This window comes from Pyrus communis, chromosome 2 (genome assembly GCF_963583255.1).
Source record: "Pyrus communis chromosome 2, drPyrComm1.1, whole genome shotgun sequence".
NCBI lineage: Eukaryota > Viridiplantae > Streptophyta > Magnoliopsida > Rosales > Rosaceae > Pyrus > Pyrus communis.
The window spans coordinates 18,796,088-18,868,176 of record NC_084804.1 but is presented as its reverse complement, the minus strand read 5'-3'; the positions used below and the strand labels follow the sequence as shown (position 1 = coordinate 18,868,176).

Here is a 72,089-nt window from a genome sequence, read left to right as displayed (position 1 = left end):
AGGTCCTATAGCCACTGGTCCAATTGTTCGAAGGATTCTTCATCAATCTAGAAGTGCTATCAAGTAGTTCGTTCTTGAAGTTTAGAGATGGAATCCCTAAGAGATGCCATCATGTTTATCGATTTTAATTGCAGGAATTAGGGTCGGCGTGGCCGATGGCGGAATCGATGGCAGACAATGATAACCAGGTGGCGGAAGATAAAGGCAAAGTGATGAAGGATTCGAGGAAATGGGAGTTTATAGATTGCTCGGAGGATTACGCAATGGATTAGTTGGATCACCTGCGGCTTTTGCTGGATACTACTGTTGACTATAATTTTCCCATGTCAAAGTACAATTTTACCCATGTATTAACAAATAGTTAATGGAAATATCACTTTTGGACTAAATTTGCTAACGGAGTACACCACATGGGTTTAAATTTGAGTTTTTTTTAGCACAAGGGTTATCTTTCGAATACCTTATGACCACATGGATCATTTATTCGATTTGGCCATTCTAAAATACCTTTGTTTAGTTTCTGAGCTCTCGATCCCTCTTCCTCTCTGTCTCTGTCGTCGGATTGGATTAGGTTTGTGCTAACTGCACAACCACCAAGCTGGTTCTGGGATTTTTATTTGGCTTGAAGTTTTCAATGTATTTGGGACTAAAACTATATTCATAATTGACTTGAAATTGGGCTTAAAATATAAATATCCAACATATATAAAAGTTCGGTTTGGTTCAATTTTTGAACCACTAAAATCGAAACCAACCCAAAACATTTTGGTTCGATTCGGTTTTGTTTAATTTAGTTAGGTTTTTTTTTTTGTTTCAATTCAGTTTTTTTTTTTTTTTTTTTTTTTTTTTCGATTTTTTTAACCCACCCCTAATTCCAACTCAATCCTTCTACATTTGTTTTATTGAAAATTTGGAGAAAATTTTAACCAAGTGTAGTTCTCCAATATTTTAGATAGTAACTCAAGTGATTAAAACTTAAAAGCATTCATGTGTGCACTTGAATGGGTGTTAAAAGTGTGTGTCCTCACATTCTAATCTACTAGTCTTCATGCATGCGTAAGCGCATGCAAATGATATTTTTTGAATCACGGTGTGTTACGTACAACTTATACATTTTAAATGCATTTATATGTGTAAATTGCTTCAATAGTTTTTTTTATGACAAAAAGAAAGTCAAATATTTTGACCAAATGAATAATATGAGACCATGCTAGAAGAAACTCTTCATAAACCAATCAAAACAGATGAATCCACATAATAAAATTGGTCTTTCAATTTTCATCTACATTATATTGAATTTAAATTAAAAATAAAGAAAATAATATTTAATAAACAACTAATTAAATCATATTATTGTTTATCCATTATGAGGTTAAACTCACTCCCTCCCCTTTAGTATATATAACATCGTTTGTTCAAAAAAATATAAAATAATAATAATAATGATCATTTGACAACTAATTGAATCATATTATTATGCACGTGCGAAAAGCTTGTTTTATAACTGACACTACACGCCTCTTAAGTGTTTAAAAATAGAGAAAATAATATTTAATGAACAACTGACTCAATCACATTATTGTGCGCGTGCGAAAAGTTTTTTTTATTACCGGCGGTATGCGTCTTTTAATGTTTTGAATGTGTTTAAAATTGGAGAAAAAAATATTTAATAAACAATTGATTGAATCACATTATTGCTAGCTCATTGTGATGTTAAGCCCACCCCATCCCCATTAGCGTAGATAATAACATTTCAATCACATTATTATGCGCGTGCGAAAGACTTTTTTTGCGGTACGTTTCTCTTAATATGTTTTGAACGTGTTTGAAAATAGAGAAAATAATATTTAATAAACAATTAATTGAATCATATTATTGGTAGCCTACTATGAGACTAGACCCACCCCCATTCCCCTTAGTGTGGATAATAACATTTGTTCAAAAAAAAAAAAAAATCATTTGACAACTAATTGAATCACATTATTATGCGCATGCAAAAGACCTTTTTTATAACCGTCACTACACATCTCTTAAAATGTTTTCAACATGTTTAAAAAAAATAATAATATTTAACAAACAACTGATTGAATCACATTATTACTAACTCATTTTGAGGTACTATTTATTAAAAATAAAAAATAAAAAATAAAAAAACTGTACAAAAACATATTAATATATACAAAACACTGTTTATATGACAAAAATATCCTGCATTATTTTTTTTTTCTCAAATACCCTACATTATTTTGGTTTGCTTTTAATTTTTTTTGTCTTATGCATTTTTGTTCAAAATTTTTTAGTGAAGCCGTGACCCTAAAAGGGACCAGTGGCTTTATATATACAGATATGAATCAAACTCACCAACGAGTCCTTTGAGCAACATCATCCTCCAAGATAATTGACATAGAAATCTCTGTGTTTTTATTTTTATTCAAGTCAAAGCTAAGTCTATAAATCTAAACATATTTAGTAGAGTTAATAGAGCTGCGACATTCGAAGTGTTGAATATGAATCTCCTTCCTCCAATATCACCTGTACCAATATATATATATATATATATATATATATATATATATATATATATATATATATATTAAAGCAAACAAAATAAGTAGTGATTTTTACACACTTAATTTTACTTCTCACTCGTCCTTTTAATTGTTTATTAGTTTTTTAGGTGAGGTGTTAAAATAGGAGAATGAGTTACATGGCACAAGTATACTAGGAAAATAGCGTCTCGTATCAATGAATAAAGAAATATGTAAGTATTTATTCAAATATCTTTATTTCATTGACACAAAATACCACATGAAAATATATCCATGTCATAAAAATTATTCTTATATAATGAGTAATGAGAAAATCACTACCATATATATCTTTAAAAAAACTATTAAGTAATTAAAAATGTGTCCATGTAAAATAAAATGGGTTGCGTGAAAATGAACAACAAATAGGATGAGGCTGGAATGAAGTTAGGCTCTTTATATCCGTTCTCCCCTATTGATATTCCTAAACCCTAGACTCCGAAACTTCCCCATATTTCAAACCCTAATTGGCTCCTTTTGAGAGATTTTTCAGTGTGCTCGAAACATAAAATGATACATTACGTGTTATTATGTAAGCAGTGAAATACTTATGTTAAAAAATTAATAACTTGAAAAAATAAAACTTTCCTTAACTCATACTAGCATATGGGCACACACAATGTGTGTGAGAAAATTTTTTATTTTTGTTTTTGAAATAGAAGGAGGGAGGAAGAGAGTGATAGAGAATATGGGAGTGAGAAGTTTTTTTATTTTTTTATTTTATTTTTTATGTAATTAGAGATATGTTATGATTACATGTAAGTAAGGCTTTGAAAAAAAAACAGCAAAATTTGATTGTGTGAAATTACATTTCTATCTCGTATTTCTTATTCATGTTCTGTTTTAATTAGAGGATTAAACTGGTAATTTCATAGAATTTTGATTGACAATGAGCATTTTATTAATTAATAGAGATGATAATAATATCTAGTATATCGGCCAATGAAAATTTCTAGATCATCTAATCCTAACTTCGTCGATCAATCAATTTTAGTTACAATTAGTTGGTGTTAACTACGGTTTTTCACTTATTTGCAGCGATCTTGTAAAAGATGACTCATTCGCGAACAAAATTGAAGAAATTTGGTAAGTCAATTTTTTTCTTTTGAATTTCAGACGATGCAATGCATCCCATAAATTTTCCAATTGATTAATTATCTGTGATATTCCCTTTGCTTCCGGATTTGGGTTTTATCTCGTAGTGGATTTGGGGTATAAATTCCCAAGAATTTATTTTCATATTTGAAAAATTGTAGAACATTTGAACTTGTAATTAATCTCAAGGGGTGCTCACAGTTGGCTTGAGTTGATCCGCTACGGTTGCATCTTCCAACTGGATTGGAAGTTTGGAACTCTGTTAATCGAGTCGGATTGAAGTGTTAGAGGGTTACTGTATGCCTAGAAGAGGATTCTTTTCAAGGCTCATGCCCGAAAAAGTTCCGCCCTCGAGTTAAAAAGTAGGATCAATCTGCGTGAACATCTCCTCCCGCGGATTGTAATCTTGGAATTTAAAGCCTTAAAACTCTATTGGTGCTTTCTAATAAAAACCATATACTATGAGTCTACTATGGTTCTCTCATTGTGTTAGATTACTGACTTCCTTTTTTATACTTAATTTTCATGATGCAAGGAAAGCTATCTGAGTCCTCTTTGAAAAGAAATATGGAGTTGGATAGAATTACCAACTTACCAAGTGATCGATGTTTCAGAACAAATTTTGTCATTTTTGCCTATTAAGGAGGCGGTGAAGACAAGTGTTTTATCCAGCAAGTGGAGGTACAAAACGGCTACACTTCCACATCTTGTGTTTGATAATCAGTGTTTTCCGACCAAACCCTTCACAACCTTTGAGCACATTGTTGATCAAGTACTTGTACTTCATGTTGGCCCCATACACACATTCAAGCTTGTCCGTGAAGTTCCTATAGCAACTGGTCATATTGCTCGATGGATTCTTCATCTATCAAGAAATGCTATCAAGGAGTTCATACTTGATGTTTGGAGAAAGAATCCCTACAAGATGCCTTCATGTTTTTATTCTTGTCAGGATTTGGTTAGTTTGACGTTATATAATTGTTTACTTAAACCTCCTTCCACATTCAAAGGCTTCAGGAGTTTGAAGAACCTTTGTATTCGTGAAGTTACAATTGCCCAAGATGTATTGCAAGCTCTGATTGATTGCTGTTCTCTTCTTGAGAGATTAACTTTGAGAACATGTAGCGGAATTAGCCACCTTAGGATTAATGCACCAAACCTCCAATTCTTTGACTTTGCAGGCTCGTTTGAAAATTTAAATCTTGAGAATATGTTAAATCTTGTTGAAATTTTCATTGATTTGGACTGTGATTCCATTAGATTGGTTCCTAACAGTTCTAGCCATTTGGTCAAGTTTTTTGTTCACCTGCCACTTGTTCGAAGGATCACAATTCAGAATGACTTTTTACGAGTTGCTTTCAAGTCCAAATCAAATTACCCAAGAAACCACCCGTCTCAACGCCAGTCTGGAACTCCAAGCAATAATTTTGAGTAGGATAACGCACATTTTGACTATGTTCACTCCATGTCATGAAATCATGGCTTCACCATCAACTCACAAGCATGTCTCATTGTTGCCACATCATCAATGATTTTTGTTTTTGTTTTGGGTCAAACCACGTCATAAATTTAGTGAAGGATAAGTGAGTGCATTTTTTTTATCACCGCTTTCAAGTATTGATAATGCTCACAACCATATAAAATTGGATGATGTTAAATATGGTTAACTCAAAAACTTGATTATAACTTAAAAGTCTTTTTCTTTAAAAAATGGACCAATTGGTGATTTCACCACAACAATCCTCCTTTTGAGGCTTAGAAGACCATAAATAAGTAAATGAAAGTACTAGCGCTTGACAATTCCGCTAAGAAGACATGTGTAACTTATCAAGTCTTCAGGGCTTCTCAGGGACAACACGACGCATTATACATTCACTTCATGAAAGAATTACATGCCTGTGAATAACTTTGACTTATAAAATATTGGATCAGAAGTCATTATTTTACTTTAATTTAATGATGCATGTGATTTTAGGGGCTAATTGGTTATTAACTCAAAATTATTAGTCGGTCAAATAATCAAAACAGTTGACTTGCTAGCCACGGCAAAAAGCTGCTCTTTCCCATTTTTCTAATGATAAACTCAACTCAATCTGGGAAAGGTTCTATCTATGCTGCAATTTTTTTTTTCTTTCCATTTTTAACTGTTTTATATCTTAAATATTGCATTTTTAACTGTTTTAAATCTTGATTTTTGTATTTGTAACTAACTAAAAATTACAAAATTAAAATGTTAGGATTATACGATATTCCGGAGCATCTAGAGAATATCTGTATGCTATTCTTTAATTAATTACGTTGGAATTGAACTTGCAAATATTTGAAATTTGGGATGGGTTTACTGTACATTGTAGATAGAACGCAAGCTATTGACTTTTAGAACAAGTTTTGTTTATTCGCGTCCACAACATTCTTACCAAGCAAAATTTTGTCGTGAAGCGCACTTTTCACGTGTGATTTGTTTGGTTTTTTATTTTATTTTTTTAACTCCATGGTTTTCCTCATCATAGATCCACTGAGTCCGGTTAAGAGACCTTGAAGCTCTTCCAAACGATTAATATATAATGGAAGAGAATTGTTATTGACAATCTAAAAATCTCATATGGCACTCCAAATTTACTATAATTAAAAAAAAAAAAAAAAACACTTATGAAAAGTGTAGAATGAGATTTTTGGAATGCTAATAACAGTTCTCTAATGAAATTGTGTTTAACTTATTGGATACTGGGTAATATATTAATTTCTAAATGGGGTTTTATCGTTGTGGCAAAAATCAATTATGTCTATGCATTATGTTGCGGGTTTAATCCCTATCAAATCTTTTTCCCCTAACAACTAACTATCCAATTCCAAACCACTTCTAAAAGTTTTTAACATAAATGTTGATGCACCACTTAGTACTACGAGTTAGTAGTATTCATTTTCACTTGTAAATGAAAAGTCTTGGATTTAATTCTCGCTAAAAGCGAATTTGAACTACATTATTATGGCAAGCCCAATACAAGGTTTAGCTCACTTTCCCACTTCGTTAGTGTAGATATTATCTTTGTTAAAAGAAACACATAAATGTTGAAGCAAACCCAACAAGCAGGTGTAAAATCTTAGTAGGGGCCCGCAGGCCCCATATATTTTAGTAGGGGCCCGCAGTAAAATCTTATTTGGCGTATATTACATTACGATTAAACAATCATCAAATACTCTTTTTTGGTAAATAGTCATGGAAGTGTCATCTTTCTCTTTTATGCATTAGAAGATTAGAAATCATTGAACTCATTATTTAACCCATTAACAACTTTCATCTGTCTCTTTCGAGCAACCCTCGATCCCCCTAAAGGAGTCTCGAGTGATGCTCGAATCCCTTTGAATGATTAAAATTCTAAAAGTTGAAAAAAATAAAAGCCGAAAGTCTTTGGCACGTCATTCACTTTCAAAATTTCAGCAAAACAGGCACTAGTAACAATTGCTCATTAGATTTGAAGACAAAACCATAAACCAAATATTGTTCATTTGATTTGAAATCGAAGATAATCCGAAACGGTTACAAAACACAGAATCGGCAGCCAAACCAAAAACTTATACAAAAAAATAAAAACTTCACCCAGAAACAACCCAATTCACCAATCAGCCTACCTATCTCCGATCCTACCCCTTTTTTTTCTTTTGTAATGAAGAGATTTACACAAAACAAATACATGGTAAATGATAGAAGCTAGAAATGTAATTATTTGGAATCATAATATGATAAGTTAATTGGAAAATTAAGGAATGGGGCGCTTGCCGGGACGGTCGGCGGCCTTGAGGGTTTTGTCGATGAGCTTGCGTGCCTTTTTGCTGCGGATCTCGACCTTGACGCTGGAGCTTTTGTCCATCTTTATGTACGGTTTCTTCGACTTCTTCTTCAGCGCTCGGACTTTCGATTTGATCGACTCCACCAAGCTCTCCAACTGGTTCGTCATGATGATCTTGATTAATATGACTAACCTTGATTAATTATAAAGCTTAATGATGATTCAGTATCGAGAGAGATCTAGGAAGAAGAAGGAGCAGGAGGAGGTGAGCTTTTGTTGCTGGCTTGGGAATTGGAGCTTGATGCAGGCTCTCTCTGTCTGCTATCTCTCACTAGGTTTTTTATCGAGTCAATCTATATGGTGTGCTGTAGAATGGTCTTGGTGTGTGAGATAATCACCCATTTGCCATTCCGTTTGACTTTCACTTGTTAGTTTTGGATACGGATGTGTACACTTATTGGAATTTCCAAGTCCACACCTTTTTGGTAAAGCATTTTATTTTTCAAATATTTGAAATTAGGATCACATTTTTTTTAGTATATCGATATTTTTGTACATTAAGGGGAGGGAAAGTTCGGCTAAGCCACACAATAGGTAACGTAATTTGGTTTTGAATTCATTATTCCCAAGATTCGAACCTAAGACATTTTACTTCCAAGTGAAAAGGAATATCATTAGACCGTAGTACTAAGTGACAAATAGGATCACATGTTAATTATGTGAATGTTTCTTTTTTCTTTTTTTTTCTTTTTAAGTGAACAATTGGTGGCAAACCACGGTTATCCACCCCTTCCAGGCCTGGAGAGGATATGAGGAATTTCACCCTGCCCGTGGTCATAATCAAGCAGACTCACCAACTCAAAGCATCGACCCTAATTATGTGAATGTTCAATAATGATTGTGAAGGGTTGTAGTAGAGGTTTCGTGCTTTAATGAATTTCTTTGCATAAAAAAAAAATTGGAAATTTGGGATTAAGAAATGATAATAATTTTTTTAATGGAAAATGAACATAGCTTAACAAGAAAAGTATTTCTAACTATTAAGGGTGTCAAACCAAGTTGTATGAAATTTTTTATTTTTTTTAACAAACGATATCATCTACACTAAGAGAAAGGGGGATGAGTTTAGCCTCACAATGGGTTAGCAATAATGTTGTTCAAATTCTTCTTTTGGCAAGAATCGAACTTAAGACCTCTCACTTATAAGTGAAGAAGAATACCATTATACTGTAGTATTAAGTGACAATTGTATAAAAATTAATGACTTAAGTTAAAAATATAGAAAACGAATTAGAGTAGTAGATGACTTTACCTCGATAAGACATTTCTTATAATCAATCTTGCATTTGGTTTACAAGCTTTACTTTTTGTTATTATAATTTCATATTTAGGCTTTAATAAGATTTATTGTGTATCTTCTTCGTGATTAATGTTTTTTTAGTTGAAGAAAAAAACCATTTGCTTATATGTTGCAGTGGGATAAATTTGATTATAAATTTCAAGCAAAAATTTGAATAGATAAGTCATACTGTAGCACCATAAAGTATGATTACGTTCTTATCATAAGATTTTAATAATTATTATTATATTCCCTAAATAAATTATCTTATTATATTATAATAAGTAACAATTCAAAGATAACTGACTGAAATAATATATGAGAAGAAGAAAAAAAAATCTATTTTTCAAATACGTCACTTGTTTTTGATGATGAGTGCAGCCATGTTATTTGGTCAATGCACAGGGGGCAGTTTCGTACTTTGGTGTACGAAACGTAGAGTAGTTTTGAGTCCGAAAATATAGCTCAGATTATACACTCAACGCACTTTAATTTAATGTGGCACACTTTTCTAGAAAAAACTGGTTGGTGCATAGAGTCGTCGGGGAACAATGCTCAACTTCGCAAACAAATTGTAAATACTGCATTACCACACCGGCAGAGAACAATCAAGCTTACTAAACAAATAAATTCAAACATTTCTTACGGAAAAAAATAAAAAGCAAAAGAACATTTATAGTTGGATAGACAAATCTACCATATCTACCATCAACTTTTCGATAAGTAGGATAGCAAATTCTCTATAATTGTAGTTATAATTATAAATTCCTATTATGACACATTTCGGAGTAAGATAAGTCAAGCGTTCGATCTTGTTCTCGTGACCAAAAAGAACTTTTTAAAAGAATTACACACGCCAGTGTCCTACGCACTGTTAATTAACAATTTTTGCAGTATTAGAATGGTACTAATGCTGTGAACAAAGGTCCTATAGTTTATATTCAAGTTTTATGTATACCAAATTGGTTTAGTGGCACTTCTCTTTCCGACGTTGAACAATACCCACCATCGAGGTTGTGTCAAAAAAAGAAAAACAAATCTTACATATGATTTGCAAGTGATTACAATTATCTGAAGTTTAAGGGAGTGAGTTTGAGCATCGAGCGTTCAATGTAGCATGAAGTGCATTAAGGCGGATAATAAACGTAATGCGGCTGGTGCATATATGAAAAACTTGGATGTGTTGCAATTTGCAAATTAAAATTTCTCTTTACCCTCTCTCCTATTAGTAACAATTCTGAGAGAAAATAACGTTGAGGCCCTTTTATTTTTATTTTTTGACAAAATGATATTTTGATTTATTAACTACTAGGGTTTATGAGAGCAGTTTGAACTTCAATGAAAGAAAACTAGCACATTGTCTTGGACAAGTAACTTAATGCACACATGCAACCGCTATGTTTCTTTCATTGACAAATGAGACATAAAGACTCCTTATGCTGGCTGCGAACTCTAGTTATAAAAGTCAAGAGTTTTTTGGGGTTTAGGGCAAAGAAATGCAAGCAATCGATTTTCTAACAAAAGAATAAATTTAGAAACTGTGAGCACCTAGCACGATCATATGAAATGCATCAACCTGCACGGCACCTCCTACAAAATCCTAATGAGAAAAGGCTCTTAAATTCCACTGCTCTACCAATCACTGCCTTGTGTTGGCTTGTATGTTTTCATTTCTGAAGTCGACATTTTGAATTATCAGCACAAACAAAAAGAAAAGTCGCCGCAAGTTCGGCCAGAATTTTTGACATGGAAATGACGGGGGAAATCAGAGTGAAAATGACCCAAACTCATTGTTTACATGAATCATATATCACTTAGTCAAAGTAGCCATCATCGACAAATTACTAGTCAATCAAGTAATGAATATGTATAGTGTAAAATGCAAATCGGTCAGATCAGATGCCTTTCAACAAGCCAGCCAAAGTTTACCCACGAATCATGATATGAGTTGTGTGACTACCCACAACTTGCAATATGAACCTCTGACACATAAAATCCCGCCATACAACCTACAGAGTGTGAACCAACAAATTTTTTCTGTCCTTTCCCACCAAATTTACCCTTTAGGAAACGCGTCAGGGTGTTCAATTTTAAGCTGACTATACTCAAAACTAGGTTTTATGCAATAGTTAGGCTTGTTTAAACTCTACCAATGGCATTATGGTTAATGGTGTTGAAATATCTTATATGTGAGAAAAGAAGAGTTTAAATATCCAACTCCATCGCAACTAACACCGAAACCTTTTGTAATAAAATCTCATAATGAAAGATTATGCATGTCGTAATTATCAAGTTTGGGACAGTATTAGTGTTGTTGGAGGTGGACATTTGGTTAGTCTCTCAGTCAAGGAGTGGGATCGTACTGCCACGTGATGGGTGGGTCCCCTTGGTCCTGTGCGATGATGGTTGGTCCCTTGGCCCCGCATGTAAGGTGAGTCGCCTTAGTTCCACATGGTTGTCGATGTATCCCACATCGACCGTATATGTGAGAAAAAAAGAGTTTAAATATCCTAACTCCATCCCAACTAACACCAAGATTTTTTGTGATAAAACTACACACCTGACGGATTGTGCAGGTGGTAGTTACCAAGTTAGAGACAATGATGGATTGTGCATGTGGTAATTACCAAGTTAGGAACAATATTAATGTTGTTGGAAGTGGATCTTTGGTCCATCTCTCTAATAATTTGACAAAAGGCAGTCGGGAAAGACTCTAGTCATGTACCAATAATCATGTCCGAATCTATATAGGGACTGGGGTGGTCCCGGAACCCTCCAAAGATCAGAAAAAATGCCTGTGAAGTACTTAGAATGACCACCCTAAACTCTAGAAGGAGCTCTATGAAGGATTCGATAGGATAAATTATTGTGTAAAATAATAATTAATAACATAGTAGATATAAGAGCCACCGTTGGCTGGGTTTTATTAGCCGGAGTGTAAAAATTTGAGTTGCAGAACCAGCAAATGAAGAGAAGACGAGTTGTGCACTGCACCCTACTTTTTTTCTTTTAATAAAACGTTGCCGTATTGCGTTCTTTCTACCCATATTTCAACTTTGGACCCACCATCTTCTATCTAAATACTTTTTTTCTATCCTAGCTTTGCCATTTGGCCCCCTTTCTATTCCCTACCAAAAAAAAAAATTATATTCACACATTCCAAATGATTTTTTCCACAGCTTTTTAATTTTTTAATATTTTTTTATCAAGTATTAGTGATGTGTAGAAAATATTAAAAAATTAAAAGGATGTGGATTTAGAGTGTGTGAATATAATCTCTTTGCAAAAATATTGAATGCTAAATATGTTTTTTTTTTAACATTTTAAATTACTAAATCTTCTCTCCTCCGTGAAAGCATATTCCCTCTTCCGTGAGAGCATCCTCTAAGGGTAAGATCTTTGGGCCATTGGTTGTGGCTCAGAAAGTGGGGTCTGGTCATTTATTGGGTAAAGCTAGGGAGTTGCAGTCTACGAGGAGATCTACGATTTGTGTGCCAAATCTCCATGTGGGTCAATCTCAAAACTATAGGCAGGCGCCTGAGCAGTGTGAGCCTAGACATTTATTGACTCTGGGAAGGAACATGTAGCGGGCAAGGAGGCATTTAAACCCTTATCTACCTTAGATCCAATCAGTAAGTTAGTGGGGATTGTAGAAGTTGTAACTAGTGAGGTGGATTTATTCCCACAACTACTCTCAACCTAACTAGATCAGAGTTGCTGATAGGTAAAAGGAACAATCTCTTGCTTGGTTCTGTTTTTGTCCAAGGTTTGGGTGGGTTGGGCCCAGATTTCCAGATCCGGCTGGTGGAGGGCGATTAATGCATTTTCATCTCTGGCATTAATTGTTTTTACGAGATTTACAACTACCAAAAGCCTAAAAGTACAACGACAAGATGCATCTGAGTAAAGTGTTGAGGTACGCACAAACATTGCTTTTATGGGTGTATATCTTGATAAGTAATCAGACTAGCCAAAGAGCAATCAAAAAAGGAAAAATCAACAGTCACTACAGAGACAAGATTCGCAAGGATTCCACATTCCATCCTTTTCACTCATCTATTCCAGTGATCTAGAGCACAAAACTTCGTATGGCCAAGCAGGATGTTGAGGATTTGGTGGTTCACCTTGATAAATCCATCAATTTGTCGACCATAGAATAGGGGATATAATTGGTTGAATACGAGTGTTTGCAAGACTTCTGTTACAGGTGTGGGTGTATCGGACATGCAATGAATGAATGTTCATTTGATCAAACTAAAGGAAGAGCGGTTGGCTATGGGGATTGGACTAAGGCGGCGCTTATTCGTGAGCTGATTGAAACCCCTAAACCTCTTAACTTTGGGACGGGTGAGCGAAGACAACCTAGTACGGCTAGGAGAGGTACGAGGATGGATACCCAGCAGTCTACTGAAATTGGAACCTAGAGAAGTAATGATATTGGAGAAAGTAGCCAGATGGATGTTGGGTCACATAGAGGCACACCTCGGCTAAAGAAAGGGTGGAGGCGAAATTATAGGATAAACCAACTTAGGATGAAAATGGGGTTTGTCATCCCACACTGGTTAATTTCACAGGGTCCCCAATACTTGAATTGGCAGACTACCCTCTATCAGATGCAAGCTAGCTCAACCTCAGTCGTCATACAGGAAATTAGAGAGGATGAGACTCAAACCAGGGAAAAGTTGGCTTTGAATAGGGTGATGGATGTTGGTCCTCGGTTGAAGAGGGGTGTTGACCTTTATGTGATGGAGATCCATCATTCGCCTAAAAAAGAAGTAAAAATGTTAAAAGTAGCGATGTCAAGAAAAAAAGAGTGGCAGAAAAGCTGAGGAGTATGAGTACCAGAGATAGATGTTTGATGATAGAGAGAGCCTTATATGCGGATGAGAAGTTTGAGGAAATCTCGAAAGAATACAAGGAAATGCGGGATTATATGAAGGACATCATGGAGACAGAGATGAGGAATCTGAAGGAGAGAAGTGAGGGTTCGAGCTCTCAAGGCGGTGGCGGCTGGCCTGAAACAGCCATAGGATCGCCATGACACACCTATTTTAGAACTGTCGTGGTCTTGGGCTGGACACAGTTGTTCGAGCCCTACATGGGCTAATCAGAAAATATAGACCCTTTATGATATTTCTCTTGGAGACCAAAATGAAAGATCATAGAATTGACGGAGTTCGTAGAATAATGGGATTCTTGAATGGTTTCAATATAACCCCTATTGGCAAGGCTGGTGGTCTCAGTCTTTGATGGGATGATTTAATGGAGGTTGAGGTTACTTACTCATCAAAACATGTCATTGATGCTCGAGCAAGGCTAGTGGGAGAGAACAGGTGTGTGAGCTTGGTTAATTTTGCTATGCTTCTTAATGGTCAACCGGGCAATAAATTTGTCCATTTGAGGGGGCTTCGACAAGGTGACCTACTTTCCCCATACCTGTTTTTGATGGTTAGTGATGTCCTCTCAAGGATGATAAGCCTTGCTACGGAGACTAACAAGCTGCAGGGGTTCAGATAAGCCATCATGACCCGTCCATTTCCCATATCTTTTTTGTTGATGATACTTTCATATTCCTAAAGGCTGATAGACCAAACTACCAAGTGTTGGGCCGGCTCATTGAGGATTACTGTGCAACTTTCGGCCAGGCAATAAACTTACAAAAATCGTGTGTGTTCTTTAGTGCCAATACCCCTGCGACAGTTTCGGATGAGCTGGGGAATATTCTTGGTGTACCAGTGGTGACTAATCCAGGGACCTACCTGTGGGTTCCAGCTATCTGGGGTCGATCCAAATGTCGAGGCCTCGCTTATGCGAAAGGTATTATGATGGGGAAAATCCAAGGCTGGAAGTAGTGCACCTTATCCCAAGCTGGTAAAGAGGTCATGATAAAAGCTGTGGCCCAAGCCATCCCTGCTTACCCAATGAACTTATTTAAATTTCCAAATACAGTTTGTAATGAATTGGATTATATGATTATGGGGTTCTGGTGGGGGCAGAAAAATGGTGAAAAAAAAATTCATTGGGTCTCTAAATGTCGAATGGGCCGCTCGAAAAATGATGGGGGCATGGGTTTCAGATGCTTTAAAAAATTTAATGATGCTCTCCTTGCTAAGCAATGTTGGAGGATGATTGCGGAGCCAAATTCGCTCTAGGCCTCTGTTCTTAAGGCCAAGTACTTTCCACATTGCTCATTTCTTGACGCCAACCCGGGGAAGCTGAGCTTCGTGGGCCTGGACTAGTTTACTTGTGGGTAGAGATTTAATTTTACAAGGGACATAATGGCAGATTTTTTATGGTCGTGAGGTGTGGTTTTGGGTCGATCGTTGGCTCCCCTCCTTCCCTTTGGGCCACCCTATTCCAAGGGGACCAGTGTCAATTACTATGGATACTCGGGTTCGAACTTTTTTGAGCCCAATCACCAAAATGAGGGACATAAACTCTCTCATACCTTTCATTTTCATGAAAGAGCTCAAAGCTATTACAGGTACTGATATTGGCGATGTCACAGGAAAGTATCGCCTGATCTGGCCAGAGACTAAGACTGGCGTTTAGACGGTGAAATCCAGGTACCTTTCGATCAGGCTAGTGTTTGTCTTTCTCTACTTTCTTGTCCCTCCACGTCTCATGCCACTCTAGTTCGTGCGTGGAAGATTATTTGGAAACTGCAAACCCCTGCAAAAATCAAGAATTTTCTATGGAAGACTTTCCACCGCGTTCTTGCCACAATGAAGGACTTGTTTAAGCGTTAATCTGCCCTTAACCCGATGTGCTCGATATGCCATCTTCAAGAGGAGTCAATTGAACACCTTATTTTATTTTGCCCATGGGTAAAGCCCATCTGGTTTGATGGGATACTAAATTACAAGATTGATAGAAGTGGGGTATCTAGTTGGACGAAGTGGTTTGACTCGGTGGCTTACAGTCAATTGGGGGACAGTGGGGATCGGTTGCATATGCTCTCGTATGTTGCCTTCACGTGTTGGCATATATGGAAGGCTCATTGCAATCTCTTGTTTAATCGGCGACCAATCGATCCCACCCAAGTGGTTTGTGCCATTAATAACTCGGCGGGTGCTTTCAGTGCAAATGTACGTGATGTGTATCCACTCCCATCTCCTATCCCTCCGGTGGATGATCGATTGCCTAGGTGGTTCCCCCTACCACAATGTATACAAAAATAAATGTTGATGCTAGTTGGTCGATGTGGACGCGCTCTGGCTTCGCTGGAATTGTTGTGCAGGATGACAGAGGCTCTTTTGTGGCCACGATCAGGTACGCTATTCGAGCCCCTTGTGCTGGTGCGGAAAAAACAATGGCTATCCTCAAAGGGTGTGAATTTGGTCTTTGGCTGAGGCTTAGTAAGGTGGTTGTGGAGTCTGATTCCCATGAGTCTATCTCATCTCTGGTGGACTCACTTGACAAAGGTAGATGGGAAGCTTTACCTTACTTAGTGAAAGCTAAAAGACTAGGAAATTCTTTCTAGGACTGTCGCTGGTCTTGGATCCCAAGACTAGCCAATTTGGCGACAGATGCTTTGGCGTTGCAGAGAAGCTCGAAGATGTGTGATGTTTCTTGGGTTAACAAACCCCCATCTTCGCTTGTTCATGTCCTTCACAATGACGGATTACCTTGCCCTCCTTAGGGTTCGGGGGGCTTTGGTGAGGGCAACACGCTAACTTGGTTACTGCGTCTCCTCTTAACTCTCACCATTGCCCTTTGTCTATTTCTTTGTTTCATGTTTGCTTGCCTCGTTGTAGGCTCTGTATGTTTTGTTTGGCATCTTTCTTTTCCCAGTTTTAATCTACCAGTTTTCTAAAAATAAATAAATAAATAAATAAAACATTTTAAATTACTAGTATGACTATCTTATAAGAAAGAAAATCTTTCAAGTTACTAGTATCTTAGGAAAAAAAAAATCCCTTTGATTTACTTGTTCTTAGGAAAGAGCTTTCAAGTTACAGGATGTCAAGAAAGATTGACATTGAATATTTTAGCAAGGCTTCTAATCTCTAAAGAACAAAACAAGGCCACTCACATATACACAAAGTGCTCGACGAATTGTTTCGTTTAAAAAAATACAGAATTTTTTTTGCGCGTTGTGTGCTATTTTCGTCTACAAAATCTTTAAATATTTTATACTAGGACCATTCAAGGTTAGAATCCTGGATTCACCACTGCCAATAATTCTCCACTTTTGTTTTGTTTTTTCAAAAAGACAAATAGAAACTAGAAACTTCTCTTTAAGTTTGGACAAGAATCTATTAACCCCAATAATAATATTGTTTTCCATATGAAAAATCAACATTAGTTCTTTCTCAAATGACACTTGAGATTTTACATGCGGATATGATTCCATAGTACGACTTGTTGATCATTTCTATTAACCACCGGTTCACAACGCAAAAAGAAGCATCTTTATGCTAGTGGTGATTCGTCCATATTCCTACGAGGGCTAATGACCATCTCCTCCATTTGCTCGTGTCATGAGAATGGAGAAGGTGGTTATCCGGCATTTCGCCCGTATTGTTTGCTTTCTCATAAACAAGGATGAGGATCACATCTAGATTCAAATGGTGGGGATCTTAGAAATCCTCACATCCTAATTGTTTATCGTATATTGTGCGGTTAGTTTTCATCAGATACTATTTGTGTTTAATTTTAAATAATAAAATTCAAATGATTTTTGAACGTATGATGTACGATAAACGGTTAAGATATGAGACTTTCTAGGATCCCTACCATTTGGATCCAGGGATCCAAATCCATAAACAACTATCTATCAAAGATCTCCATTGGAATAAAACAAATGATGCGGGGTCCACGGCTGGATATTTGGTCAGCGGTCGTAAAAGGTATTGTAGAAGCTGAGGCAGACTTCATGCGGATGAAATGCAGCACTTGCAGACATTCTTCCTCGCGAACAATAAACATCTCGAGCTGTCTAAGATTGAGAAGACTGGGAATCGCCATGAGTGATAAGAAGGCCCACATCCCACCAGGAGAACGTTATTGAAGTTGATTCTCGGTTGATTTCAATCATGAGTAATAGAAAGGCCCGAGATTTCAATCATGTCTTTGATAAGCATATTACTGTCAAGTAGATCGTCATCATTGTTCGTTTAGATTTCTATGGTGCAGTTCTCTCAATCTCTAATGGAGTTCATATAACAGTTGGCATTTGAACGTGCTTCATAGTCCATGCTTGAGGCTACAAACAAAATCCAATCCTCCTTCAACTATTCACCAAAGAAGGGATGGCGAGGACTTTAACTGCATAAAATGAGCAGCAGCAGTGGGACTTCACAGTCCTCTGTTTTTTTCTGAAACATCGTAGCACTCTTCATAGTCTTATGTCCAAGGGAGTTCATGGTCTTGTTATGCAAAGTTTCAATCTCAAGCTTGGTTACCCATGTTGAGATTGATGGGGAGTACTAAAAGATGTTTTTATTGGAGATTAGTTTATAATTGAACGGTCAAGATTGGTCTAGTTGATGAAAGCTATTAGAAGAGTTTGTTAGAAGGTTGTAAAATTAGTTATTTATTGATAGGCTAGTATAAATTAGAAGCTCTCCTTGACTGTAATTTTTTTTCAACTTAGAAGATATTAATACAAGCTTTCATTTCCTTCTAAACTTTCACCTTCTTTGTTTTATTGTAATTTGGATAGTTTCATACATTTTTCAATGTATTAAATATCTTTTCTCTTTGAGGTATTTAGTATATAGTTGAGGGTATTTCAATTGACTCGAGAATATTAGACTATTATTATATATTTGACGGTATTTTTTAGCTGCCTTTATTTCAATATTTTAAAGCAATTTTGTAATATTAAGTATTTAAAATAAGGCCTAGGTAAAGTAAGACAGAGACTATAAGAAGATGAAAAAAGTATATGTAACAAATTGACTAATATTTAACTACCTAATTAAATTCATGAAACATCCAACATGTGTCATTTTACACCAACTTTATATAAAAGTTTACCAAACACTTTGACACTTTTTTTTTTTTTTTTGCTCAATGAACTTTTAGCAATATAGTTTATTAAACACTTACCTGATTTGTTTTTACAACGATTTATTCTCACATCATAATAGAAATAGTTTTTTTTTTTTTTTTTTTTTTTTTTTTTAAACACAGCAACCCAAACTAGCCCCTAGCTGGGCATAACAAACTCTTCAATTCGAACAAGTTCTCTAGCCACATCCACCATATCTGGTCGGCTTTCAATTCTATCTCGAGTGCAAAACAATGCCAGGTTTAGGAAATCATGCAACTGCTGTTGTAATTGCTCATTTTCCTCCACCTCCTCAAAGATTTTTGGATCGACAATCGCCCTGATTTGACCATCACATTCAAGAACATAAGAAATCACAGATCCATATCCTTCCGCCTGATTAAATTCCAGAGCTTTTCGTCCCGTCAGGAATACAAGTAAAAGAACACCAAAGCTGTAAACATCAGTTTTTTCTGAAATGCGACCAGACCGCATGTAGGCAGGGTCAAGGTACCCAAGTGTCCCTCCCACAGCATCTTCAACATCCGAATCCGGAGGAGGAATGGTTATAGAGAGCGAGAAGTCGTAAAGTTTGGGAACATAGTCATCATCCAAGAACAGGCATCTGGGGTTCAGATGCCTATGAATGATGGCTCCGGCAAAAGCGGTATGGAGATATGAAACTGCACTAGCAACTTGCTTTGCAATACGCAATCTAATGTTCCATGGTAGTATGATTCGATCTTCACTAGCCCCACCTAAACTTCCATCAGGGTTGAGAACTCCTTTTGCTGCGTATTCATGCACCAGCACTGGTATAGGGAACTCTAAGCAGCAGCCCAAGAGTTTCAAAACATTATCATGGTTGCTCATCTGCAATGAAATGACAATGTCACGAATAACGCGAGACCTATCCCTATCCTCGTTTGACCAGTTCCGAATGTGGTACTTTGATACGATAATGTATCGGCCATCTAGAAATCCCCTGAACATTGCGTAAAATGAACCCTGTTCTACAGTGCGAGAAGGACTGAAGTTGTTAGTTGCCCTGATGAGGTCATCCGCAGAGTAACAATGAATAGGATGAGATTCTCCATCACTAGAAGCAAGGAGATCCTCTAATAACTTTTTTAGATTCTTGTAGTATGACGACTCTCTTTCCTTCTTTCTAAAAAATGGCAGCTTTGAGAACCTGGCACAAATATATATACACGATGTAACACAAAAATTCATGAAACTGTATATATCTTTCTTACTTGCCATTGTCAACAACGAAAACAAAATGTTGAAATGTTAAAAATCTCAAAATTATCTAGTGCGGTACACCTGCTCTCATACCATGCTTGGCCTATAGCTAAAACTCATACTCTACACTTGGCTGAACAACAAGAACGAATTAGAGAATGATTTTTCCCCATTTATGCGGTACTAAATACTTTTGGAAGATCTCTTGTTCAACAATTTATGTTCTCGAAAAAAGATTACTTCGGATTCAGCACATGGAAAATTTGATTGAGTTCAGGACTTTAAATAATGGTCGATAGCACTTCCTAGACCATAAACAAAAACAGAGGAATTAAATCTGAAATATGCTGATAACTCACAGTTGCAGGAGCTTTGATGGCATTGTTTCAACGTATGATAAGATTCAGATTGCACCAACTCAGTAGATCGATCGATTTCTCCAGCAGTCCGCTGTCGGATGTCTTGTGCAAGCAGATCAGCAGCGCTTCTACTCCGGCAGTTTCATTTTCTTCTGCGGACGGAGAACTAGAGTTTTGAAGAATTGGAAGTTTATTGGACATGCTTTGCAAAGTCAACGATGGCTGGCCTGCTAAGAAATTACATGGTGCAGTAGGCGGTGGGCCAGGCCGAAGAAATACACATGATAAAGGCAACTGGCAACTGGCAACTTGCAAAGAAAGAAAGAAGGAACTAGGAAATAGGAGGCTGTGACAAAATCACATACATGATACACTCGTCCATCATGCAAGGCAAAACACATCAACGGCCTTACAATCTCACCTTCAAAATCCACCTCCAAATTCACCTATCACCCGAAAACCAGCACAATGCGTAAGCAGGCCTGTGCCTGCCACACCAATCACAATGTGATGAATTTCCTAATGATAATTTGATTGATCGTCTAGAACACCCGGGCCATAGAGTAAATCCTTTTGTATAATGCTAAAAGGATCGAAGTTGTTGGTTGCCCTGTTGAGCTCTGCAGTAGAATAAAAAACAAATGGGAATTTGGAGCAAGCCTCTGTCTGAGATTGATTACAATTTTACAGAATGTTGTCGAAAAAAGCTTTGATGCATTAATTTGACTACCTTGTTTTGTTGTTTACTAAACGCCAAGTGTGAACCAAAGAAAGCCAAATGCAATGATGAAAACCAGAACTTACAAAATTTTGGATGGCATCGTTTTTGCTTTTTTGCATCAAAGACAAAAGCGATGCAAGGCCAGATACGAGAATACAGGGAGCTTAACAATTGAACAATGAATGACCAAAGTTCTATACTAGAAGCTAGTTCCGTGGTTGAATCGATACCCTCTGATGTTAACAAATGAGATGGATAACAATGTTAGTAGTATTAATTAGACAAAATACACCTCAAGTTTTCTGTAATGTACCCAGTTTCCATGTAAGTAGGTTCAGCGTACAGTATGTCGTTTCACATCATCTTCAACATGCAACTGCTGAGTAACAATAGTTGTACACCGCGGAAAACTTCTATCTTTCTCCCATCTTGGAATTATCATGAAAATATAACAAAACTCTCAATGACCTCTGCTTCTTATGCAAGATTGGGCTCAAACCTTGAGTTTGGACTTTGGGGGTGTGATAATTAATATATATGGTGGAGGAAAATATAGTTGATCCTTTCAAGGAAATCATGCGACTGCTGTTGTACTTGCTCATTTCCCCTCACTTCCTCATAGATTCTCAGATCAAGAATTTCCCCAATTCGACCATCACAACCACTAGCATATGGAATTATTTCAATTCCTTCCACCCGCTCCCAAGGTGTTCGTCCCGTCAGTAAAACAACTAAAAGAATACCAAAGCTGTAAACATCAGTTTTTTCTGAAATGAGACCAGGCCGCATGTAGGCAGGGTCAAGGTACCCAGGGGTCCCTCCCACAGAATCTTCAATATCTTATTCCGTAGGAGGAATGGTTGTAGAGTGCGAGAAGCTGAAAAGTTTGGAAACAGTCATCATCCAAGAACAGGCAGCTGGGGTTTAGATACCTATGAATGATGGGTTCAGCAAAAGGGGTATGGAGATATGAAACTGTACTGACAAGCTGCTTTGCAATACGCAATCTAATGTTACATGGTAGTATGATTTGATCTTCATTATCCCCTCTTAAACTTCCATCATGGTTGAGAACTCCTTTTGCTGCGTATGCACACACCAGCACTGGTATGGGGAACTCTAAGCCACAGCCCAAGAGTTTCAAAACATTATCATGGTTGCTCATCTGTAATGAAATGTCAATGTCACGAATAACGCAAGACCTATCCCTATCCTCATTTGACCAGCTCCGAATGCAGTACTTTGATACCATAAACATATCGTAGAATTGACCCTGTATTGCAATGCGACCCTGTTTTACAATGCGAGAAGGACTGAAGTTGTTGGTTGCCCTGATGAGGTCATCAGCAGAGAAACAACGAATAGGATGAGATTCTCCATCACTAGAAGCAAAGAGATCCTCTAATAACTTTTTTGGATTCTTGTAGTATGACGACTCGATATCTCTTTTCTTCTTTCTAAAAAATGGTAGCTTTGAGAACTCAGCACAAATATATATAGACATATGTAACACACGAAAAATTAATGAAACTATATATATATTTGATACTTGCCATTGCCAACAACGAAAATAAAATGTTGAAATGTTAACAATCTCCTAATTATCTAGTGCGGTACACCTGCTCTGATACCATGCTTAGCCTATGGGTAAAACTTATACTCGTAAACTTGGCTGAACAAGAAGAACGAATTACAGATTGATTTTTTTCCCCATTCATGTGGTACTATGTACTTTTGGAAGATCTCTCGTTCAATGCTTTATGTTATCAAAAAAAGATTACATTCGGGTTCATCACATGAAAATTTTGATTGAGTTCAGGACTTTAAATAACGGTCGTTAGCACTTTCTAGACCATAGACAAAAATAGAGGAATTAAATCTGAAATATGCTGATAACTTACAGTTTCAGGAGTTTTGATGGCATTGTTTCAACGTATGATAATATTTAGACTGCACCAACTCAGTAGATCGATTGATTTCTCCAGCAGTCCGCTGTCAGATGACTTGTGCAAGCAGATCAGCAGTGCTTCTACTCTAGCAGTTTCATTTCTCCCCAGGACGGATGACTAGAGTTTTGAAGAATTGGAAGTTTATCGATAGTGCTTTGCAACGTCAACGATGCCTGGCCTGTTAAGAAATTACATGGTGCAGTAGGCGGTGAGCCAGCTGAAGAAATAAACATAATAAAAACAACTGGTGACTTGCAAAGAAAGAAAGAAAAAAGAAGGAACTAGGAAATAGGAGGCTGTGTCAAAATCACATATACATGAAACACTCATCCATCATGCAACGCAAAACACATCAAAGGCCTTACAATCTCACCTTCAAACCCACCTCCAAATTTACATATCACCCGAAAACCGGTTGAATGTTTCATAGAAGAAGCAGGGTCATTGACAGTTCCTCTGCTTGCCACCCCAATCCCAATGTGACGAATTTCCGAATGATAATTGATTGATCATCTAAAAAGAGAAAAAAAAAAAAAAAAAAAACCCTGAAACACGCCGTAGAGTAAATCCTTTTGTATAATGCTAAAAGGATCGAAGCTGTTGGTTGCCCTATTGAGCTCTGCAGTAGAATAAAAAACAAATGGAAATTTGGAGCAAGCCTCTGTCTGAGATTGATTACAATTCCCCAATGTTTAGATCCAAACCATCAATTATAAAGAATAATATTAGGCAGACCAAATTTTATACCAAATTTTCAAATAATTTGTCACCAATAGAAAACAAGTACGTTAATCAACACTTTCAATCCCACCTCCCCATTAATCTGCACATATCCTTAGAGCACGGCAGAACGCATATATATCATTGAAGACCAGTGAGAGCTTAGTCGTACACATGTATCATGTATAAAAAACACAAGTTGCGTACAGAAGTTTTGGGAACAATGTCACGGTCCAGGAAAATATGGCAGGTGTTACATATCTACGAATGATGGGGTTAGGAAGGTGGTATAGAGCTACATTTAAGTGCATTCACAAGGTGCTTTGCAATACACAACTTAGTTTTCCACGGTAATAATGATTGATCTTCGTTTGTCACTGTTAGAAAAATGCTAATCGAACTTGCCCTGGAACGGTTGAGCACAGAGATACACAGAATGCAAATTTGGTAGCTACAGGTTTCACCATCTCTTGCTAAACAAATACAAGTAGGGATCCGTATAATGTTATTGAACCAACATATCCCCTTTTATGACAACCAATCCGGACAAGTTAATCTAGCAATGCAAAATAGACTTCTCAATTCGTACAAGTTCTTTGGCTACATCAGTCATGCATGGCCTTGATTCCCTTCCGTCCTGGGTGCACAACAATGCCAGTGCTAAGAAAGCTTGCAATTGCTGTTGTGCTTGCTCATCTGCCCTTACCTCCCTAAGGATATTAGCATCCACATATGAAGTGAGGTCTTCTACTACTGCTGATTTATCGACAGCCCTAATTTTTCGTCCCATCAAGAATACAAGTAAAAGCACACCAAAGCTATAAACATCAGTTTTTTCTGTAATGTAACCAGTTGCGATGTAGGTAGGGTCAGCATACCTATATGTCCCTTTCACTACATCTTCAACATGAAATTGCTTAGGAGGAATCGTTATGGATAGTGAAAAGTTGGAGAGTTTGGGAGAATAGTTATCGTCCAAGAAAATGCACGTGGGCTTTAGATCCCTATGAATGACGAGCCTGGGAAAGGCGGTATGGAGATTTGCAAGTGCATGAGCTACTTTCGTTGCAATTAGCAGTCTAGTTTTCCATGGTAATGAGCGAGTATCCCCTAAACCTCCATGGCAGTCGAGAGCTCCTTTTGCTGCATCTTCATGCACCAGAGCTGGTAGAGAGAACTCTAAGCAGCAGCCCGACAATTTCAAAGCATTTTTGTGCGTACTCATCTGCATCGATATGATAATATCGCGAATGGCCATGGACCTAGCTTCAGCTTCACTGGGCCAATGCAAGTACTTCTTAATGATTATTGACCGGTCATCTAGAAGACCTCTGAACAGTTTGAAGGATAAATCCTCACTTATAATGAAAGAAGGATCGAAATTGTTAGTTGCCTTGACTAGCTCATCAGCAGAGTAAGTGCGAATAGGACTCGATTTGCCCTCACAAGAAGCAATGAGATCCTCTAACAAGATGCTTCCATTCTTCAAGAATGAGCTCTCAGTTTCCACCATTCTTACACATGGAAGCAAGGAGAACCTGGTACAAATATATATATATATATATATATTACACAGTATAAATTGGTAAAACATAAACACAAAGAATGAATATAAAATAGGGAATTGTAAATAATCAAGCGCTCGCGGTTCTCAATAAATTTTCAATTTTCTTTAGAACTTCAATGAAATCTCAGCTTTCAATTTTTCTTTGCCTCAAATATTTAAGGTTCTCATTACTTTGCGTGTAAAAGAATTTATATGAGACTTCAATTAGTAAAAAATCACTGAGGTTGGATTAATATTTTACGTAATGTTGTAATAAAGAGAAAATATCAAAAGCAAAATCTCATGTCTAAGGAAAGTACCATAGAATCAACGAACTTACAAGAATTTGGATGGCATCGTTTACTCTTTAATCTCTCTATAAATTACCAGCCAGGCCCCTTAGAACTGGATTCGGATTATGCCATTTGAACAGTAATTGATTGATTCATCAACCGAGACAACTGCGATGGCATTGGAATGTGCAAGCAGAGCAGCCGTTCAAACAGCCCTGTTTAGAATGACATGCAGTGGGGATGGCTTAGGAAGCAAAAGGAAGGAGATAGAAAATTAGTGTTTGACGAAAATGTCAAAGAAGTTAGCTAAGAAGAGGACATTTTGCCCTACTATTAAGAGTCAAAGAACTTAGTTAAGAAGGATGAAAGAAATGTTTTCAACTAAAGGAAGGAAGAGCGTTTTAAGACGCTTAAATGTTTTTTTTTATAGATATTTTGCTCCCACAATTAGTAGGCAAATGGGACTTTCAAACAAGTCTTGTGACGTGCGTTTTTGATGGTTAGTGATGTCCTCTCAAGGATGATAAGCCTTGCTACGGAGACTAACAAGCTGCAGAGGTTCAGATAAGTCATCATAACCCATCCATTTCCCATATCTTTTTTGTTGATGATACTTTCATATTCCTAAAGGCTGATAGACCAAACTGTCAAGGATTTGATCGGCTTATTGAAGATTACTGTGCAGCTTCCGGCCAGGCAGTAAACTTACAGAAATTGTGTATGTTCTTTAGTGCCAATACCCCTGCGGCAGTTTCAGATGAGTTGGGGAATATTCTTGGTGTACCAGTGGTGACTAATTTGGGGACCTACCTGAGGGTTCCAGCTATCTGGGGTCGATCCAAATGCCAAGGCCTTGCTTATGTGAAAGGTATTATGATGGGGAAAATCCAAGGCTAGAAGTAGTGCACCTTATCCCAAGCTGGCAAAGAGGTCATGATAAAAGTTGTGGCCCAAGCCATCCCTGCTTACCCAATGAACTTATTTAGATTTCAGGATACAGTTTGTAATGAATTGGATTCTATGATTATGGAGTTCTGGTGGGGGCAGAAAAATGGTGAAAAAAAAATTCATTGGGTCTCAAAATGCCTAATGGGCTGCCCGAAAAATGATGAGGGAATGGGTTTCAGATGCTTTAAAAAATTTAATGATGCTCTCCATACTAAGCAATGTTGGAAGATGATTGTGGAGCCAAATTCGCTCTAGGCCTCTGTTCTCAAGGCCAAGTATTTTCTGTTGAATAATTGGCCAAGTGGCCAAGTGGACAAATGTCCAAGAAAACTTTAGGTGATTAAACAATCCAAAGGTGGAAACACATTCCTTGTTTTGGGGAGGAAAATAAGGGAAAAGACCTTTGCTTTTGAAAAAGTTTTGTTCTCTTCTTCAACACCCGTGAGTGTTGTTTCATTAAAGAAAAGATAAGTTGGTTTTGAACAAAGAGAAAAAAGTGAGAGCTCATTTGTTTTCGGTTGAGAAGAAAAAGAGGGAGAGAAGAAAGAGAGCTGTGTGTTTCGGTTTTGGCAAAAAGAAAGAGAGAAGAAAGAGTTCTTTTTTGCAGAGAGTATTTTCTGATTGCAGAAGCAGAGAAGAAGGGGTGCCGCATTCCCCATTTGAAAAGAGCTCCTCTCTTTGGTTAGTAATCATCTACCAAAGTAGTTGTTGTTGTAATAGCTTTGAGCTATATGTATAGAGAAGAAATTATTCATTATATTTCTTCCTCTATTTGTTTCTTTGGTGTGTGAGAGCTATTGGGTGTATTGGGCTTTTGGGTTGTGAGATCACCAACACTTTGTAAACTCCCATTTGGTTGATAGTGGATTATTGGGTGAGCTCCTACTGCTCCGAGGACGTACTTCAAGTTGAAGAGCAAGTTTCACCTCAAGAGTCTATTGCTAAGAACAGAGGAAAGAGAAATATTACCAAGCCAACTCGGTATAGTGACTATGTTGCTTTTGCTCTTCCTATTATCACTGATGAGATTCCATCCAATTTTGAGGAAGCCATTGAGAGTGAGGAAAATGAGAAGTGGTGCAATGCCATGGGTGATGAGATGAATTCTCTCTTGAAGAACAAGACTTGGGAGTTAGCTAAATTGCCTAAGGGTAAGAAAGCTATTGGTTGCAAATGGGTGTATGCCAAGAAGGAAGATGCTGATGAGAAAAGCAATGTGAGATTCAAAGCAAGATTAGTTGCTAAAGGGTATGCACAAAAGGAGGGCATTGACTACAACGAAATATTTTCTCCAGTTGTGAAGCACTCCTCAATTCGTATTATGTTAGCTCTTGTTGCACAATATGATCTTGAGCTTGTGCAACTCGATGTGAAGACGGCTTTCCTACATGGTGATTTGAATGAAGAGATTTATATGTGTCAACCGGATGGGTATAAAGTGAAAGGGAAAGAAAATTTGTTTTGCAAGTTGAAGAAATCACTTTATGGCTTGAAGCAATCTCCAAGACAATGGTATTTGAGGTTTGATAAATTTATGAGAGGCCAAAATTATTCTAGAAGTCAATATGATCATTGTGTGTACTTCAAGAAGTTGCAAGATGGGTCTTTCATTTATTTGTTGATATATGTTGATGATATGTTGATTGCCTCAAAGAATGTCGAAGAGATTGAGAAATTGAAGAAGCAAATGAAGAATGAGTTCGAGATGAAGGATCTTGGTGAAGCAAAGAAGTTCCTTGGCATGGAGATCACTAGAGACAGAGAGAAAGGTTTGGTATGCTTGAATCAAAGACAATACCTTGAGAAGTTGATTCGGAAGTTTGGAGTTCATGATTCAACCAAACCGGTTAGTACTCCTTTGGCTCCTCATTTTAAATTAAGTTCTCTACAATGTCCTAAAACTGATCAAGAGAAGCTACAAATGAAAAATATACCATATGCAAATTTGGTTGGTAGTTTGATGTATGCAATGGTATGCTCTAGACCGAATATTGCTCATGCAGTTGGCATGGTGAGTCGATATATGCATAATCCTGGTAAAGAGCATTGGAATGCAGCTAAGTGGATATTGAGATATCTCCATGGTACTCGAGACGTTGGTTTATGCTTTGAGAGAGATGACTCTGGTATTGGTCATTTTGCAGCTGGTTATGTTGATTCAGATTATGCAGGTGATCTGGATGGAAGGAAGTCTACTACAGGCTATGTGTTTACTATGGCTAAAGGGCCAGTTTGTTGGAGGTCCATTTTGCAGTCGTCTGTTGCCTTGTCTACTACAGAGGCTGAATATATGGCAGTTGCTGAAGCTATAAAGGAGGCCATTTGGATACATGGACTGATTAGAGATTTGGGGGTTGATCAGAAGCAGGTGGAGGTACATTGTGATAGTCAGAGTGCCATTTATTTGGCTAAGTATCAGGTTCATCATGCGAGGACCAAGCACATAGATGTGCGTTATCACTTTGTTCGTGAAGTTGTTGGTGAAGGAGAAATCATTCTCCAGAAGATTCCAACTAAAGACAACCCTGCTGATATGTTGACTAAGGTTGTTGGTGTAGCCAAGTTTGTTCATTGCTTGAACTTGGCTCACATTTTGCCTATATAAAGAAGGCGTTGAGCAGTAGGAGTTTTGGAGCATTTGGCTCGGCATGAGTTGTTCTCTTGCTAGTGATTGGGAGTGATGTTGTGTGTTAATTGTGTTGTTTGGCTTATCATGGCGTTTTTCGGAACTTGGCCAAGGTGGAGATTGTTGAATAATTGGCCAAGTGGCCAAGTGGACAAATGTCCAAGAAAACTTTAGGTGATTAAACAATCCAAAGGTGGAAACACATTCCTTGTTTTGGGGAGGAAAATAAGGGAAAAGACCTTTCTTTTGAAAAAGTTTTGTTCTCTTCTTCAACACCCGTGAGTGTTGTTTCATTAAAGAAAAGATAAGTTGGTTTTGAACAAAGAGAAAAAAGTGAGAGCTCATTTGTTTTCGGTTGAGAAGAAAAAGAGGGAGAGAAGAAAGAGAGCTGTGTGTTTCGGTTTTGGCAAAAAGAAAGAGAGAAGAAAGAGTTCTTTTTTGCAGAGAGTATTTTCTGATTGCAGAAGCAGAGAAGAAGGGGTGCCGCATTCCCCATTTGAAAAGAGCTCCTCTCTTTGGTTAGTAATCATCTACCAAAGTAGTTGTTGTTGTAATAGCTTTGAGCTATATGTATAGAGAAGAAATTATTCATTATATTTCTTCCTCTATTTGTTTCTTTGGTGTGTGAGAGCTATTGGGTGTATTGGGCTTTTGGGTTGTGAGATCACCAACACTTTGTAAACTCCCATTTGGTTGATAGTGGATTATTGGGTGAGCTCCTACTGCTCCGAGGACGTACTCCAGTTACACTGACTGTAGAGGAACCTCGTTAAAATCTTTGTGTCTTTAATATTTTGTTCTTGCATTTTCATTTGATAAATTTCCTGTGGGCTAGCTTGAGTAGGTTCCAAAAGATAAATCGTATATTGTGTGATCAGTTTTCGTCAGATACTGTTTGTGTTTAATTTTAAATAATAAAATTTAAATGATTTCTGAGCGTACGATGTACGATAAACGGTTAGGATGTGAGACTTCCTAGGATCCCTACCATTTGGATCCAGGGATCCAAATCCATGAACAACAATCTATCAAAGATCTCCATTGGAATAAAACAAATGATGCGGCGTCCACGGCTGGATATTTGGTCAGCGGTCGTAAAAGGTATTGTAGAAGCTGAGGCAGACTTCATACCGATGAAATGCAGCAATTGCAGACATTCTTCCTCGCGAACAATAAACATCTCGAGCTGTCTAAGATTGAGAAGACTGGGAATCACCATGAGTGATAAGAAGGCCCACATCCCACCAGGAGAACGTTATTGAAGTTGATTCTCGGTTGATTTCAATCATGAGTAATAGAAAAGCCCGAGATTTCAATCATGTCTTTGAGCTTTGTCTTTTAAGCATATTACTGTCAAGTAGATCGTCATCATTGTTCGTTTAGATTTCTACCAGTGTGGTGTTGCAATAGATTTCTACAGGCAAGTGATGATCGGTTGGTGCAGTTCTCTCAATCTCTAATGGAGTTCATATAACAGTTGGCCCTTGAACGTGCCTCATAGTCCATGCTTGAGGCTACAAACAAAATCCAATCCTCCTTCAACTATTCACCAAAGAAGGGATGGCGAGGACTTTAACTGCATAAAATGAGCAGCAGCAATGGGACTTCACAGTCCTCTGTTTTTTTCTGAAACATCGTAGCACTCTTCATAGTCTTATGTCCAAGAGAGTTCACAGTCATGTTATGCAAAGTTTCAATCTCAAGCTTGGTTACCCATGTTGAGATTGATGGGGAGTACTAAAAGATGTTTTTATTGGAGATTAGTTTATAATTGAACGGTTGAGATTGGTCTAGTTGATGAAAGCTATTAGAAGAGTTTGTTAGAAGGTTATAAAATTAGTTATTTATTGATAGGCTAGTATAAATTAGAAGCTCTCCTTTACTGTAATTTTTTTTCAACTTAGAAGATATTAATACATGCTTTCATTTCCTTCTAAACTTTCATCTTCTTCTTCTTTGTTTTATTGTAATATGGATAGTTTCATACATTTTTCAATGTATTAAATATCTGATCTCTTTGAAGTATGTAGTATATAGTTGAGGGTATTTCAATTGACTCGAGAATATTAGACTATTATTATATATTTGACGGCATTTTTTAGCTGCCTTTATTTCAATATTTTAAAGCAATTTTGTAATATTAAGTATTTAAAATAAGGCCTAGGTAAAGCAAGACAGAGACCATAAGAAGAAGAAAAAAGTATATGTAACAAATTGACTAATATTTAACTACCTAATTAAATTCATGAAACATCCAACATGTGTCATTTTACACCAGTTTTGTATAAAAGTTTACCAAACACTTTGATATATATATTTTTTTTATGCTAAATGAACTTTTAGCAATATAGTTTATTAAACACTTACCTGATTTTTTTACGATGACTTATTCTCAGAGCACAATAGAAATAGTTTTTTTTTTTTAAAAAAAAAAAAATAAAAAAAAATAAAAACACAGCAACCCAAGCTAGCCCCTAGCTGGGCATAACAAACTCTTCAATTCGAACAAGTTCTCTAGCCACATCCACCATATCTGGTCGGCTTTCAATTCTATCTCGAGTGCAAAACAATGCCAGGTTTAGGAAATCATGCAACTGCTTTTGTATTTGCTCATTTTCCCCCACCTCCTCAAAGATTTTTGGATCGACAATCGCCCTGATTTGACCATCACATTCAAGAACATAAGAAATCACAGATTCATATCCTTCCGCCTGATTAATGTCCACAGCTTTTCGTCCCGTCAGGAATACAAGTAAAAGAACACCAAAGCTGTAAACATCAGTTTTTTCTGAAATGCGACGAGACCATATGTAGACAGGGTCAAGGTACCCAAATATCCCTCGCACAGCATCTTCAACATCCGAATCCGGAGGAGGAATGGTTATAGAGAGCGAGAAGTCGTAAAGTTTGGGAACATAGTCATCATCCAAGAACATGCATCTCGGGTTCAGATGCCTATGAATGATGGCTCCGGCAAAAGCGGTATGGAGATATGAAACTGCACTAGCAACTTGCTTTGCAATACGCAATCTAATGTTCCATGGTAGTATGATTCGATCTTCACTAGCCCCACCTAAACTTCCATCAGGGTTGAGAACTCCTTTTGCTGCGTATTCATGCACCAGCACTGGTATAGGGAACTCTAAGCAGCAGCCCAAGAGTTTCAAAACATTATCATGGTTGCTCATCTGCAATGAAATGACAATGTCACGAATAACGCAAGACCTATCCCTATCCTCGTTTGACCAGTTCTGAATGTAGTACTTTGATACGATAATGGATCGGCCATCCAGAAATCCCCTGAACATTGCGTAACATGAGCCCTGTTTTACAGTGCGAGAAGGACTGAAGTTGTTAGTTGCCCTGATGAGGTCATCCGCAGAGTAACAATGAATAGGATGAGATTCTCCATCACTAGAAGCAAGGAGATCCTCTAATAACTTTTTTAGGTTCTTGTAGTATGACGACTCTCTTTCCTTCTTTCTAAAAAATGGCAGCTTTGAGAACCTGGCACAAATATATATACACGATGTAACACAAAAAATTCATGAAACTGTATATATCTTTCTTACTTGCCATTGTCAACAACGAAAACAAAATGTTCAAATGTTAAAAATCTCATAATTATCTAGTGCGGTACACCTGCTCTCATACCATGCTTGGCCTATAGCTAAAACTTATACTCTACACTTGGCTGAACAACAAGAACGAATTAGAGAATGATTTTTTCCCCATTTATGTGGTACTAAATACTTTTGGAAGATCTCTTGTTCAACAATTTATGTTCTCGAAAAAAGATTACTTCGGATTCAGCACATGAAAATTTTGATTGAGTTCAGGACTTTAAATAATGGTCGATAGCACTTCCTAGACCATAAACAAAAACAGAGGAATTAAATCTGAAATATGCTGATAACTCACAGTTGCAGGAGTTTTGATAGCATTGTTTCAACGTATGATAAGATTCAGATTGCCCCAACTCAGTAGATCGATCGATTTTTCCAGCAGTCCGCTGTCGGATGTCTTGTGCAAGCAGACAGCAGCGCTTCTACTCCGGCAGTTTCATTTTCTTCTGCGGACGGAGAACTAGAGTTTTGAAGAATTGGAAGTTTATTGGTAATGCTTTGCAATCAACGATACCTGGCCTGCTAAGAAATTACATGGTGCAGTAGGCGGTGGGCCAGGCCGAAGAAATACACATGATAAAGGTGACTGGCAACTTGCAAAGAAAGAAAGGAGGAACTAGGAAATAGGAGGCTGTGACAAAATCACATACATGATACACTCGTCCATCATGCAAGGCAAAACACATCAACCACCTTAGACCATCTCCAATAGTTGGGCTAAAAGCTAAATATTTTAGCCCGAAAAATTTAGCTTTTAGCCCAGAAACAATTTTTCTACTCCAACCGTTCTAGTTTAAAATTTTAGCCCGGGATTATTAAAGAATGAACTTAGACTATTTTTTTTGTTAAATTAATTTAAAAAAAAATAAATAAATATGTAGACTATCGTAAATTAATTTTATTAACATTTTAATATAAAAAAATTTAAATTCCGATAAATATTGGGTGGAGTCCACTCTGATTTCTGGGCTAAATTTTGGAAGGAATTTGGCCTTGGTTTAGCATTTAGCATTTAGCCCAAATTTTCCCTTTGGGTTGGAGTGGGTTTGGAGGGAAATTTTGGGAGGTAATTTGGCTTTTAGCCCACCATTGGAGTTGGTTTTACAATCTCACCTTCAAAATCCACCTCCAAATTCACCTATCACCCGAAAACCAGCACAATGGGTAAGCAGGCCTGTGCCTGCCACATCAATCACAATGTGATGAATTTCCTAATGATAATTTGATTGTTTCATTTGGTATCTTCGCCCGGTTTTAATCTACCAGTTTTCAAAAAAAAAAAAAAAAAAAAAAACTAAATTACTAATATGACTATCTTATAAGAAAGAAAATCTTTCAAGTTACTAGTATCTTAGAAAAAAAAAAAAAAAAAAACCTTTGATTTACTTGTTCTTAGGAAAGAGCTTTCAAGTTACTGGATGTCAAGAAAGATTGACATTGAATATTTTAGCAAGGCTTCTAATCCCTAAAGAACAAAACAAGGCCACTCACATATACACAAAGTGCTCGACGAATTGTTTCGTTTAAAAAATACATAAATTTTTTTGCGCGTTGTGTGCTATTTTCGTCTACAAAATCCTTAAATATTTTATACTAGGATCATTCAAGGTTAGAATCCTGAATCCACCAGTGCCAATAATTCTCCACTTTTGTTTTGTTTTTTCAAAAAGACAAATAGAAACTACAAACTTCTCTTTAAGTTTGGACAAGAATCTATTAACCCCAATAATAATATTGTTTTCCACATGAAAAATCAACATTAGTTCTTTCTCAAATGACACATGAGATTTTACATGCGGATATGATTCCATAGTACGTCTTGTTGATCATTTCTATTAACCACCGGTTCACAACGCAAAAAGAAGCATCTTTACGCTAGTGGTGATTCGTCCATATTCCTACGAGGTGGCAAATGACCATCTCCTCCATTTGCTCGTGTCATGAGAATGGAGAAGGTGGTTATCCGGCATTTCACCCGCATTGTTTGCATTCTCATAAACAACGGATGAGGATTCCATCTCGATCCAAATGGTGGAGATCTTAGAAATCCTCACATTTTAGTTGTTTATCGTATATTGTGCGAGCAGTTTTCGTCAGGTACTATTTGTGTTTAATTTTAAATAATAAAATTCAAATAATTTCTGAAAGCACGATGTACGATGAACGGTTAGAATATGAGAATTCCTAGGATCTCCACCATTTGGATTCAGGCGGAATCCAAATCCATAAACAACTATCTATCAAAGATCTCCATTGGAATAAAACAAATGATGCCGGGTCCACGGCTGGATATTTGGTCAGCGGTCGTAAAAGGTATTGTAGAACCTGAGGCTGACTTCATACCGATGAAATGCAGCAATTGCAGTTATCTTCCTCGCGAACAATAAACGTCTCGAGCTGTCTAAGATTGAGAAGACTGGGAATCGCCATGAGTGATAAGAAGGCCCACATCCCACCAGGAGAACGTTATTGAAGTTGATTCTCGGTTGATTCCAATCATGAGTAATAGAAAGGCCCGAGATTTCAATCATGTCTTTGAGCTTTGTCTTTTAAGCATATTACTGTCGAGTAGATTTCTGTTAGTGTAAAATGATCTTAGAAGATGTAGTAGATCGTCATCATTGTTCGTTTAGATTTCTACCAGTGTGGTATTGCAATAGATTTCTACAGGCAAGTGATGATCGGTTGGTGCAGTTCTCTCAATCTCTAATGGAGTTCATATAACAGTTGGCATTTGAACAGCAGCAGTGGGACTTCACAGTCCTCTGTTTTTTTCTGAAACATCGTAGCACTCTTCGTAGTCTTATGTCCAAGAGAGTTCATAGTCATGTTATGCAAAGTTTCAATCTCAAGCTTGGTTACCCATGTTGAGATTGATGGGGAGTACTAAAAGATGTTTTTATTGGAGATTAGTTTATAATTGAACAGTCGAGATTGGTCTAGTTGATGAAAGCTATTAGAAGAGTTCGTTAGAAGGTTGTAAAATTAGTTATTTATTGATAGGCTAGTATAAATTGGAAGCTCTCCTTTACTGTAATTTTTTTTCAACTTAGAAGATATTAATACATGCTTTCATTTCCTTCTAAACTTTCACCTTCTTCTTCTTTGTTTTATTGTAATTTGGATAGTTTCATACATTTTTCAATGTATTAAATATCTGATCTCTTTGAAGTATGTAGTATATAGTTGAGGGTATTTCAATTGACTCGAGAATATTAGACTATTATTATATATTTGACGGCATTTTTTAGCTGCCTTTGTTTCAATATTTTAAAGCAATTTTGTAATATTAAGTATTTAAAATAAGGCCTAGGTAAAGTAAGACAGAGGCTATAAGAAGAAGAAAAAAGTACATGTAACAAATTGACTAATATTTAACTACCTAATTAAATTCATGAAACATCTAACGTGTGTCATTTTACACCAGTTTTATATAAAAGTTTATCAAACACTTTGACAATTTTTATTATTTTTGCTAAATGAACTTTTAGCAATATAGTTTATTAAACACTTACTTGATTTTTTTACGACCACTTATTCTCACAGCACAATAGAAATATTTAAAATTAAAAAAAAAAAAAAAAAAAAAAACACGGCAACCCAAACTAGCCCCTAGCTGGGCATAACAAACTCTTCAATTCGAACTAGTTCTCTAGCCACATCCACCATATCTGGTCGGCTTTCAATTCTATCTCGAGTGCAAAACAATGCCAGGTTTAGGAAATCATGCAACTGCTGTTGTATTTGCTCATTTTCCCCCACCTCCTCAAAGATTTTTGGATCGACAATCGCCCTGATTTGACCATCACATTCAAGAACATAAGAAATCACAGATTCATATGCTTCCGCCTGATTAAAGTCCAGAGTTTTTCGTCCCGTCAGGAATACAAGTAAAAGAACACCAAAGCTGTAAACATCAGTTTTTTCTGAAAAGCGACCAGACCGCATGCAGGCAGGGTCAAGGTACCCAAGCATCCCTTGCACAGCACCTTCAACATCCGAATCCGGAGGAGGAATGGTTATAGAGAGCGAGAAGTCGTAAAGTTTGGGAACATAGTCATCATCCAAGAAGAGGCATCTGGGGTTCAGATTCCTATGAATGATGGCTGCGGCAAAAGCGGTATGGAGATATGAAACTGCACTAGCAACTTGCTTTGCAATACGCAATCTAATGTTCCATGGTAGTATGATTTGATCTTCACTAGCCCCACCTAAACTTCCATCAGGGTTGAGAACTCCTTTTGCTGCGTCTTCATGCACCAGCATTGGTATAGGGAACTCTAAGCAGCAGCCCAAGAGTTTCAAAACATTATCATGGTTGCTCATCTGCAATGAAATGACAATGTCACGAATAACGCAAGACCTATCCCTATCCTCGTTTGACCAGTTCCGAATGTAGTACTTTGATACGATAATGGATCGGCCATCCAGAAATCCCCTGAACATTGTGTATGAACCCAGTTTTACAGTGCGAGAAGGACTGAAGTTGTTAGTTGCCCTGATGAGGTCATCCGCAGAGTAACAATGAATAGGATGAGATTCTCCATCACTAGAAGCAAGGAGATCCTCTAATAACTTTTTTAGATTCTTGTAGTGTGACGACTCTCTTTCCTTCTTTCTAAAAAATGGCAGCTTTGAGAACCTGGCACAAATATATATACACGATGTAACACAAAAAATTCATGAAACTGTATATATCTTTCTTACTTGCCATTGTCAACAACGAAAACAAAATGTTGAAATGTTAAAAATCTCAAAATTATCTAGTGCGGTACACCTGCTCTCATACCATGCTTGGCCTATAGCTAAAACTTATACTCTACACTTGGCTGAACAACAAGAACGAATTAGAGAATGATTTTTTCCCCATTTATGTGGTACTAAATACTTTTGGAAGATCTCTTGTTCAACAATTTATGTTCTCGAAAAAAGATTACTTCGGATTCAGCACATGAAAATTTTGATTGAGTTCAGGACTTTAAATAATGGTCGATAGCACTTCCTAGACCATAAACAAAAACAGAGGAATTAAATCTGAAATATGCTGATAACTCACAGTTGCAGGAGTTTTGATAGCATTGTTTCAACGTATGACAAGATTCAGATTGCACCAACTCAGTAGATCGATCGATTTCTCCAGCAGTCCGCTGTCGGATGTCTTGTGCAAGCAGATCAGCAGCGCTTCATTTTCTTCTGCGGACGGATAACTAGAGTTTTGAAGAATTGGAAGTTTATTGGTAATGCTTTGCAAAGTCAACGATGCCTGGCCTGCTAAGAAATTACGTGGTGCAGTAGGCGGTGGGCCAGGCCGAAGAAATACACATGATAAAGGCAACTGGCAACTTGCAAAGAAAAAAAGAAGGAACTAGGAAATAGGAGGCTGTGACAAAATCACATACATGATACACTCGTCCATCATGCAAGGCAAAACACATCAACGACCTTACAATCTCACCTTCAAAATCCACCTCCAAATTCACATCATCTTCAACATGCAACTGCTGAGTAACAATAGTTGTACACCGCGGAAAACCTCTATCTTTCTCCCATCTTGGAATTATCATGAAAATATAACAAAACTCTCAATGAGCTCTGCTTCTTATGCAAGATTGGGCTCAAACCTTGAGTTTGGACTTTGGGGGTGTGATAATTAATATATATGGTGGAGGAAAATATAGTTGATCCTTTGACAAAAGGCCTACCAAGAGAACGATCAGATTACAAACATTAGAATTGCCGTTAAACCAGTATCCAATACTTTTGATAACAAATGTAGTGGATCGAAGCCAGCTGGCCAAAACAAATTCTTCAATTCGAATGAGTTCTCTAGCAATGCCAGTTCAAGGAAATCATGCGACTGCTGTTGTACTTGCTCATTTCCCCTCACTTCCTCATAGATTCTCGGATCAAGATTTTCCCCAATTCGACCATCACAACCACTAGCATATGGAATTATTTCAACTCCTTCCACCTGCTCCCAAGGTGTTCGTCCCGTCAGTAAAACAACTAAAAGAATACCAAGGCTGTAAACATCAGTTTTTTTTTCTGAAATGAGACCAGGCCGCATGTAGGCAGGCTCAAGGTACCCAGGTTTCCCTCCCACAGAATCTTCAACATCCTATTCCGTAGGAGGAATGGTTGTAGAGTGCGAGAAGCTGTAAAGTTTGGAAACATAGTCATCATCCAAGAACAGGCAGCTGGGGTTTAGATACCTTTGAATGATGGGTTCAGCAAAAGGGGTATGGAGATATGAAACTGTACTGACAAGCTGCTTTGCAATACGCAATCTAATGTTCCATGGTAGTATGATTTGATCTTCATTATCCCCTCTTAAACTTCCATCATGGTTGAGAACTCCTTTTGCTGCGTATGCATGCACCAGCACTGGTATGGGGAACTCTAAGCCGCAGCCCAAGAGTTTCAAAACATTATCATGGTTGCTCATCTGTAATGAAATGTCAATGTCACGAATAACGCAAGACCTATCCCTATCCTCATTTGACCAGCTCCGAATGCAGTACTTTGATTTCATAAACATATCGTAGAATTGACCCTGTATTGCAATGCGACCATGTTTTACAATACGAGAAGGACTGAAGTTGTTGGTTGCCCTGATGAGGTCATTAGCAGAGTAACAACGAATAGGATGAGATTCTCCATCACTAGAAGCAAAGAGAATAATAACTTTTTTGGATTCTTGTAGTATGATGACTCGATATCTCTTTTCTTCTTTCTAAAAAATGGTAGCTTTGAGAACCTAGCACAAATATATATAGACATGTAACACACGAAAAATTAATGAAACTATATATTTATTTGATACTTGCCATTGCCAACAAAGAAAATAAAATGTTGAAATGTTAACAATCTCCTAATTATCTAGTGCGGTACACCTGCTCTGATACCATGCTTAGCCTATGGGTAAAACTTATACTCGTAAACTTGGCTGAACAAGAAGAACGAATTAGAGATTGATTTTTTCCCCATTCATGTGGTACTATGTACTTTTGGAAGATCTCTCGTTCAATGCTTTATGTTATCAGAAAAAGATTACATTCGGGTTCATCACATGAAAATTTTGATTGAGTTGAGGACTTTAAATAACGGTTGTTAGCACTTTCTAGACCATAAACAAAAATAGAGGAATTAAATCTAAAATATGCTGATAACTTACAGTTGCAGGAGTTTTGATGGCATTGTTTCAACGTATGATAATATTTAGACTGCACCAACTCAGTAGATCGATTGATTTCTCCAGCAGTCCGCTGTCAGATGACTTGTGCAAGCAGATCAGCAGTGCTTCTACTCTAGCAGTTTCATTTCTCCCCAGGACGGATGACTAGAGTTTTGAAGAATTGGAAGTTTATCGATAGTGCTTTGCAACGTCAACGATGCCTGGCCTGTTAAGAAATTACATGGTGCAGTAGGCGGTGAGCCAGCTGAAGAAATAAACATAATAAAAACAAAAACAAACAAACAAGGGGAAACTTGATATAAGTCCAATTTTTTGAGCCAATAGTAGGAATAGTCCAGTTTATTAAAATAAGTCCAATTTGTTATATTTAATTATTTAATTATCAATAGTTATCTGTTCAATGATAAGATTTATTATAAAAATCAAATTTCTTCCCAATTATCTCTTTGCTTATTTCTTTTTATTTATCTTTTTGTTATTTCTCGTTCTTCCTCCTACTTTAAACCCCATTTATAGATTTTATTTTTAATTTTTATAATCAACCTATATCACAGGTTAATTATATTTATCTACTTATATGACAAATTCTTTTTTTATAATCAACCTGTCACAGATTAATGTGTCTTACTTGTAGGTATGTTATGTTTTTTCTACATTTTAATTAGGTTTCATATCTCACGTATAGGTATTATATACATTCATATATTTGTTACTTGAGTTAGGGTAGAATGTTTTGTAGATAAATTTATGTTAGTATATTAGTATTTTTGTTATAAGATATTAAATATATTCTTTTGGAGTTGGAAAATGCATAATATTAGAAGATTTTAATTGATTTTTAATATTTTTAGAAAATATAAAATGAGTATAAAAGAAATAAAAACATATAATTAGATAACTGGACTCACTCTTAAAAACACTCTACATTTTTGGACCTGGATCTAAAAGCCCCTAAAAACAACTGGTGACTTGCAAAGAAAGAAAGAAAAAAGAAGGAACTAGGAAATAGGAGGCTGTGTCAAAATCACATATACATGAAACACTCATCCATCATGCAACGCAAAACACATCAAAGGCCTTACAATCTCACCTTATAACCCACCTCCAAATTTACATATCACCCGAAAACCGGTTGAATGTTTCATAGAAGAAGCAGGGTCATTGACAGTTCCTCTGCTTGCCACCCCAATCCCAATGTGACGAATTTCCGAATGATAATTGATTGATCATCTAAAAAGAGAAAAAAAAAAAAAAAAAACCCTGAAACACGCCGTAGAGTAAATCCTTTTGTATAATGCTAAAAGGATCGAAGCTGTTGGTTGCCCTATTGAGCTCTGCAGTAGAATAAAAAACAAATGGAAATTTGGAGCAAGCCTCTGTCTGAGATTGATTACAATTCCCCAATGTTTAGATCCAAACCATCAATTATAAAGAATAATATTAGGCAGACCAAATTTTATACCAAATTTTCAAATAATTTGTCACCAATAGAAAACAAGTACGTTAATCAACACTTTCAATCCCACCTCCCCATTAATCTGCACATATCCTTAGAGCACAGCAGAACGCATATATATCATTGAACACCAGTGAGAGCTTAGTCGTACACATGTATCATGTATAAAAAACACAAGTTGCGTACAGAAGTTTTGGGAACAATGTCACGGTCCAGGAAAATATGGCAGGTGTTACATATCTACGAATGATGGGGTTAGGAAGGTGGTATAGAGCTACATTTAAGTGCATTCACAAGGTGCTTTGCAATACACAACTTAGTTTTCCACGGTAATAATGATTGATCTTCGTTTGTCACTGTTAGAAAAATGCTAATCGAACTTGCCCTGGAACGGTTGAGCACAGAGATACACAGAATGCAAATTTGGTAGCTACAGGTTTCACCATCTCTTGCTAAACAAATACAAGTAGGGATCCGTATAATGTTATTGAACCAACATATCCCCTTTTATGACAACCAATCCGGACAAGTTAATCTAGCAATGCAAAATAGACTTCTCAATTCGTACAAGTTCTTTGGCTACATCAGTCATGCATGGCCTTGATTCCCTTCCGTCCTGGGTGCACAACAATGCCAGTGCTAAGAAAGCTTGCAATTGCTGTTGTGCTTGCTCATCTGCCCTTAGCTCCCTAAGGATATTAGCATCCACATATGAAGTGAGGTCTTCTACTACTGCTGATTTATCGACAACCCTAATTTTTCGTCCCATCAAGAATACAAGTAAAAGCACACCAAAGCTATAAACATCAGTTTTTTCTGTAATGTAACCAGTTGCGATGTAGGTAGGGTCAGTATACCTATATGTCCCTTTCACTACATCTTCAACATGAAATTGCTTAGGAGGAATCGTTATGGATAGTGAAAAGTTGGAGAGTTTGGGAGAATAGTTATCGTCCAAGAAAATGCACGTGGGCTTTAGATCCCTATGAATGACGGGCCTGGGAAAGGCGGTATGGAGATATGCAAGTGCATGAGCTACTTTCGTTGCAATTAGCAGTCTAGTTTTCCATGGTAATGAGCGAGTATCCCCTAAACCTCCATGGTAGTCGAGAGCTCCTTTTGCTGCATCTTCATGCACCAGAGCTGGTAGAGAGAACTCTAAGCAGCAGCCCGACAATTTCAAAGCATTTTTGTGCGCACTCATCTGCATCGATATGATAATATCACGAATGGCCATGGACCTAGCTTCAGCTTCACTGGGCCAATGCAAGTACTTCTTAATGATTATTGACCGGTCATCTAGAAGACCTCTGAACAGTTTGAAGGATAAATCCTCACTTATAATGAAAGAAGGATCGAAATTGTTGGTTGCCTTGACTAGCTCATCAGCAGAGTAAGTGCGAATAGGACTCGATTTGCCCTCACAAGAAGCAATGAGATCCTCTAACAAGATGCTTCCATTCTTCAAGAATGAGCTCTCAGTTTCCACCATTCTTACACATGGAAGCAAGGAGAACCTGGTACAAATATATATATATATATATATATTACACAGTATAAATTGGTAAAACATAAACACAAAGAATGAATATAAAATAGGGAATTGTAAATAATCAAGCGCTCGCGGTTCTCAAGAAATTTTCAATTTTCTTTAGAACTTCAATGAAATCTCAGCTTTCAATTTTTCTTTGCCTCAAATATTTAAGGTTCTCATTACTTTGCGTGTAAAAGAATTTATATGAGACTTCAATTAGTAAAAAATCACTGAGGTTGGATTAATATTTTACGTAATGTTGTAATAAAGAGGAAATATCAAAAGCAAAATCTCATGTCTAAGGAAAGTACCATAGAATCAACGAACTTACAAGAATTTGGATGGCATCGTTTACTCTTTAATCTCTATAAATTACCAGTCAGGCCCCTTAGAACTGGATTCGGATTATGCCATTTGAACAGTAATTGATTGATTCATCAACCGAGACAACTGCGATGGCATTGGAATGTGCAAGCAGAGCAGCTGTTCAAACAGCCCTGTTTAGAATGACATGCAGTGGGGATGGCTTAGGAAGCAAAGGGAAGGAGATAGAAAATTAGTGTTGGACGAAAATGTCAAAGAAGTTAGCTAAGAAGAGGACATTTTGCCCTACTATTAAGAGTCAAAGAACTTAGTTAAGAAGGATGAAAGAAATGTTTTCAACTAAAGGAAGGAAGAGCGTTTTAAGACGCGTAAATGTTTTTTTTATAGATATTTTGCTCCCACAATTAGCAGGCAAATGGGACTTTCAAATAAGTCTTGTGACGTGCGTTTTTAAACAGTGAACTAGGACTTTGAGCGAGTTAAATTCCGAGAGCGATCTAGCTTGGTACTACCCATTCAAACATATACACATACACAAAAGATTATAATGGTTCACTCAAAACCGGGCTACATTCACTTTGTATGTAGTCATGTACGGAGGATTTTACAGTATATACATGGGGATGACTAAATTTTTGTGAAAGCTTGGAGGAAATGGAGAAGGTTGTTGGGCCTCGTTCCGCAGCTTTCTTTTCCTGGAGCTAGTACCCCTTTTGTAGTCACTTTGACCTTCTTGAGCAAGAGGTTTGATTAGGCCTGAAATTTTTTGACAAGAACCGTTAATCCGACACGAAACAACACGAAGGTAATAGATTTTCGGGTCAACACGATAACCAATCGACCTTTTATCGGATAACCCAATAAAAACCTATTAAGATAACGGGTCAGTCCAGGTATACACGTGGGTAATCCGTTACACTATAGAAAAATATATTAATTTAATAATTGTATACCACTAAAAAAAATTCTATAATTAACAATAATAGGATTTAATCCTGAACCGAACTGAAAGTTAAAATATAAATATATAAATATATATAAATTAAATTTAGAAAATTAGTGACCGTTGGATCAGTTGAGATTTAATCTCGGCCGTCCAATGTTTTTCTCAGCCATAAACTCTCCTTCATTTTGCATATCCTTGCACATTTGATATTTTGTAGTAATGTATTGATGCTTTTTTTTTATTAACGACAAATGTGTTTTTGTGTTTTGAAGTAATATTTATATGACAATGTTTTATATGCAAATTTACAAAATTAAGAAAAAAAAATCTTAACGGGTCATAATGGGAGAACTATCATTAATAGTCAAAATTTAATACTTAATTTCATAAATATCACTTTTCTATAAAAACTTTCAAATTAAACTCACGTGACTCATGTGAATAGAACTCCTCTACATCTTTGGATTTGGAATTCTCGTTAGCATTTGAATTTCATATGACTTTATAAAATCAATTGCGATCAATCTGATGTACGAATATCATGAGCAAATTCTTTTGCGTGATTTCAGTTCAGAGAAGGGGCAAAAGCTATAGATTGAAAGATTGCTTTCATGCAAAAATTCATGTTTTCTGTAATAAAAGAGTTGGCAATGCCGAGCCTCAGATGTTTACACAAAATAAACTCAAAAATAGTTAAGTGCAAGTATACAAACCAAAACTTTCTTAACAAGTGTTAAAGGTAAAACAAAAATTTACCCTTTTTATCTTGGTGTTGCTGGAATGTCCCTACATTTTTGGTGCAAAATAAACCCATCTAGTCTTTGTCAACACACAGCCTGCTCCTCACAAAATATCCAGTCGAATTGGCCAATCTAATTAGGAAGGACCATCTACTTCTCATGTAACCAGTAATCCAGACTTCCATTCTCCATATACGAATACATTAACAGGCGAACGCCATCAGGCAAACAATAACCTTGCAGGGAAACCAGATTCTCGTGTTGGGCAGTGGATAGTGCCTCAACTTTTGCTTTGAATTCCCTTTCCACCAGACCCAAGTCTTCTGATGGTTTCTTAACAACCTGCTCGGACCCATTCACCAAAGTTGCTCTGTAAACCAAACCAAAAACCTCCACACAATGATGTTGGCTTGATTGAAATTGTCAGTCACCTTCAAGATTTCAGTTATTTAAGATCCATGATTTCATTGGTACTGACTGGGAAATTTATGACACCACAAAATGTAGTGGCCTCTCATTTTTCCTAAATTTTGATCTAATAGGTTTTGTTATTTGGTTTTAATTTTGAGGGTATTTAGGTCTATTTAAGTGATTTTGCAACAATATTTGAAAGATGTTATAAAAAATGGCATTTATAAAATTAGGTGTTAAATTTTTGCTATTATTGATAAATACTCTCATAATGGACCGGGTCATTTTATCCGTTAGAGCATCTCCAAAGGTGATGTCAAAAGATAAATGTCAAATGTTAATTTGATGGTTGATGTGGCAATGTCAGATTTTCTCTTTTTCCAAACGATATGTTTCTTTGTTATAAATGATATTTGTAGGACCCACTTAAAAAAGAAATCAATTAAAATACATTTTTCAAGATCTATAATTGGTGCATTAATAGAACCCACATAATAAAATAATTAAAAAAAATTGACATCACCTTTTCTCATATGTCAAATTTGACATATGAAAACTCATATGTCAATCCACATAGAATTGACATATCAATTGTAGCTCACTCCTACATTCAAATTTGATTACATGGAATTCCACCTATGATTTGACATCTCCTTTGGAGATGGTCTTAAGAACCCGTTAAGATAATGGGTGTGAAACATGACCCATTAAGATAACATGTGCTACACAAAAACGACACGAACACGAAAAACACGACCCATTTGCCAAGCCTAGGTTTGATGTGGACACAATCAGGAGGGAAATGTCTTCTATTACGTGGAGACGTCCATGTGAGACATATAGTGTAGACAAGTCTTGTGGATACAATGAATTCCAAACTGAGTATGATGTTTGTCAACATTTTGCACAATCAAACACTTAAAAATAGACAAGATAACTTTGTAGAGAATGAAAGAGGAGGAAAATAACGTTATTAGCTAGTTACTTTCTGCAGATAAGTTTCCCTATATATAAAAGATGACTTTTTTTTATTAAGCAACCATTCAAACAGACTCCGCTTAAAGTTGGATGCAGTGTTCAACGTGCAGGGGTTAAACGGTGTCCAGGTGTAGTGTTAAACGAGCAAGGGTGCTGTAAAAACGTCTTTTGGAATGATTCCACTCAAAGTTGTTTGGAAGTATCTGCTGATATCAACTTTACCTAGGACACACAAAAGACATATTTTGACCTTATTGGACAGGTGAGGTAAAAAAAGCTAGGACATGAGGGTAGGGACCCGTATAGTATAAGACCGTGAGATATAGGAACCTTAACTGGAAAATTAGTGGAAGTAGCAAAAGTTATTGGGAGCCTTTGTGAGGTTTATCCTTTTACCGATGTGAGACTTTTTAACCTTCACATCCTCACACACGCTTTCACGTGTGGAGAATTTTCAGACCAAATACGTGGAGAACACAAATTGGATGATGTGAGGTCACATGTGATCATTGAGCTTCACACATGAGCTAACATGCTCTGATACCATGAAGAAAGTTAAAGTTCCACCATAAAACCAATTGGCTATGTGGGGAGTGTTAACTACATTGAAATACCATGTTAACCTATGAATCTATGAAAGATTGAAGAAAGAAACAATGGCAGAAAGATGAACAAGGAAAGAAGATGAAGGAAATGCTCTCTGTATTTATCACAATAGTCGAATACAACTCTACAGAAAATGATCTCTACAACTTTCTTTTTTATATAGTCATTTGGCCTATTGCAAAAGACCCAAATACCCTCACTAACAACCTCTAACTAACTCAATCATATGGTTATTACTCCCCCCTCAAACTAAACTTGGAGTATCCAAGTGAAGTTTGTATTAGCCAGGTATTTGAGATTGATCTGGAACTATGAGAGCAAGATATCTGCCAAGCTTCAAGAATTAACCTGCTATAAACAAGAAAGCACCTACTGACACCTTTGTAACTGCTGACCAAAACCTCTACTCACCCCATTATCATCACACAAGACTACAACTTTTGCCGTTGGTGAAGCCATGATGAAAGCCACAAGTACAATCTAGCTTTATCGTTAACATACCCGACAGATTTTCGACTTTGAACTGAGAAGCCATAGTAACACGCTCACTGTATATGCAAATTACCCCTCCTAAATCTTTACAGAGACTGGCACCAAATCAACCAAAGAGAATGACACTCCAAGAAACTAAATGAACCAAGGAGAATGACACTCCTGAGATCTTCCTAAATCTTTACAGAGGCTAACACCAAGATTAACCCAGGAGAATAACACTTCAAGATTCACAAAAAGAATGACACTTTCTTCTTTAAACCCACAAACTTTAACTCCCAACATATTCTCAAATCCCAAAGAATGATACTCCAAGCAAAGACAAACCCCAAATCAACGCATCAAGATTCTAACCAACACACCCCAAAACTTTACTTCAATCAAATCATGAAATTAAGGCAAAACAAACACCATAGCTTCAAAGAATAGGCATCATACAAAATCAGTAAACAAAATCACTTGATTCACGAAACTCACACCAACAGATCTCCGAATAGCACATTTTCAGATCTCCAAACGCCCAATCTTCGAGCAACAACTAAACCAGTGGAAGACTTTACCAGAATCGAACAAATTAATACAAAATTTTCCACTGAGACAATCAAACAAACAGTTGGAGTGCAGAAAGAAATACGAAACCTGAATCTTCAGTTCTTGAGCGAAAAAGCCCAGAAAACACACCAGAGATCAGCAACCATTCAAGTCTTGAATCCAAATATCACAAATAAGAACTCCAATTTGGGGAAAAATAAGGCCATGGATGGCAGCAACACAGAGAAGTTATACCATATCAAAGACGCCTCTGAATTAAGAATTCACAAGGTTTCAGAAGAAGACATAAGCTCGAGCAGGTCCCTTAGCAAGGGTATAATTCTGAGTAAAGAATTAAGAAGAAGACAACTCAAGGTTTCAGACCCAATCAACCAAATGTGCCTAGGGGCTCAATAAGGGAAGATCTCCAAACATATGCTACCCTTCATGGAAAATCATTTAATAAGACGATTGGTACATAGTGACCAGATGTGATTCGTAAGACCACACTATGTCTTGGGCAAAACCCATCAATTTCAATGCTCATTCGCAGCAAATTTCAAAAACCCAGAAAAACCCACTAACAAAGTCGAATCAATTTCCTGATTTCCAACAAACAATACAAAATCATGATGAAATTTTTCTGATTTGCCTCCTCTACATCGCGTCGAATGAGTACCCAGAAGATAGACGGTGGCGGAGAGCTTCAGTTCCTGGAGATGGTGAAGGCGTAGGTGGAGAAATCTCTAAACCAGAACAATCAACCTAGAAACAAATCAACCCAGAGGTCAAAGAATGATTGCGGAAGCACTCAGAAACTTATCCTAATATTTAATGAAAATTTGAAAAGAAACTAAGCTAGAAACATATGTAAAATAATGGGAAATGGAACCACCAGAATCCATGGCATGAGCCTGGTGGCTCTGATACCATATTAATTACATTGAAATACCATGTTAACCTATGAATCTATGAAAGACTGAAGAAAGAAACAATGGCAGAAAGATGAACAAGGAAAGAAGATGAAGGCAATGCTCTCTGTATTTATCAGGGAGTAGGCCAACCTTTTAAGCCTTTGCACGATTTTTTTTTTCACCGATGTAAGACTTTTTTACCTTTACATCCTCACACTATCTAGTATGCCATGGTCATAAAAATTGACATTCATGAATCCACTTTTATAATGCGAGAAGGACGGAAGTTATAGGTTGCCCCTGATGCGGTCATCAGCCGAGTAACAATGAATAGGATGAGCTTGTCCATCATCAGAAGCAACAAGATCCTTTAGTAATTTGCTTAAATTCTTGTAGTATGATGGCTCACGATCTCTTTCCTGCTTTCTCAAGCACAACAGCTTTGAGAACCTGGAACAAAAATGGCTAATGAATTAAAATCCGATTTGAGATTTAAATTTAAAGCTACATATGAGAATGAAAATAACATACAACTGCAATAGTTTGATGGCATTGTTTTATCTCAACAGTAATCGATTTCCTTGTGTAGCACCAAGTAAATAGTAATCGATCAATTTCTCCAACGACTCCATTGTAGACCAATTTCTCCAACGAATCCATCTGTTTCTTTTTCTCCAATGAGTACAGTTTTGAAGTTTGTTGCTATGCTTTGCAAGGTTAATGGTGGCATTGAATGATTAGCTCTGTTAAGAGCAACATGCTGACAGTCGGCCAAAGAAATTTACATGAAACTACCATCTTTGTCTTTTCATTATCAGAGACAAAGAAAAAGACAATTAATTTGTCAATTACAAAGAAGGACAAAAGAAAGGAGATTGGAAAGTAGAAGGTCGTGACAGAATCATATACATAAATACATCCTTACAATTACCTTCCATTCCAACTCCCAATTGACAAATATTCTCTAACATATCCACAGAACCGCACAACGTACTTTCCATTGAACAAGTAGAGGTCATTGGTAGTTTCATTGACCATTCAAGAGAATTCCAAGATGGGGAACATTTACAAAGTTTTACTGGCAATATTAAACTGCAGGGGAAACCAGTGAAATCTTAGTCGTACACATGGTTCAAATGTAAAAAGAAAGGGCTTTAAAATTGACATTGTGATTCATTGCATAGAAGGAACTGTTGCAGATAGAGAAGTTGCTAAGTTTTACGAACTAAGTCATGGTCCAAGAAAATGTGTTAGATCTCAACAAATTATGGGCTTAGGAAAGGCGGTATGGAGATATGTCAATGCATTTACAAGTTGCTTTGCAATGCAAAATTTAGTTCTCCATGGCAATAAAGAAAGTTGCAACATCAAGAAATCTCAACTGACTACGGGCTTAGGAAAGGCAATATGGAGATATTGTTGAGGAAAAACTAGAGTACACAACTCTAACACAAGTGTTGGAGAGACAAAACAAGTAAACAAATTACTTGTATTACACACACAAAATATTACAACACGCTCTCAAGGACACTATTTAGAAGCTATGATGCTCACTCTTTCTAGAGACACACTCTAGACCACTCACTCTTCACAATACTACTCACTTACAAGGCTTCTCACTCTCTTACTTAGCTCTCTTCTTGGCTACTTCCTTCTTGATTGGTTGATTGGTTACAAATGGTGTGGATGCCTTCTCCTTTTATAGGCATGGATGGAACCTTGGAGAAGTATGGAAACATCATGCTAGAGATATCTATATAATTCCACTAACTTCCTAAGTTAGAATTATCTACACTAATCTTGTATGTTGGTGGAATCCTTACCATTCTTCTAGACTCTTCCACCAACTTGAACTTGCTAGAATTCTCTAGCATGTGCATGGATCTTTCTTTGTGAATGGGCTAAATCCATTATCTTTGGGCTGGTGTTGTACTTTTAACAGATATGTCAGCAAAAACCATCGTTTTTTGCCTTAATCTTAACGGCTCATGGTATACCATGAGTCTTGTTCTCCTAGTGATTCTCTTCAAAAACGATATATTGCAAGTCCAATTCTGACACCACAATATTTCTTACTGCCTTGTCTGCTGCAATACAGATTGAATTTAATTTTTTCCAACTTTAATTCTTATTTTCTTGAATTTGAAATATTTTATTTTCTTTTTGTTTGTACGAGTTCTCCTACATCAGTTGAGAAATCATTTTGTTGTATATTCATACACCGGAACTGGTACTAGGAACTTTAAGTAGCAACCTAATATTATCGAAGCGCTCTTATGTGTACTCATCTGCATCGATATGATAATTTTCGTGAATGGCCATGTACCTAATTGGGACCTAGCTAGACCATCACCCTTTGAAGCACTTCCTGACGATAATTAACCGATCATCTTGAAAACCTCCGGACGGATGGGAATATGAATTCTCACTAATAAGGCAAGAAGGATGGAATTTGTTAGTTGCTTTGAGAGCTCATTAGCGAAGTAAGTGCACATAGACTAGATGTCCCTCACATGAAGCAATGAGATCCTCTAATTATATGCTTCCATTATGCAAGACTGAGCTCTCTTTGTCCTCCGTTTTGATTATCAAATACAGAAAAATTAGTCAAGGCTGTGACAAACCACAGACATGATATGCAAAGAACCGACACAATGTACGTTTCATTGAAGAAGAAGCAGAGGTCATTAAGAGTTTTATTTTATTTTCAAAATAATTACAAGATGGGAAAAGGATAGTAAGTATTCTGTGGTGTACAACTGTTAAAATTTAAAACAAACTAGAAAAGCAGAACTTACAAGATTTTAGATGCCATTGTTTTTTCTTTCCTCTTGTGCAGAATATAGGCTGCTCAGAATTGGTGATTCGGATTGCACAAAGTATCTCCACCCAGTCCAGTGCAGGTTTTATGTACAAGCAGACATTTCCAGTATGAGAAGTTTATTGATATACAAAAGTTCTGTCATCAGCTACAAATCCTCAATTACAGAATGAGGACTATCAGATTACAAACATTAGAATTGCCGTTAAACAGGTATCCAATACTTTTGATAATAAATCTAGTAGATTAAAGCTAGCTGGCCAAAACAAATTCTTCAATTCAAATGAGTTCTCTAGCCACATCCACCATGTATAACCTTCTTTCAATGTCATCTCGAATGCATAACAATGCCAATTTAAGGAAATTAAGCAACTGATGTTGTACTTGCTCATTCCCCCTCACTTCCTCATAGATTTTCGGATCAACAATTTCCCCAATTCGGCCATCACAATCACGAACATATCAAATCATTTCAATTTATCCCACCCCCAAAGTCCCCAAAGTTCTCGTCCAATCAGGAATACAAGTAAAAGCACACCAAGGCTATAAACATCAACTTTTTTTGTAATGCGATTAGAATACAGGTAGACAGGGTTAATGTAGCCAAATATCCTAATCACATCATCATCAACATCCGATTCCATAGGAATGGTTATAGAGAGCGAGAAGTTGTAAAGTTTGGGAACATAGTCATTATCCAAGAACAGGCAGCTGGGGTTCAGATTCCTATGAATGATGGGTCTGGCAAAGGCGGTATGGAGATATGAAACTACACTAGCAACCTGTTTTGCGATACGCAATCTAATGTTCCAAGTAGCATGATTTGACCTTCATTAGCCCCTCTTAGACTTCCATCAGGGTTGAAAACTCCTTTTGCTCCGTATTCATGCACTAGCACTGGTATAGGGAACTCTAAGTAGCAGCCCAAGAGTTTCAAAACATTCTTATGATGGCTCATCTGTAATGAAATGATAGTGTTACGGATAACGCAAGACCTGCCCCTATCCTCATTTAGGCCGTTCCCAAAGTGGTACTTTGAAACGATAATTGATCGGCCATCTAGAAATCCCCTGAACATTTTGTTGCTTGAACTAGAAGTTACAATGAGAGAAGGATGGAAGTTGTTGGTTGCCCTGATGAGGTCATCAGCAAAGTAACAATGAATAGGATGAGATTCGCCACCACCAGAAGCAAAGAGATCCTCTAATAACTTTTTTAGATTCTTGTAGTACGATGACTCTCTTTTCTTTTTCCAAAAAAATGGCAGCCTTGAGAACCTGGCACAAATATATATATACACACGTCTGTAACACAAGAAGTATTAATGAAATTACATATATTTTTGTTACTTGCCATTCCCAACAACGAAAATAAAATGTTGAAATGTAAATTATATTTATATATACTTGTTTGGACCCAAATTTACACCATTGGCCTATGCAATCAAGGCCGTTAAATGACCATAACTTCACACCGTTATATAAAGAAATTAAGATAATTTTATTGTTAAGAGATAATATTATGATTTTTAATCATAATGATTATTTTTTAATAGTGAATTATCTTGGTTTTTCTCTTGTTCCAGATAAACGTGATGCAAATGATATCTCTAACCTACAATTCAAATTAATTGGAGATACTCGGCATACGGCAGTGCATCTACTACTGGATTAATTTCATGCACTTAATCTATGCATGGGATAAAGATGAAATTGAAATGGTGACGTGGTCAGAATGGCTTTTGGGTTTAGCCAAAGACCTACAGGCTTGCTATGCATGTCGATTATCACTAGCATTGGAGGATGAGGCGGCGGTTTTAATTTTGCATGCAGCAAATAAAGAGTTCTATTAGGATTCTATCTTTGGCTAACGTGTGGAGGTGATGCTAATGACTATCTATGGTTCTATGCAATATAGAATTCTATCATGATGCATGTGATGACTTCCAGTTGGCCGATGAGTGATGAGGGACAATTATCCTAATGCAATTGCGCGTATAGGATAATCATCAAGATTAAGTGATGATTATTCTACCTGGAGTAATATTCCAAGAATCGTGTGATGCGGCTACAACTTGAGGGTGAGACAGTTCATTCTTATAAATACAATGTTGCAGACATCATTCTAAAACTCCTCCAACTCAACACACAAAACTGCCCTGCGCAAACTCTCGCTCTATGCGAAACCTCTCAACAACCTTGAGATTTTTTTTCCGCCAACACATCTTCAGTTTGGATAAACAACACTGATAAACAACACTGTGAAGGCAATTGGCGAACATCTTTAGTTTGGATAAATAGCACTGTTGCCGTAGAATCAGTCGACTGCGGAGCACTTTCAGTTTGGATAGACATCACTGCATCGAGGCTGATTGGTTATTTATCTAAGTCTTGGTCTAGAAGGATTTTCGAATCCTTATTGGCAGAGGTCATCTCAGCCTTCTTGGCAAAGTAAGGTGTTATAGGTTACTACATTCCGCACATTGAAAGCCGAATTTGATATTGTACTTCGTAGAACTAGCAGCCTTGCCTTCAGGCTCTAGAACCTGAAGGCCAAGACGTGTTCCTTCCTCGGCCGCAGTCGCAAGATCAAGAAGTTATCAACACGCCCGACGCGATATTAACACATTTTACTCCTTGGTCGAGCTCAGCCGACGAGTTGGCATGCCCAGCATACAACCGAATAACGTAGTTAGCTTATTAATTGCTCGGTCTACATGCCACGTAGGCTTGGTAGTTTTTAGGGTGAACAATACTAATTAAAACTCAAACTCAAGTGTTACTGTTCTATAACAATAAAATGACAAAATGCTCTCCAAATTTTTCTCTAGATGTGCTTTATTTCAGCTTTTCTACAGTGAAAATGAAGTTATGCCCTTCCGCCCCACCTGTCGACCATCATTGTGTCTTCTAGCTTATTCCCTTTACTTTTCACTTTTTCTCCACTAATTTCCGTTCGATTGTTTTGTGTTTTGTGCTTTGGTGAGATATTTTATTAGCCTATGTTATGTGTTCTGATTAAGGATTGAATTGGGATTCTTAGTTAAAGTGAAACTGGGCTCTTCCTTTTGCTTCCAATACGTTCTTCCAACCCACCCCCAATTCTCTCTCGACAGTTTTTCCAGGAAGCACAACGTGAATCCAGTCTCGGTTTTCCCGATTCGAAGAAAATTCTTCAACTGGCTTTGATTTCAGGGCAACTCTTCTCTCTCTAGAATTTTGTTTGGGATTATCTTTTTCCCTCTGTTCCGTTGAATCTCCATGGCCTCTAATTGAATCTTTTCTGAAATGGGTGTTCTAAAGTAGCTGTCATCTTTGCATACAACTTCCTTGCTGCTACGTTGGGGCGACGATCTAAAGTGAAAGGCCTCAAATTTACAACTAATACAAATAGCAAGTATTGCTTATTGCATATTTTCGAGCTTAATCCATCACTTGATATGTAGTACTAACTCAATTGTTCATCAATTTGTGTCACTTTTAGTTTTTATTATGGTAAGTAATTCCTCTATTTCGAGTATCATGTATCTGTTCTTGATTTCCATTGAATGCGTATATTTGTGTTAAAGTATAAATTTTCTGTTTTTTACAGTTTCGTAATGTATTCTTTTGTCATGTCATTAATGATCATATGTTTGCTAAGCATGATCATGTGCAATAAAATGCATCTGGTGGCTTCATTAATCCTCTGGTGGCTTCATTAATCCTCTATCCAATATGGGGAGTATTATTGGCACTCCAAAAATCTCATTCTACACTCCTCACAAGTGTATTTTTCTTTCCTAATATAGAAAGTTTGGAGTGTAGAATGAGATTTTTGGAGTGCTAATAACAATTCCCTCCAATATTTGTATTAGTTGATTGAGAATTAGAGTTATGCGATTTCCCAATAATGCATCGAATTGAAGGTTTTTTTCGGAATTTTTTTGTTTTTTTGTAATGATAGTTGCAATAGACTTGGATTGTATTTTTGCTAAATACTATTATATGCTAGCTGGGGAACTTCGATTAGTATGCTAAATTCTTAAAATTGGGACGTCTTGATGTTTACTTATAGTCCATATTATGCCATATATTTTACCCTATTCTTAGTTATAGTTTATTGGTTATTTTGGTAGAATTTTGATACTTCGTTATATATTTTCAACATAAGACATGTGACTTCCTCTGAAGCAAAAAGTAATCGAATGGATGAAGTTTGGATTGATTCTAATTGGAGGATGTTCATGAAACTTTTAAGATGCTTGTATCAAAGTTTCAGATTTTCTACCAAGCCATTTAACTGTGGCAATGAAATAAAGGCCCAGTGCGTAGCTTTTCCAAGTTGATGCTTTTGGACGTTTTGGGTATTTTGGAGGTCAAGATGGCATATTTGAGAAGATTCATTCTGAAGATTTGTAGGGGACGTCTCCAGCTTTCAAAAGAGACCTTTTGGGACCAAATCGGAGTTTATTTGGTTGGTCAAAAGTCTGATTTCCTGAGAAGTCCAAATTTCAGTTTAAATAGGAAACCTTTTATTTTCTGTTTTATTATTTTATTATGTTTCCTAGTTTTATTCTAAGACTTTTTAGGGTTTTATTTTGTAGTAGTATAAATAAGACTTTTTAGCCATTAGGGTTAGAAGGGAAGGAGAAGAGGAAACGCAGATGCCTTTGACAATTCAAGTTTATTTTCTATGTGTTTTCTATCCTTTTTCTTAATAATATTTTATTATGATTGTTTGTAACTAGTTCTTTTGCTAGGGCGAAGCCTTGAGCCTTAACATGAATATGTGATTTTATTAATTTGCTTATGAATGGATGCATGCTTGCTTTAAATTATTAATCACGGTGATTAAACTATCTAATTGTCTTAATGACCATTAGGGCTTTTAGACAAGCAATTTGATGCAATTTATGTTGGAACATCACCCTGAAATTGAAGAGGGCTTCTTGCGATTAGTAATAGGCGAACATCACGCTCTTAAGGGTTGCATGGTTTTTCAAAAGGTTTTCACAAAATTTAATGAGTCTTGCATGTTTATATTTGATCTGAACATCACAGACGGGTTGCATGTTAGATATACGTTTTCGCTTGAACATCATAAGGAAAATATGTATTAGGAAAACCTAACCTTCAAAGCATGTATGTAGAAATTCATAAGGAATTGGTAAAATTGCATAGGATTGTTAAGGGGACGGCAGAACCCTAGGCTTTATAAATTGACTTTCTTTAAATTGTTCACTAGTTAATTTCTTTATTTGTTTTGTTTTAAAATTCGTTTTTATTATATTAAATTCTAAAATCTGTTGTAGGCATAATTTATTAAACAATTATAGAGGCCATAGAGAGAGAGAAAGGTGCGGCAATAGTAGAGAGAAGAGGGAGATGTGTAATTGTGGGTGTGTTCTATTCCACCCATTATGCCTTTATTTATAGTAGTACGATAGGTAAAAACATTTCCTTTTAGGATTACAACTCTTAATAGGTAATCTACTCCTAATAGGAATGTAAGATACATTCTCATATCTACTAGGATTTACACAATCACATTCCTATTCTAAATATGACTGCAACACCCCTTGAGCATGTAAATACTCAACAAACCATCGCATCAGATTCTTCAGCAGATAAGGTAAAATAGTTGATGAGGTGATTGGCACAACGGATGATCGCGAGTCTCAAATTTACTTTGAGGTATACATTTGTAAAAACTCACAAAAACCTTGCTGTGATAATACCCAAGGAATGGGGAAAACCTATAGACTAAGGAGAAAAGTAAAAAAGATATGCATAATGTCTAAAACGCTCATCAAACTGGACGAAGGTAGTGAACTCAACGGAGTATAATTATCCTGGGATGGTTGCCTCATTAAAACCTAGTTAAGTAGCAAAAATCCAGTGGGAAAATGCTCTTAATCGTAGGGAAAAAAAGCACATTAAGATCATGTGAGTATGCTTCAAGATACTCCCCCTGAGTTAGACATAACTTCTAAATAAAAGAACTACAAGCGATTCAACTCAGATAATTTACGCCTACCGATTCCTTGGAGGAGCTTTTGAAATGTAGACTTAGGCAATGACTTGGTGAAGCGATCGACCAAGTTATCTTGGGAACGGATTGCATGACTTCAATCTCCTGATGTTTTGTTGAAGTAGATGTAGGCGCAATATGTCTTGGTGTTGACTTCGTTGATGTATCATGGCTTGGTTGGGTTAATACATGTGGCGTAATCTTCATGGATCGTCGTTGGGACTCAACAATGGATGAAAACACAGCAAGTACTTCAAAATTCTCAACAAGAACTCCTAACCATGTCTCACTTGTGGCGTAGTGAAGTGAGGTAAGTCTTGGAACGATTCGAAGATTTCGCAACTAAGGTCATATCGTGGACCTCCAAGATATTGCAATATCCCTAATGGTAAAGACATAACCATTTGGGGATTTTGCCTTGTGCGGGTTTGATAAGTAACCAGCATCAGCATAACAAATAAGGCAAGCATCATTTCGAGGATCAGGGGGGTTGGATCTGCTCAAGATGCATTAGGATTTGCCTTTGTGGTACCTTCAGGGTACGTCTTTAATACCAATTCAATGGATGCGTGTAAGCGTGTTGTTAGATCTTTACCAATAGATCAACAGCGAATGAGATATCATGTCTAAATACAATAAGCTAAGTACAACGAAGCGCAAAGTTGAACTTTAGATATGGAATTTCAGATTCCATAACCTTTTCAGGGTCTATAACGTATGGATGCTTAAAAGTATACTCAAAGGTAACACATTTGGGGTGTAGTTCAACTGGTAGACCAAAATACCATCAGAACAATGCTTGAACTTCAGGTCAAAGATAGACGAGTTTTCCCAAGATCTTTCATCTCAAATTCCATCTTTAGGTGCGAGGCAGTTTTCTCAAGCTCTTCCGAAGTCTTAGTAAGATTCGTGTTAACAACATAAACTGTAACTCTAGCAATTTGGAATAAGACTTCATAGTTTAACATGCAAGGGCATAATTCATCCCTAACTGATCAAATAATAACGTAGACGGGTATACCACATCCGTCGGATTTTTCAATCCATAAGTGAACGCCTCAAAACGAGTTACGAGGGTGTTACATGGTTTTGGAACTATTTGAACCAGTCCATATAATTCTTCAGGAACTTACATGTAAATCTCCGTATCTATATCCCCATGGAGAAAGCACTAACCATATTTCATAATGATGCTATTAATCAAAGGACGTTTGAGAGAAACCTTGCATCGTAAAGCGTGTATCATATCGTACTATTTCATTCATCTCATAACGCTTTATTTCCCACTTGTAACACAACAGGGTTACCTTAGGCTGTGTAGGAACGACAGGTCCAATACACATTTTGGTAAGGAATTTGACCTGGATTGTAACTTTAGTTGTCTAATCAGTTCTACGTTATCACTTAATCAACGGAACACGATTCGATATCGTCGCTTTTCATTTATGTCAGTAGCTACCATATAAGTGAAAACATCATCGATGATAATCTCATTTCAATTCAATTTAGCTCATCCAAACTAGTATACTGGACCAAGAACTTTAAATCTCGGGAGAAATCCGAATTAATCTCATGAGATGGAAATGATTTGAGACAGTGATTGAATTTAGATTCATTTTGTACCGTGCCTTCCTCTTCTAGGGAAGTGAATCCTACAAACCGAGTAATCTGTCGTACTCCAGGCCAAGACAGATTGATTAGCTATCCGTCGATGTACCGGACCATCCAATATGGGCGTCCAAACTGTCCAGGGATGTTGACTCGACATCCGTTAAGTACGTCTATCCTTGCAAGCATGTTTGCAACTAGTATATGATCTCGTCACTTTAGCTAGATCAAAGGAATACGTCTGGAGCAACGTTCTGAAAACTAGAATTCATCACACTTGCTTATCATATTTGTGCAATATGGGGATCAAGATGAGACATAGTGGGCAATGTTTATGAAAATTCGCGCCATTCTACTGGAACGTTGACGTTCTTATCTCTCCCTAACGGCAGGAAAACTGTCTCATTGAAGTGACAACTCGCAAATGAGCAGTAAAGAGATCGCATGCAAGGGCTTAAGAGAGCTAATGTGAAGGAGAATCATGATCGACAAAAGATACACATCCTTCTTTGAGGACCCATGGTGGTACGTTGCGGCGACGCAACTTGGCACATGGAAGGCACACCTAAATGCGTAAACACGAAAATCGTCAGGTTCGTACCCAGTAACCAACCGTAACGTCATATAGGTTAGGTGGCAATAAGCCTCAAGGCAGACCAACATAACTACATACAAGGATTGCATAGCCCTAGGTAGAAACCGAAAACTTGGTATGTTCACCAAAATTCGGGCGATCATTTAAATTGCGCTTTATGATAACTAGGCGAGGCTATTTGGGGTGAACATGGGAATTCGATGTTCAATTAGAAACCCAAAACGAAATGCAATACTTTAAGGAAACCTTCGATATAAACTCTCCGGCATTATCCAGTCTCCTGGACCTTAAGGGATAAGTAGGTGGTGAACCCATAATCGGCCAGAGGTTTAGTAGCAATATGTGTGGACAAACATGTGACCAGTTTGTCAATTCATCAACCAAAACCATAAGTATTTATATGGTCCGCATTTTGGTTGGATTAGTCCACATATATTCCCCTGAATCCACTGTGAAAAGAGATTCATGTCGTATCTTTGTGAGGAATGATATAGAAAATCAATTTCCCTAATGAGTATGCTTGGCAAAGTGTGCTTGTAGGCATAATATCCTTACTTCAAATAAGGAGATGCATTTGTAGCATCAGTGTTCGACCTAAGTGTTCCAAAAGGTCATGCTAAAGCAAGTAAACTGCTCAATCACCAGGCTCCAAGCTGGCCACATGTGGTGTATTCCTAGTTGGAAGACAACCCATTGGCCCCAAATCAAAGCTTCAGGCTCATTTTTGGAGGTGGTGCAAATATATTTCACTCTATTTTCTTCAATGGTTTCATTTATGATCATTGTCATCTCGAATATCCTTAAAAACTCAACGTCAGGGAGTATTTAAGGTCCCTTAAATGGTGATGTAGTACCATTCATACAACAAGGAACGTGCCAATGCTCTTAATCAGGTTGGATAGACCTGAAGCCGTTGTTAAAGATATGATTTAGGTGTAAAGTTAGTGTGCGTAGTACGCATTCATCTAGACAACTAACTTTCCCAAATTCCAACCTAATCATGTGTTTAACTGAATCAGTCACATGTATTAAGAAACATGATTCAATTAACTCATATTCGAGGACAATATCAATATGATTATCCATAAGTAAAACATACACCAAACTTGAATCAAAGAACATGGAAAAATGTTCACAAAGTAAATGGTTTACTAAGGGGATTCGGCCAACAAGGTCATCCATGTCAAAATTCGGCTCTTCCAACAGTGTTTGGTGGAGCAAAAATTAGTCTCACATATTGACTGCTAGAATGGTACTCCTTAACAACATTGGTAGGGGCACGAAAATGTGCATAACCAATGATCCATTCTATCAAGACGGAAGAAGATTCTGCAGGTTAAGGTTCGGGAATATTATCCCTTATTCTTGAAGTTTTAGGTCTTAGGTGCCAAGGATCACGCTTTGGGCATGATGCCACACCTTGGCAGGCCCTGATTCTACCATATGTTTATGGTAGTAATCAAATCCGAGAATGTGGTAAACTTCCACTTTCTACACTGCTGCTTCAGGGGTGAGTTAGAAACATGGAAGGACGAGAAAAATATTCTCTAGTCAAAATTCAATTGGATTTATAAACTTCAGAATTGTACCCATTCATTGACGTAATCATGGTGTGCTTTGGGCAATATGTTGCAAGATCACACGGTCTGTAGAAGCGAGCCAAAGTGCCATGGAATCCTCGTTTGGGAGGTATTTCCATTGATAATGCTTCGAGCATAAGTCTTCAAATGAAGATCATGGCGGAGGCTTATTCAGCTCTTCCTTGCCATTGTTGGCTTCAATGGTTTCTCAGCTTTTTGATAGTCAAGTGGAGATTCACGTCTTGTACCCCACATAAAGTGGTTTCTATTAGAAACATCCAAATCAGGAAAATCGAACTTGTTACAGTTCGACAATCCACTGTATTGGAGGGAACAAGATTGTGATTAGTGTCATGGGAATGAATCAACCATAAGCATCAAAGTTAGAACATTCGAGTGCTAAGACATGGTTTTCATGAAAAACGTCGAGTTTTCATGGGTGTATTGTTTTATGAAAACTTCGAGTTTCAAAGGCACTAAATTTGAAACTACAGGTTCAATTTAGTTATATGAACAATTAGTTCATAATGAGAGGTTCCTATAAGAAACACAAAATGCAATATGCTGATTTAAGTATAGTGGATTTGAGTTTCTTCGGGAACTCAAGTGTGAGAGCTTCGTTACTACGAAAGTGTGTGTCAGTTCAAAGTATAAAAATAAATTATTGAATCATTAATATCCAAAAGTGATCTTCAGGTCAATAATTTTGGATTCATTATCAAATTAATGGAGTACATGCCACTTTTAATTAATTCAATAGATCGAGACCATTCGGGGTCGATCGTAAAAGCTAAATAATAGTAAAATAATATTATTGGGTCGAAAAAATATTGCCCCAAAAATAATTGGGCTCGGGTTGGGTGCTTTGAGTGAAAGGTAGGGCCCAAAAAAGGGCATTGGGAGTGAGCTACAGTTCACAGCCGAGAGACAGGAAGCCCAACATCTAATGATGCTAGCTTTAGGCCAAGGATAGGAACGGGAGCAAGCCTAAAGGCTTGCGGGTTGCGAAGGAAACCCCAGCTGCAGCTGGGTTTCAAGTTTTGGGCTGCAGAAACTAAGCCTAGCTTTATAGGCTGGCTTATAGAGATGCGGGCGGTGGCAGAGGCTAAGCCCAGCAGCTAAGGCTGCTGGCGTGGGCCGAGACTTAAAGACCAGCCCATCATGTGCTAGTGTGGGTCAGGGCTACAGGCCCGTGGTCAAAAACCAATCTAGGCACACATCCTGGTTTTCCACAAAGGTAGCAAAGCCCAAGAGCTTCAGCACAGGTCCAAGACGTCGAATGATGTCGTCTCAATGGGGGGTCTGCAGGCCAGCACAGTGGTCTTTATGGTGGTGCCACGGCAGTGGTGCTGGCAAATCCCAAGTTCCTATCTTTATTTTTCGAAATTGTTAGGGTTCTACAAACCCTAATATACTTCTAATTTATTTCGATTCTTTGACTCACATATTCCACATAGCATAATTGCGTAATGCATGAAACAAATATATATATTGACAAATATATGAACATATACAAATCGGAAAGTAAATATAAATGGAGGGGATTCATGCATCATGGGGAACGTTTTCATGCTTCACGGTCGTTTCAAATATCTTACTTTATTTTAAGCGTACCTGATTGGCAGAAAAAAAACAAAAGCCTTTGAATCTGTAGAAGTTCCTTCTCGGAAAGCCGGAATTGCATCTCCAATGCGTTGTATCACGTTCAACATAGAAAAATTAAATTGAATCAATAGCATGTAGATCAATTCAATAAAATAATAAATTAATCATAATAAGAATGATTAAAACGTAATACTCCCTTGATTGAAGAATAAACTCTCTTTAGCGTAGCGTCAAGAGCGTGCTGATAACGTGTTTTAGGCATAATTTGCTAAACAATTATGGAGACCATAGAGAGAGAGAGAGAAAGGTGTGGCAATAGTAGAGAGAAGATAGAGATGTGCAATTGTGGGTGTGTTCTATTCCACTCATTGTGCCTTTATTTATAGTAGTAGGATAGGTAAAAACCTTTCCCTTTAGGATTACAATTCTTAATAGGTAATCTACTCTTAATAGGAGTGTAAGATACATTCTCATATCTACTAGGATTTACACAATCATATTCCTATTCTAAATATGACTGCAACAAAATCAACATTTTCCAACTTTGTTTTCAATAATTAATTAAGAGTTGGTTTTAAACACAAATTATTCATTCAATCTTTGTGAAAAACGACCTTGCTTGAGCTGCTATACTACGACAACCTTGTACTCTTGCAAGTATTTTTAAGTGTTTTTATCCCTACTTTTGGTGGTGGTAAAAATCTTATCATTTACAGACGGTTCTTCCAACATCATCAACTATATCAATTCTGCACCAAGTCCCAGAAGGTCATGTTGGGGTATATTGGAGAGGATGCGTTCTTCTGAAGACAATTACAGTTCCAGGTGATGTGCATTGAGAAGTTGCTTGCATAGGGCCTTAACTTTGCCTACTTCTCATTATTTCAAATTTCAGGTTTTCATCTCAAGCTGCCTCTGGTCACCCATTTTGACACCGTTCAATTGACCCTGCAAACTGATCAGGTAACTTTGGTAATCCATGTTTGGAAGATTGAGGATTATGTCTTTCCATTCATTATAGTTTTGAAAGCTTCTGTTAGCAACATTGTAGGTAAGGGATATTCCATGTGGTACAAAAGGGTGTGTCATCATGATCAATTTTGAGAAGATTGAGGTAAGGCTATGCGATATTATTCTTTAGTATTTGTATATTAGTTTCACTTAGTTGAAAGTCTTGAAAAACTCCATTTAATAAATCTAGAATGAGTAATCCTTTAGGAGCCGTTTGATAACCATTTGGTTTTTAGTTTCAAGTTTTCGTTTAGATTTATTTTGGGGCATTTACGATAACTTTACTTTAGTATATGTAGATTTAATATTACAATTTAGTATAAATTTATATATTATCTTCTTCTTAGGTTCTTCAAGCATTTAGCTTCTTATAATATCATTTTTTTTTTAAAGCTGGAGTAGTCCATTTTATAGTGTGGCCCTAACTTCCTTTTCATTGAAGTGGGATTTTTGAGAGGGACTGGTGGATCTCTGAAAAGGAACTTAGTGGAAATTCCTTATTACACTATTCTATCTCAGAAGTTGTGAATTATATGCATGTATGGATGTTGTCGCTAGATCGTTGTTTTAAACAAACGACTCATTTTTTGCTATTACTTTTCAGATTTTACTTATGTAGGTACTCTCTCTTCATTTTTCAGATGGTTGACAAATTGGATGTTGAAACCATGGCAATAGATCTTGGTCCACCTGATTCTAAAGAAGCCCTATAAGGTAATATGCTCTGCCTCAATTTTATAGAGCTCTTACATTAATTTTTTTCTTTCTCCTTTTTAACTCTCGACATGATTTCAAGATGTTGAAAGCCCTCTTCCGAGCATATGTCAAGGGTCAACTAAAGGTTAACAAATTTGAATATTTATTATTAGCCAACTCTTAATTATGATGCTGTTAAAAGAAAATGTCAAGGATAAGTTTAAGGGTTTGAAAGAAACTAAAGTGGAATTTATTGGAACCGAACCATTCACTAGAAATCGATATATTTTTAGGTGTATTCAGAATACAAAGTAGTATAATAAGTGGTACATGTGGTTTATATTTTCTATACTTTTTCTTATAATCTCTTATGCCTTGGTCTAATTACTTTCTTGAATTCGATCTATTTTTGTAGAAACTTGTTTGCAAGGCAAGTTGGAAACGCACAAAAGTTTGATCGCGGCCTATAGAATTGCAGAGAAGGTCATCTCCATTTTGTGCAAAATCAGACTTATTTCTGCACACAAAAACACTAGATAAACACGCATTATCGTTATTTTGTTCATGATATAATTCTATTGTCTATAAATTTATTTCAATTTTTTTTCCCATGGCCTGGGATGCTTCCTTAATGACCAACATAGCAAATGACAACTTTTAGCGTTGCAGTAAACAACATTTTTAATAAACGAAATAGATTTCTCTCTTGATATTTAAATTTGTTTCATTCATGATAAGATTGTGTATAATTTGCATTGTCATTGGTAACTCAGTTTTTTACTCAAACATTGTTTATGAAGATTGAAATTACATAATCATTCATATAGCTTTTAATTCCGTAGCAACACACGTGTACAAATTCTAGTTATATAAGAAAAGAGAGAAACGGCTAAAATACTGTTCCTTCTACAGTCTTTCTTCGTTTTATCCTTTGTTTGTTTCGTTGTCTACTGTTTATTCTACATTGTGATTCCATTTTTACCCCTTTCTTTAGTTCTTTGGTCTTTTACTTCGTCTCTGCCTGGAATTGAAGTAGTTGAAGGGACTTCTTTCTTTCACCAGCTCCGCTACGCTTGCTCAGTTTCCAAGAATCCCAAAATCAAATTTCGGTTAGATCGTTCCAATCTTTAACGTCAAACGGAAATCTCAGATCCCTAAACTCGCTCACTCCCCCTTCTCCCTCGAACACTGTTCCCGCGACCACTTCTGGGCGAACATGGTTCCCGCAACTGCCTTTGGTGCGTCTTCTACGACTCTGACATCGACGAGCTAGATAGCTCGTTTGCCTGGTAAGATTTTTGTCCTCAATTTGAAATTAGTTGTTTAATTCCTGTTTATTTGCTAAGACATCTTGAATATACCCATAACTTGCCTTCCTCTTTCAGTTCGAAATTTAAATTTTAAGGAATGAGGGGTTTCGAACAGGGGCTTAAATTGGGTTCGGGTTTTTCTCAATTTTAATTTCTTTTTTTTTTTTTTCTGGATTTAGTTTCAAGTTTTGACTTCAATGTCTTTACTTTGATTCTAAGGAATGAAGAGAGCGTTCTCAATTTTTCAAAATTTTCATCAATTTATTCATTTTTTAAAGCATGATCTGATTTTATTGTAATTTGAAATTTTTTTATCTGGGTATGCCTTTTTTATTCTTTTTGCTAATGGGATCTGAGTGTTTTGGTGTTCAGAGTATGGAAAGTCAAAAATTTCAACTTTGGCGAACAATTGTCTCACTTGGACACATATGGGTTGAAGCAAAGGTAACCGATCACTTTCTCGAACCATAAATGCTGTTGTGAAGTAGTTCTTAGCCAATTTTCTGTTGATGTATCTAGGATTGAGTTGGCTGTATATAATTGTAAGCATTGAAGGTGAGGTGGTGTTGCTGTCATTTAAGTAATGCTTTAGATTTAGGGGATGACTTGCTAATGGACTTACTGCCCTGAAAAGGGTTTATGATCAGAACCCTGACGAGACCTTGAGTGCAAAAGCCTTTCGGTTTCGGTTTCATAAGTATCAACAAAATTGAATGTCAAAGGAATAAAAATCTGCCCATAAGCATCTCTATTCTCTTGGACCAAGCATGAAATCCTAAGCACTTAACACCACAAAAAAAAAGAGGCTGAAAAACCATAACCAAAGGCACTTAACAGAGCCTTTCACCGGGTCAGATCCCACCATTCCAAGCAATATCCAGTAAGGTTTCACCTAAAGGCATATGACTCTTTTTTATGTTTTGCTCTTATTATATATTTAAAATGTCTTCCACTATTTAACAATTGTATCCTTCTAAATTACCTATGAATTATCAACTTGAAAGGAAGTTATAGGACATAAGAACATAGTTTGAACTGTGCTTAGTATTGTTCTGTTGTACATATTCGTACGGCCAAAGGCCTCTGTTAAATAATTTATATCTGCATTATGTCCTTCACTATGAGTCTATGATTATTGCAATATTACTGTTGTACTTTACCAAAAAAATCTTTTAAAAATTAGGTTTCTCAGTGCATATTGACACTTACAAAAAATTAAACTTGTATGAAATTCATGGATAAAATAATAAAAGAATAATAAAATGCAAAAAGATTATCCAACAAGTTCAAAATTTAAAAACACATTAAGCGTATATGTCATAGAACCATAGTGAGGAGTATTGTAGGATGACACATGTACAATAAGTTCCCAATTTAAAACCACACAAAATGCAAAATAGGAAAAAAAAATAAGGAAATATAGTAATGTAGATGGGATTTTTTTTTTTTAATTTCAAAAAAAAAAAAAAAAACAAAACAAAAAAAACCTCCTAGCCTCCTAGCACCGCCTAGCCCGTCTAGGCGCTGCCTAGAGCCGCCTAGACCCCAACCGATTTTTCCAACCGATTTGCAAGCGCATCGGGTCACCACCGCCTAGCGCATAGGCCGTTTTTTAGAACATTGCGATTAACTCAAGGCAACTGATAAGTAGAAGAATCATCAGAATTTACCTCGTGTGTCACCATCTTGTATCAAACCATTAGAACAATCATCACTAGACGAACAATCAACAAGCAACTCGTTAGTCATACCAGCAGCAGGCAACTGGTCATCAAAAGGAAATTTGTCAGACATACCAACAATAGGCAACTCTTTGGGCACATCCGACGAGTTGTCAGTAGAAATAGTCTCAGGAGTGACAGTTGACAATTGCCATCTACAGCCGACTGGTTAGTATCACACAACATAACAAGTTTCATCCTCAACTCTGCCTGCAACACACCATAAATACCATTTATTCAAATATATACTTCACTACCCCTCTCCCTCTGAAGTGAGGAGTCGGAAGAGGGCTTCACAAAATACGGAACTTCTTCATGGAAGGTGAGATCGATGGTAATTTTTTTTTTTCTGAGTCGAATGATGATAACATTTATAACTTTTCTGATTGTTAGCATATCCAATAAATACACATCGGAGAGCACATGCGTCATGTTTACTTCGCTGATGAGAGTAGACATGCACAAAAGCCACTCACCCAAACACCTTCGGAGGAAGTTTGGATACAAAATTAGGAGAAACATGTTTTTGTAGCACATCAAACGGTGTCTGAAAATCAAGAACCCTACTTGGAACACGACTTATCAAGTACACAGCAGCCAAAACAGCATGACCCCACAAATGATGAGGAACATATTTATCCAACATCAAGGAGCGAACAACCTCCATTATTTGACGATTCTTCCATTTAGACCCACAATTTTGTTGGGGTGTAATTGAAGTAGTCGTCTGGTGAATAATACCATGATCGTCTGGTGAAAAGCATGCCAAAGTGTGATTCACATATTTTTCTTCGTTATCAGATCTAAAGACCTTAAAATTGGTCTAAAACTGAGTAGACACCATTGCACAAAATTCTTGAAGAAGTAAAGGGACATCACTCTTATTCTTCATCAAGAACACCCAAGTTAATGGAGTACAGTCATCAATAAAAGTAACAAACCAAATTTGATGATGGAGTACAGTCATTAATTGAATGATGGATGTTCCAAACGTCGATGCCACAACCAAATTTGATGTTTGTCATCCACTTTAGCACTTAGAACTTGATTATTATTTGAACCTAAAGCAATAGGATCCTCCATAGTCATGATGTACAAACCCCTTTTACCATGACCAATTATCTTCTGAGTTTGAATGTGTTGAAAATAACAATACGTGGGGTAGAAGTGAGCGGAACAATATAACGTGTCAAGTAGTTTTCCTACCGACAAAAAATTGCACTTAACATCAGGAACAAGTAAAGCATGGACTAGTGATAAGGTTGAAGTAAGACAGATAGTGCCTTCACCATTCACAAGGGAAGATGCTCCATTTGCACTAGTAATATACGGATCACGAGCATAGTCACCTAACTCATCAAACACTCTTGGGTCACTAGTCACATGATCAGTGGCCCCAGTATCAATTATCCATATATTTGTTCCACCAAGATGCATAACAACACTATGATTATATTGAGCCATTTAACTAAAACACGAACAATAAAGGCACAAAAGATACACAACGGAGTTAAGACAATTTACCAGAATGCTGTAGCAAAATAACTATTCCGAGACTGTAGCACTGCACTGTTCACGACACTGTAGCAATGTATTGTAGCACGGCACCATTCTTGGATTGTAGCACAGTATTGTTCATCTTTTTTTTATTTTTTTTTTTGGTACGATACCAAGAAAAGTGGGCACAAAATTAAGCACACAAGTCACCAAAAGCGGACTGCTTTGATACCAAGTTGAATTAAACATGGTAAAATACCAAAAATATATATGAGAATATTTGAGAATTTCTTGTATATTCATTAATCTCCAAAGTGGAGTATATATAGGAGTTATAATTGGTATTACATATGCACTTCATCAAGATGGGACAATATACTACTATTTATACTTCAACTAATATATAAATATATAATTCGCAACAGTTCCAGCTTTGAGTCCTGATGCGTGAATTATACACACACAAATTAAACTCTCTTTTTGACAATTGTAGTATAAGTATAAGTAGGGATCGTTCTGGACCGGGGATTAGGAGGGATTGTTAATCACTTGGATTTGACTTAAAAACGTAAAAACACAATATAAAACTCTATACTAGACTTAAAGAATGCAAAACTAAACTTTAAAACACTAAAACAAACCAAAAGACTCAAACATCACGCAAAACACTCAAAACTGCCTTAAAAACACTTTCTGGGCAATTTTGAGCACCTTGAGTACTTTGGACGAATTTGGGAAACAAAATGAATCAAAACACTTAGAAACATAAACTAAGACACTTTCTAACTAAATTGGACAATAAAGTAAAGGGAGATTGAGTTTTGACGAAATTAAACTAAATGAACAAATTGTAATTAAAGCAGAATGTAAATATGAATATGATGAAAGTATGGATGAATGCTAGCTAAGGGGTTCATCTCCACACATGTTACACTTGCATAATAAAATGATTTCCAATTGCATTTCAATAAACTATGAATTCTCAATGCTCCAAGTTAATTAGGTCCGCTTAAATTAACTTTCAAATCTTTCTAACGTTATTGAATTGGATGATTGCATACGACAACCCAAAACATTCCCCACAAGTCCCCTACATGATTGCATAATAGAGATACAAGCAAGAATCATTATGCTCTATGAAAATTATAAGTGTTGACGAGGCATTCGTTACTATGGAATACGCATGAAACTTATGCCAAGAATTCGTTTAACGCGATTGTTTATAAGCAACCTCCACTACTTGTGAATATAAGTTCGTAACTATTAGGTGAAACTCACTTATATTCTAGCGTCATATTTATGCATGAAAATTAAGTGTGCACTCTCAATAAACATACATAAATAAGTTATCAATCAAACAGTTAAACGAATTAAATCCACAACTTATGAAACGCAATTAGAAGTAATCAAATCAAAATGCAAGCATAAACATATATTTCGAATTCCCCCCTAGCCAAGGGGGGTTTAGTTGAATTTAAACATTGGAATCAAAGAAACACCTAAACATTTCAACAACTCAAACTTGAATTGTATGAACGTTTAGGCCCTCTTCTCTTCCATTCCTCATTCGTACAAAACAAAGAGTATTGAAATTAAACATTGAAATCAAAGAAATACCTAAACATTCCAACAACTCAAACTTGAATTGTATGAACGTTTAGGCCCTCTTATCTTCCTCTTCGTTGTAGCACAAGGTCTAAGGATAGTTTGATGGTGTGAATGGTTTGGGGAGTGGTTGGAGTGGCTGCAATGGAGGAGAAAAGTGTTTTGGTGGCTGCTGCAAGGGTGTGGAGAGGTTTTGACGAATTTCTGGAATATGAAGAGTGAATGAATGTTGTGTGAAGTGTGTATGGTTTTTATAGGGAGATGAATGGATGGGAGAGGGAACATGACAGCTAGGTTTGGATGGGAGAGGGAACATGACAGCTAGGTTAAGTGAATGCACAGCTAGGATGAATGCATGTGGATGTTTGGTGGCTGAAATGATGAAGTGGGAAGTGCATGTGCTGAAATGATAAAGGGGGAAGTGCATGTGGGTTGGAAATATAAAAGGGGAATGCATGTGGCTGCAAGGTGTGGTGAATGATGATGATGAATGCATGTGGACTAAAGAGTGAATGGTGGCTGCAAAGTGAATGAATAATGAAATGGGAAAGCATGTGCAAGGTTTTGGTGTGAATGATTGAATGTGCATGTGGCTGCAATGGATTAGGAATCCTTCAATTTCGTCCATTCCTTTTGCTCCAAACATAAGCTATCCATTCCAAGTCCAATTTTGCTTCAAAATGCTCCAAAATGCATCTTTTTGCTTCCTTAGCCATATGAACCTAAAAACACACGAAAATGGCTTAAACTACTAAAACAACTATGAATTAACAATATAAATGCACGAAAACAAGCTAAGTAAGTCGCCTAAATATGCTCCTATCAAGTCCTAACCTTGAAGACAAGGTTGATTTAGAAGGAGATGGTAATGATAGGATTGTGATTATCTTAATCACGGCTTAAGGGAACAGTAAGCATTTAATTAAAGTATAGTCCTTGCAAAAGATTAGAATTAAAAAAATTGCATACTCAATTTAATCCCTTAAAGTGTACTTTTATTAAAATTTATTTTCTATATTTGTTAGCTAGTTGCAGGCTTGAGCAAGGAGCTCAGCTCTCTC

At 36.8% G+C, this 72,089-nt stretch overlaps 6 protein-coding genes and 3 pseudogenes across 6 annotated transcripts; all 9 read right to left on the bottom strand.

Annotated features, from left to right (window-relative positions):
- Positions 1 to 6,984: 6,984 nt before the first annotated feature.
- Positions 6,985 to 7,786, bottom strand: LOC137721098 (uncharacterized). The gene has a single exon (XM_068460216.1). It carries the CDS (start codon positions 7,637 to 7,639, stop codon positions 7,442 to 7,444), a length of 198 nt encoding a protein of 65 aa, XP_068316317.1. The 5' UTR covers positions 7,640 to 7,786; the 3' UTR covers positions 6,985 to 7,441.
- Positions 7,787 to 18,717: 10,931 nt separating this feature from the next.
- LOC137726845 (non-functional pseudokinase ZED1-like) lies at positions 18,718 to 20,684 on the bottom strand. Its single transcript, XM_068465802.1, has 2 exons — positions 20,412 to 20,684; positions 18,718 to 19,999 (listed from the first exon to the last, which is right to left on the bottom strand). Exons 1-2 carry the CDS (start codon positions 20,432 to 20,434, stop codon positions 18,967 to 18,969), a joined length of 1,056 nt encoding a protein of 351 aa, XP_068321903.1. The 5' UTR covers positions 20,435 to 20,684; the 3' UTR covers positions 18,718 to 18,966.
- Positions 20,685 to 21,660: 976 nt separating this feature from the next.
- Positions 21,661 to 23,056, bottom strand: LOC137724907 (non-functional pseudokinase ZED1-like; annotated as a pseudogene).
- A 798-nt stretch (positions 23,057 to 23,854) lies between these two features.
- On the bottom strand, positions 23,855 to 25,970 carry LOC137722627 (serine/threonine-protein kinase ZRK1-like). The gene is made up of 2 exons (XM_068461680.1): positions 25,688 to 25,970; positions 23,855 to 25,339 (listed from the first exon to the last, which is right to left on the bottom strand). The coding sequence occupies exons 1-2, from the start codon at positions 25,702 to 25,704 to the stop codon at positions 24,358 to 24,360; spliced, it is 999 nt and encodes a 332-aa protein (XP_068317781.1). The 5' UTR covers positions 25,705 to 25,970; the 3' UTR covers positions 23,855 to 24,357.
- Positions 25,971 to 31,617: 5,647 nt separating this feature from the next.
- LOC137727009 (non-functional pseudokinase ZED1-like) lies at positions 31,618 to 33,295 on the bottom strand. The gene is made up of 2 exons (XM_068465963.1): positions 33,136 to 33,295; positions 31,618 to 32,721 (listed from the first exon to the last, which is right to left on the bottom strand). The coding sequence occupies exons 1-2, from the start codon at positions 33,156 to 33,158 to the stop codon at positions 31,689 to 31,691; spliced, it is 1,056 nt and encodes a 351-aa protein (XP_068322064.1). The 5' UTR covers positions 33,159 to 33,295; the 3' UTR covers positions 31,618 to 31,688.
- Positions 33,296 to 36,414: 3,119 nt separating this feature from the next.
- LOC137727153 (non-functional pseudokinase ZED1-like) lies at positions 36,415 to 38,026 on the bottom strand. The gene is made up of 2 exons (XM_068466089.1): positions 37,897 to 38,026; positions 36,415 to 37,482 (listed from the first exon to the last, which is right to left on the bottom strand). Exons 1-2 carry the CDS (start codon positions 37,917 to 37,919, stop codon positions 36,453 to 36,455), a joined length of 1,053 nt encoding a protein of 350 aa, XP_068322190.1. The 5' UTR covers positions 37,920 to 38,026; the 3' UTR covers positions 36,415 to 36,452.
- On the bottom strand, positions 37,924 to 40,037 carry LOC137724906 (non-functional pseudokinase ZED1-like; annotated as a pseudogene).
- A 1,591-nt stretch (positions 40,038 to 41,628) lies between these two features.
- On the bottom strand, positions 41,629 to 42,983 carry LOC137724905 (non-functional pseudokinase ZED1-like). The gene has a single exon (XM_068463554.1). It carries the CDS (start codon positions 42,981 to 42,983, stop codon positions 42,027 to 42,029), a length of 957 nt encoding a protein of 318 aa, XP_068319655.1. The 3' UTR covers positions 41,629 to 42,026.
- Positions 42,984 to 52,302: 9,319 nt separating this feature from the next.
- LOC137724904 (non-functional pseudokinase ZED1-like) lies at positions 52,303 to 53,219 on the bottom strand (annotated as a pseudogene).
- Positions 53,220 to 72,089: the final 18,870 nt, after the last annotated feature.

Coding starts and splice junctions, on each gene's coding strand:
- LOC137724905 (XM_068463554.1), bottom strand. CDS start 42,983: ATGGTGGAAACTGAGAGCTCATTCTTGAAGAATGGAAGCATCTTGTTA.
- LOC137721098 (XM_068460216.1), bottom strand. CDS start 7,639: ATGACGAACCAGTTGGAGAGCTTGGTGGAGTCGATCAAATCGAAAGTC.
- LOC137726845 (XM_068465802.1), bottom strand. CDS start 20,434: ATGCCATCAAAGCTCCTGCAACT. Junction 20,000..20,411: donor CCATCAAAGCTCCTGCAACT/GTGAGTTATCAG, acceptor TATTTGTGCCAG/GTTCTCAAAGCTGCCATTTT.
- LOC137727009 (XM_068465963.1), bottom strand. CDS start 33,158: ATGCTATCAAAACTCCTGCAACT. Junction 32,722..33,135: donor CTATCAAAACTCCTGCAACT/GTGAGTTATCAG, acceptor TATTTGTGCCAG/GTTCTCAAAGCTGCCATTTT.
- LOC137727153 (XM_068466089.1), bottom strand. CDS start 37,919: ATGCTATCAAAACTCCTGCAACT. Junction 37,483..37,896: donor CTATCAAAACTCCTGCAACT/GTGAGTTATCAG, acceptor TATTTGTGCCAG/GTTCTCAAAGCTGCCATTTT.